The following is a 72,089-nucleotide window of genomic DNA, read 5'->3' on the forward strand; positions in this document are numbered from 1 at the left end:
AAACCCACACTTCATATATTTACTTCCTTTTCCCCCCTTTGCTTTTCATTAATGATCTTAAACACTAGTAACATTTTATGGGAGTCATGACTTCCTGATGAAGCATATAACTGTACACCAGTGATAAAGAAGGGCAGATCTACCTATCTCAAAACTGCATCGATTTTTCAGAGGAATGTATTTTAATTTCAACTTCTTTTCATTATCCTGAATCAATTATTAATATTTGATAAGTACTTTATATTGCTTTATATTATTTCAAATTTACAGATTTGTTACAAAATGAAATTATCACATTTAATGAAACTTATTCTAGCAACTAAAGTCAGATATCTAGCAGAACACAATTATTTCACATCCAAATTTATATTACAGATTTTAACAGAAAAGAGAGATGTAAATGTTTGCTCTTGAATCCTACCCACCTGACAGAAAAGGTTTGTTTGCATATGTGTGTGTAGTGTTAAGCTTTTAATCATTAAAATATTGTTACTATGCCCTTAGTATTACAAGAGGCTATGTTCCACTAAATAATAGTTACTTGTCTTCCCTTCCATATTTGATTAAAAATCCAAATCAGAGACGCAATGTCTAGCACCCTGTATTCACCTCTCAGAAAGTTATGACAGCTTAATTAATATCTGCTCCTTCACCGTTGAACTATGGACCTCTTATTTGGGTAGCTACATTGCATATGTACTAATATGTGCAACATTCTTCATAGTACAAATGAGAAATTTTGAGCTATTTTATCATCCCCTTCCTTATTTCAGACACGCAAAGGCAGTAAAATAAATATTGATGTACTTTGTTGCTGAGACCAATGTGTCATTTAGATATCAAACTAATATGGACAACCCATGAGAGTTAAAGTAGAAAAATCTATGCTCTGTGTATGTGATTCATGTGATTAACCATTTGAAGACAGACACAAGAAATCATTTCCCAAGGGGAGGTTGAGACATTTCAGAACATCAAAGTTTCCAGCTAATATAACCTGTGCTCAGTGAAATGAGGAATGTCCTGGAAGACTATTAATTTGCATGAAACAGTCTTAGACTAACGTTTTTAAGTGATAACATCACACATGCACATACATGCAAATGTTTAGTCACTGGCACATTCATGGGACATCAACCCAGGTAGCTGAAACCCAGTGATAAAGAAAAAAAATAAAATAAAGAAATGCAGCACAGAACACACTAGCAAATAAAGCATGTTATAATCTATGCAAGCCAAAATAAACAGATTGAAATGCTAAATGCACTGATTGAAAAAATAAAATGTCACCAAATGAATGACATCTGGAAAATTTTCTATGAAAGAATGCAAAGGGAATGAGCAATTAACCTAGCAGTGAAGATGCTTCCATCCCACGTGGAAATGTGGCTCCTGAATCAACCTTCCTACAAACACAGACCTTTGGAGCAAAGGTAATGAATCTGGGAGTTGTTTTCCTGGTGCCCCCATGGGAGGTAGCACTTTTCCCGTCTTTGATGCCAGTCCCAGTTATTCGTGACATCTGGGGAGTTAAGCAGGAGAGGGGAGCTCTCTCAGTCTCCCCTGTCATCTCTGTCTCCACACACTTTAAAATAAATGCAAATTATGGATAAGAAACAGAGAAATAAATTATTTTCATGAATGTTTTATTATGGTGATTTATGTCCATTTAGACTAATAAAGAACAAAGAGCAATGCAATATTTGGCAAATATGTTACTTTTAATCTCATTTTGATTACTTTATCAATGATTGATCCTGATGTGAAAATAATGACAACACACTGACAGCTTTAGCACATGAAAAAATCATAGGCCCAGGAACATTATCACAAGGATTGGCAGAGAGCAACGGAAGTGTACTTTTGTGACATTTGTGTATTATACATGAAGTGGTATATTGTTTAGAGAGAGAGTTGACATGAAAATATGACTGTTTAAAGAATGGGTTAAGCACTTGGTTTTTTTTTTTTTTTTAAGATTTATTCATTTTATTACAGCCAGATATACACAGAGGAGGAGAGACAGAGAGGAAGATCTTCCGTCCGATGATTCACTCCCCAAGTGAGCCGCAACAGGCCGATGCGCGCCAGTCCGAAGCCGGGAACCTGGAACCTCTTCCGGGTCTCCCACGCGGGCGCAGTGTCCCAATGCATTGGGCCGTCCTCAACTGCTTCCCCAGGCCACAAGCAGCGAGCTGGATGGGAAGTGGAGCTGCCAGGATTAGAACCGGCGCCCATATGGGATCCCGGGGCTCCCAAGGCGAGGACTTTAGCCGCGAGACCACGCCGCCGGGCCCAAGCACTTGGTTTTTAAGAGGTGCAAATGATTAAGATAAATAAAATAAAAATAAGTATTTCATTAATTTAAAGCAATCAGAAAAGAAGAGAATAGGACTAGACTGCTTCTTATAAATCACACAGACCAAATAGTAGGCTAATAAACACACGGTAACTTTAATACTATATAAATAATTACATTAAGTGTTGATTATCTAAACAACCCAACTAAAAACAGATCATCAGTCTGGATAAATAAGCACAGTCCAAGTTTATGCTGTACATAATAAATCCACTTTAATACATGGATGTGATTAAATAAGTAAACAATTACACCAGGTGAACACTAAAATACTTGTCCATGTTTTTCAATGGGTGAAGATGATTCAGTATTGTTAGGGTGCTGATTTTGCCCAAACATGAATGCAGTATATTCATACATTTTGTAGATTGCGGCAATTTTGTAGAAATTTTTAAAAATAAACTTTTACATGTAAATATAAAAGGGTGAAAATGCTCAATGTACAAGAGTGGGACTGAGACATGAAGGTTTGAATGAGAGTACCCATAAGAACTATTAGAACCAGATTGAGTTACCAACCAAACCAAGATCCAGAAGCTCGAGTGGCCTAGTAGGGAAATAGTGGGCATCTTCCTCCTAGGTAACTACCCCTCTGATGAACACGAAACCAAGATAGGGGTGGGATTGCTAAACAGAAACGCATATGCCAGTATTTATCTGGGCTGGGTAGAGGGCTGGTCGGGTCGAGTTGGGCTTCAAAATGCATCAATAATTTCCAGAGTTTAATGAGAGGCAGGACAGACTGAACAAGACTGCGGTAATGTGTTTATGTCAGTCTGATTGCTCCCAAATAATCTCTTTCCACTAGTAGAATTCATCACATGCTCATGAAGCAGACGATGGCATCATTTTTCCCAAAAGACTTCTGTGTTTCCTTTTAATTAAGCATGTGTTGGTTACTCAGAGGCGCATTATTTTATCAGGGTGCTATACTCTGTTGTTGATGTTGTTGTTGTTGTTGTTGTGATTGATGTGGCTGTTATGAAATGATGTCAATCCAGAAAACAGTAATATTATTTCAACCCCAAACAGCCTGTATCTCATGCAATAAGACATTGTGAAGTAACCAATGAACCAACAATCGATATGAGTCAGATTGCTTATTATCTACATCAAGAATTTTAAAACCTAATAAACTTGTAAGGCCCTATGATACTTGGAAATGGGGAGGGAGAGCAGAGAAATCTTACATCACCCCAGTAGGTGTGAGGAAGACGGGGGAAGTATAACCCATCAGGATCATAACTGGTAACTCACAGACAGCAGACTCGAGTCAGCATTAGACAATAGCAAAACTACAAAGACACGTGGAGGGAATCAGGAGCAATCCTAACAACCTCTTAACAGGAGGTCATACGCATAGAGCAGGGGGGACCCCAGAATGGAGCACGGGGACAGGAGGAGGCTTATATCCCAACCCTGAAGACTCCCAAAGCCTCACAAAGGACTATCAGTACGACCACCGAGGACTACACCCCTACTGCCAAGGAGACCAGGGGGGAAAAGGAATGTCTTCAGAGGCCAAGAACGCTGAGGTCACCCACCCCCATTTGGACCTACAATGTGGGATGGAAGAAGCCCAATTCCTGCCTTGCAGGATCCAGGGTCATCAGAACGACAACCAGGATCCCTGAGCAGTCCGCAGAAACAGAAGAACAGTAAACTTCCTTCAGAACTAGGGAGAGGAGCTTTCTCTGGCCCTTGCCTGCTTCCAACTTTGGGTCCCCACCCTCTTTTGTAAGGACCATCAGGATTGCTCCAGAAACCCCTCATAACAAAAAAACATATGAACAAACTAGAATAGATAGACAGAGAACAACTAGGAAAGCTTAGAAACAGACAGGAAGTGGCCAGCCGGGATGCACTTATAACTCACTGGGTGGGACACAAAGATCAGTTACTCCTCTCTGGGGTGTTGAAGATTTCTCTGCACACCCCTCCCAAAAACGTTCACCTAAACTGTTGACATTTGTCCTGTTAAAGTTATAGAGTTAGACTACCCAAAAAACAACCAGGTTCAGCAAAATCATGCTTCAATGCTATAAAATGCTAAATACTAACATTGAAATAGACAAGAGACAGCTGAATAGCAATCTATAGCCATTTTAAGGTATATAGAACATGGTTGAATATAAACCAAAATTGAAATGTCTATGAGAAAGTCATAGGTTGTGGTCGAGAACATGCATTTCCCTAGTAACATATTAGTTAATCAATACCATGTCAATTAATGCCATAATGTTGTAAACGGTTGTAAATATTATGTTGGGTTTTTTACTTGATTGGGATGATACTCTGCTGGTTCTACCTTCAGACCAGAGATGGTCTCACCAAGAAGCCATTGAACTTACCAGGACAATAAGATGCTGGACTTTATGATTGGTCAAAACCTCCAATGAAAGAATCTCAACTAAATTTGAACTATGGAAATGCAACAAGGTGGAGCAATCCACCGTGGGGGGGGGGGGTGAGGGTTTGGGGAGGGGTGGGGGGAATTCCAGTGCATAAAAAAAAAATGTGTCACATAATGCAATGAAATTAATAAAAAAAAAGAAAATGCCCAATGTAATTTTAAAATTATCAAAGTTATTAAATTTATGATTCTTCTTATCAAATTAACAATATTTAAGGAGTGTGTTTTTGGTGAAAGGACAGAAAACTAGATATACAGAACACACTACAATGCAGAAATAAACTGAAATTTATGTGGCTAACTTAAGTAAAAAAGGCCAAAATAGCTCCTTGTGTAGAGGATGGCTTGGCAAATTGCTCTGGAACAATTACACACACTTGAGCTGTGAGAGAAAAATTGAGATATGACATCAAATTGTACACGAAAATGAACCTGAAATTAACATGAAAGAAATTGTAGATTTATTTTAAACCTAAAATAAATTTTATAGAATAAAAAGATAAGAAAAATTTCCAGATTCCCTTAGAACACAGAAAACACAAATTGTACATAGAAGTAATTTGAATTTTAGAAAAGTTAAAATATTTGATCTGTGCTTAAGTATTTTACTAAGATCTACCAGTAATTTTCAAGCTACTGCCCTTTAAGAAACATTTTTTTAAAAAAAATTAAAAGGCAAGATATAAACTTAAAGAAAACACTTAATACATATGTATGTGGCAAAGGGACATATGGACTATCTAGTGAAGTGCCAACTTTCAAATAATAAAAACTGAAATTACAGAATTTATAAATAAACTATCCATTGAAAATACCAAAACAATATCAAGCACTTTAGTAGTAGGAAAAGGCAAATTAAATCCAAAATTTAACAAAATGCAGATGTATCGGAATGACAAAAACTTCAAACCACCAAAATTGGCAATATTTCACAAGAGTGTGAATTGACTAGAACATGTATTGCTAATGAGAAGATAAAATTGTACAATCACTTTACAAATTTTTACTTCTTTCATTATTATTATCATTTTATGATACACTTCAAAGCCCTGGGATTTCCCTTACCCTCTCCACAAGTCCTCTCACCCTGCCCCAAGTTCCCCTATATTATTAGTATAGTATAATGTAGTATAGTATAGTTCTTCATGAACATCCATATGTCCATCATTGCAAGTGAATCAGCAGACAGAAGATATTTCTGTCTCTCCTCATTTCTGTATATCTGAATTTCCAATAAAAATAAATAAATCTTTAGAAAAAAACATAATCAGGATGGTGCATTACAGGAGTGGACATAAAGAGTCCAGCTTTTCCTGCTGTTCCAAGCCAATCTCCAGTCACTCTTTACTGCTTTTAATGTTAAGAGGAAGAAAGAATAAAGGATTTTTCAGCTGAGATCTGTTTAACCAAATAACTGATAAACTTGTATGCTAACACAAAGTATTTTGCTGTTATATGCAACTGTGTTTTGTGGTTTTGTCTTATTATTGTCGTAATAGATAATTACAAATATATTGCTCAACAACATTGTGCTTGATAGCGTGAAAATGAAGGGAAATCCGTTTGAGTCTCTGAGTCTGTAAGACAATAAAACTTTTGATCACAAGTAAATTATCATGATACATTTATTCTGAAAACATTAATAAAAAGTACCCATCTTAAAGAATGTGAAAAATGATTAGTCATCCCTAATTCTTGCCTGCATTTGCTTTTAAAAAAAAATAAGGATACAGCTCATTTAATCATAAAATAACAGAAAAATCAAGTAGCTCTGTGCCTAAGTGTGTGTTTCTTCTGAGGAACTTTGGTGTTCCAAAGAGATAGCTGAAGGGCAAGCAGCAGCATGGGAAGGTACAATATTGTGGCAATAAGCATGTAAGGAGAGCAGACCCTTTTCTCAAATTCAATCACAGAAAATCCATGTTATATACTTTAACAATGATGTTCCGGATTATACAAAAGGATTTTCTAGAAAATATATATTGGATGAGCAAAAACATGACAGACAAATGATGGATGATGATGAAGACAGATGACAGATAGATAGATATCAAGATGGACAGATACATAGATAACCACTATTCTTTCTTATTTCATACTATAATTTCTCAGAAGCTTCTATGTAATATAGTAGAAACAGAAAACTGTATTTGCTTTGTACATATGCTGCATGCTAGTAATTTTAATCTCGAAAATCCTGGGAGATACAAAATATTCATCATTTTTTTATTCCAAGAACTACATGATTTATCCACTTCAGCAGATAGTAGAATACAGAACAAGAATTATTCACTCTATTTTTATGCTATCTCTTGCACCAAGGAAATTATTTACTTCAATCCTTACAATAGGTTGAATATAAGAACTGCAACGAAGAAACAATAAGTCATGGCACAATATTTTGATTATATTCTGCTTATTACAATCATGAAATAAATGCTGTGCATGTACAGATACCAAGACAGAAAACAAAAACCTTGGAAACCAAATAATAGCATCAACCTGAAAACACCCTTTGATGAATAAGAGGATAAACAGCATCACGAATGTCAAATGGTTGCACTCAGTAACATTTTACAACCATTAATTCAACCACTCACTTTACATCACAAACAGCATGGTTCTGCTCTATTCTGAACCAGTTACAGCTGGATAAACATAAATGTAGGAGCAAAGTAGAAACAATTATTACAAACATGTTTGAGTGTTTACCATGTGCCAAACCCCTGGCTAGCATTGCCTTTTTAAAAGAATTATTTATTTTTATTGGAAAGACAGATTTACAGACAGGAGAGACAGAAAGATCTTTTATTTGCTGGATCACTCCCAAAGCAGGCCCAATAGCCAAAGCTGAGTGAATCCAAAGCCAGGATCTGGGAGCTTGTGGGTCTCCCACCTGGCTGCAGGGTCCCAAGACATTAGGCCTTCCTTTGATGCTTCCCAAGACCATTATTGGGGAAATGGATGGGAAGTGGAACAGCCAGGATAGAAACTGGTGCTCACCTGGGATGCTGGCACTTGATGATGGAGGATTAGCCAATAAGCCATTGCACCAGCCCTATAGGCTGCTATTTTCAAGCATAATTTAATTTAATTTTTAGCAGGATTCCCCAGCTTTATCCATTCTGGTTTGTGTATATGAAGAAACTGTTCAATATAAATCAATAATTTGACTCTAGAAATCTTATAATCTTCTAGCATTTCTCAATTACGCAAAATTTCCCTAAGTCAAATTTTAGGTTTAAAAAAATACACTATGTATCTTCAGTGGTTCTCTTGAAAACTAAATTATGTATTTCAAGAATAGAATAGCATGAAAACAATATATAATATAGTACCCAACAAATTGAAGAAACGCATTACTCCTGGTGCCATGGTTATTTTGTATTATTAACAAAATCATTTGAATTATGAACAATGTTCATGAATTCCCTTTTTTTCCTGTTTATCTCTTTACCTAGTATCACTTCTTCAGCTGTTAACTCTCACTTCTATTCATTTTGATGAGTGTGTTGTTTTAGTTCTCATTTAGAACGTGCTTTGGAACACATGTCTCATTTTCATGCTGCCCCCCTCCTGGAGTCCCTAAGTCAGTGCTCCACAACCAAGACCTCTTGTCCAGACTGGATCTGTCCTTAGAGTGCAAGTCCACAATAAAAGACTGTAAGCCCTGGGCAGGGTAGAGATTGGAGGTTGGGAGGTGAGACAGGCATGGATGGTTATTGAGTGCATTAGCGCAGAGCTGGATCAGAAAGGAAAGAATCAGAACTCAATTGGGCAACCATGTGGGATGCCAGCACCAGAAACACTAAATCAAAAGGTTTACAATTTTAATTGCTCATATTAAGATTGACAAGATTATCAAATTGACAAGATTATCTTTCTGCAGTTTCTTTCTAGGGTGAAAAAAACTAGAATTCAAGTACTGGTTAAAATGGTAAATATCAGATGTGAGCTTAGGAAGAAAAAAGAGACATAACTGGAAATTGAGTTTCATAAAGTCTCCTACAGTACATCAACTAGACAACAAACCTGTCTCTAAAGAGGCTTACTGGCCCAAGCTATGGTATGTCCATATAATTCCAGTTCAATAAAATCAGTTTCAACACATTGGTTTTGGTCAAACAAATATCTTTATTGTACCAATAACACCAAATCTGTGCACACAGCTCTGTGCAATTGGACACTTCAGCTACACATAATCAGCTTTGAAGAGTCTGGGCTGCTCCAATCTCCCACTCCAGAGTTGCTTTGAATTCCAACTATGTTTGTCACAATTTATATTTAAATATGATCAAATATATTCTATTTTCCAGATGAAAATTAAGTACTCAATTTGTGTAAGGATTTCTTATATGACTGAAAAGTCATCCATACACCTGCCCAATATTAGAAATGGATTTGGCGGGCCCAGCAGCGTGGTCTAGCGGCTAAAGTCCTCGCCTTGAACACGCCGGGATCCCATGTGGGCATCGGTTCTAATCCTGACAGCCCCACTTTCCATCCAGCGCCCTGCTTGTGGCCTGGGAAAGCAGTTGAGGACGGCCCAAAGCTTTGGGACCCTGCACCCGTGATGGAGACCTGGAAGAGGTTCCTGGTTCCCGGCTTCAGATCGGCACAGCACCGACCCCTGCAGTCATTTGGGGAGTGAATCATCAGACAGAAGATCTTCCTCTCTGTCTCTCCTCTCTGTATATCTGACTTTGTAATAAAATGAAATAAATAAAAGAAGAAATGGATTTGGCAATATATAATTTAAGCATCATCAAGGATCACTTGTAGGAAGAAATGACTTCTGGAAGAAATTTAAGTGGTAAGAATTTACTTAATGAAGAGAAAATGAGTACTAGTAATGAGAATACCATGTGTGTAAGTGTCAAGAAGAATCAAAAATTCTGAGACATCAGGTATTCAGCATGGTTTGGGGAGAGTAAAAATGTAACCGGAAAAGCACTGGAGCATCACTGAAGGGCAGATACTGCACCAAGATTTTTGGGAGTTTCAGATTTCCAGAAAACTTGATACATGCTATGATACACTTTAAAACTGAAAATAACTAATGCTTACTGAGATCAGACTCAGTAGTAAACACAGGTTAAACAACTTTGCTGCAAGATCACATGGTAAAGTAATGTGAGCAAAATACCAACTCAAAAAATGTGTACAGAAAGCTCGTGTTTTCATCAAAAACATTGAGAAAATATTGCCAAACGCTCCAAATCTGAGCTCTGTGATGAATGACAGCCACAATAGAAAGATTCTCCCGACCCCAGTTACTCTCACTCTGCACCTCTTGCACGGGTAGAAGTGTGTTCTCCTCCCGGAGGGCAGAGTACGATGTCCGCTCTGTGGGCGTATTGCTAAATCCAGGGCCCTCCCGGTGGCTGAGCAGATGCCCTGCCAGATGGTAGCCACTTGGACCTGGGCTCCACTGTGGAAGACGACCAGAAGAGTTGCCTTGTAACAGTTGTAAATGTCACCATGTTTCACAGCCTGGACAGCTGGACAGAATGCCCGGAGCAAAGCAGATGCAGACCGGGAAGCACATGGTTTGACCACCCGCGAACACTAAAAATTGCAGCATTTCAACACACATCCAGCTCAATGCCTTTGGAATAGTTCTTACTACACTGAGCAGAACAAACACACCTCAGAAGTAGAGAAAAGAGCAAGGAAAATGTGATTATTTATTCACATTCCCAAGGCTATTCTGACTTTCCTGCACAACTCCATCATTGCATGTTCAAGTTAAGTATGGCTTCGTCAATGAAAGCTTCTCTGATAATGCCTAACATAAACTAATATACAGCCCTGCCCTCTGGGTACTCAAACAAGCAGAAGAAAAATTATATGTGACTAGTTTCAAATGCAGCCCTGTTTGTGGAAAGCCATGGGGAAAGATCACGGAGCGATTGTAGACACAGTTTCATTTCATTCAATCCTGTAGGAAATATGAGCACTGAATTGTTTTAAATAAAGAAATGACATGATTAAATATGGGGGAATCCCTCCAGCTTCTAACTACAGAATACACAAGGTGTCTGTCTTATCTGATGTGGCTAAGAACGGCAGTGTTAAAAACATGAATAGAGGAAGAAAAGATATGAAAGAGTTAGAAAAGGAAACTGAAGGTCATGGTTGGGCCTGAGTAGCCTGTGAGCTTTAGAGAGGTGTGCTACAGCACTGAAGTAAGGCACAGAGGATTCTAATCTGAAAATACAATTTAGCAACAATCAGTATTTATGCTGTCAACACGGTGGGGGCTCAGGAAGAAAAGACAAAAGTGGAATAAAATGTGGTAGACATTTAAAATTTCACTAGACTATAGTTTGAAGTCACTTGGAGAATCAGAAGCAAGTCGCGAACTCCCTTTCGGACAAATGCAACTACATTTACAAAAACAGTTGTGGGTATAATTCCAGGAAGCAGGTGCTCTCTATACCTAGACCCTTTCAGTATGGGAAAAGTTAGATTATACAGCTTTACTTTAAAATATGGATAAATGCATGTGAGAAAGCGACCTGTAATTCTACATTGCAGCACAACTGACTATAGTAAAGATATAGAATCAACCAGGATGCACTTCAACATATGGTTGACATTTGTGGCGGGCCCAGTGTGATGGCGTAGTGGTTAAAGTCCTCGCCTTGCACACCCCAGGATCCTATATGGTCGCCGGTTCTAATCCTGGTGGCCCTGCTTCCGATCCAGCTCCCTGCTTGTGGCCTGGGAAAGCAGCCCAGGACGGCCCAAAGCTTTGAGACCCTGCATTTGCATGGGAAACCCGGAAGAGCTCCTGGCTTGTGGCTTCGGATTGGCTCAGCTCCAGCCATTGTGGCCGCTTGGGGAGAAGATCTTCCTCTCTGCCTCTCCTCTCTGTATATCCACCTTTCCAATAAAATAAATAAATAAATCTTAAAAAAAAAAAAAAGATTTTGTGGCAATCTACTCTGTGAACCTTTCCACAGCCACAAAAAAAAAAAAAACAATGAATTCCTGTCAGTTGCAACACAATTGTCCCATTATTGACCATTATTCTTAGTGACATTTGTCAGTACCAAAAAGATAAATATCATACATTCTCTCTGATATAAGATAGCCTTCATAAAATGTACAAAACATGAACCATGTAATGGAGACTACCATATGGGGGTGTGAAGATATACTGCTGTATGTTTCTCTACTCCCCCCAAAAGAAATCTTCCAAACAAACGGTTAAATATACCTTGACAGATGGATGCTAGATGTTCTGCTTTCGCCTATATCTACAATGAGGTGAAACACTTCAACAGCAGAAAGTTAAACCCATACCTGTTTAAAGGATGTTTCTACTCTGATAATATGGCCGGGGAGGGGGGGGATGCAGGAGGAGAAATGGGAAGGGAGGAAGTGGTGGAGAAAGGAGTCTCCATACTCAAAAACTATCTTATGGAAAAAGTAATAATAATAACAAAATTAACATCATGGATGGGGAGCATGAGAAAAGAGTCTTTAGAATCAAAAACTTATTAAAAGAAAGAAAAAGGGCCCAGCACAATAGCCTAGCGGCTAAATCCATGCCCTGCGTCTGCCGGGATCCCATATGGGCACCAGTTTTTGTCCTGGCTCTCCACTTCCCATCCAGCTCCCTGCTTGCGGCCTGGGAAAGCAATAAAGGATGGACCAAAACCTTGAGACCCTGCACCTGGCTCCTGGCTTTGGATTGGCTCAGCTCCAGCATTTGAGACCACTTGGGAGGTGAACCAGCAGATGGAAAAATCTTTCTCTCAGTATCTCCTTTTCTATTTAAATCTGTCTTTGCAATTAAAAAAAAAATTAGAAAAAGAAAGAACTACTTTCTTTCCTAAAAGGTAAAACACCACAAATATTCCAAGTCCTAAGCTGTTCAAGATTGAGCCCTCCACCAAGTCACTCAAAACAGAAAAAAAAAAAGATAAAAAAAAAATAACAAATGAATGTCACAAAAAAAGAAGACAGCAGGCAATATAAATAATGTCTGAATTCCTGGGCCATAAAACATGAGTAAGTCCTAGCTAATTTAGCAGATTCAGCACTGATCTTCAGTAAAAATGTGTAGAAAATGAAACTACAGAAAATGGCAATGAGACAGGATGATGCTTAGCCATCATCCATTTCCCAGTCAATGGGCTCACATCCCCTCAATGATAAGTAGTGGGGAGGTGATTGTGCCGTCTCACCAGCAGCCCCAGCTCAGGACCCAGCTGTGAAACTCATCAGCACAATCACATGTCAGCATGGACCGGGCAGAAGCTGTTTATAGTTATGACCAGCAGTCACAGTTACCAGAACTCCTGAGAAGCAACTAGATCTGGACATGGAAGCTGGCAAAGCCAAAGAGTAAACAGTCTTATTCCATAAAGACCAAAGAGGATGGCGGGGGGATGTGTAATAGTGTTAGGGCTGAGTACCTAGAACTCAGGCAAACAATATCAATACATGTGTTACATAAAGAATGATAGCAACTTGATGTGTGAGAAACCCAAGCACTCATTATCTTCAGGCTTGTAAATGTCACCCTTCTCCAAAACATCTATCAGCAGCTGTGATCTTTCAAGGAAAGAACAGATTCTCCTTTCCTAATTAATTCATTTGAGCATTGCTTGTTGTCTTCAAATGTGAGAAACTTAGAAAACTGAGATACAATATGAAGTGTTTGATGCTTACTTTTTTGATTATCTCCAGTCCCAAGCAAACTCGACTATAAACAGAAGCTAATAAACCCAGATATAAGAGGCGCAATGCCCTAGCAGGCACACTCAAAGTTTACAAGATGATGCAATACCATAATGTCCCGTCTTAGTTAAAAGTCACATTAATGATTTCATCCTTCATTGTTGCCCAAAGAACCCTGAGAAGGAAACCTTCAACTCTTACATCGCTTACTGTCTTAAGGGTAATGAACCATATGTGTAGACAGCTGCACTGTCTGCAAACTCCGGTCATTAATTAGACAGGAGACAGGACACTTCCAGGGAGAGGTGGTGAGAGACAAAGCTGATGCTTTGAAAAGTCACGGTGATTATTAATAACAGAAAGGGCAGTGAAAAGGGTAAAATGTCTGTCCTCTGTATTTCAAATATATTACATTGCCCACAGCAGTGAAGTGGTGGAAACGTCTGACAGAACAGTACAGCTAGCTCCAGACTTGTGCGGCAAGCAAAAGTTAAACTAAATAGGTGCTACACAAGGATACATACAGATCCACACAAAGAATTCCAACGACTATACTAAAACAAAGCGTTTCCCTAAGGAAGAAGTCAATTGAATCTTGGGAGGCATGGAGTTATAGTGTAGAAAATAACCTGAATATCAAAAGGTCAGTTCCCCCTGTTAGTGTTATTTATAGGTCTTGTCTATATTCCTGTGGTACAGCCTTTTTTTCTATTTAAATGCTTGTTGAATTTTTTTAAGATTTTTTTTTTTTTTTTTTTTTGCCAGGGGTGGGGTGGTGATAAGTCAGATACACAGAGAGGAGGAGAGACAAGAGGAAGATCTTCCGTCCACTGACTCACTCCCCAAATGGTGACAGCGGTTGGAGCTGTGCCGATCTGAAGCCAGGAGCCAGGAGCTTCCTCCAGGTCTCCAACGTGGATGCAGGGTCCCAAGGCTTTGGGCTGTCCTCAACTGTTTTCCCAGGCTACAGGCAGGGAGTTGGATGGGAAGCAGGGCCATAGGGATTAGAATCAGCATGCATGTGGGATTCTGGCATGTTCAAAGTGAGACCTTTAGCTGCTAGTCCACTGTGCCAGGCCCTGTTGAATTCTTTATTCAGTGAAGGATGAACCAAAACTTTCAACTAAATTGAAAGTATTTTATTGTTCAAAAAAAAAAAAAAAAAAACAACAGGAGGGAGGATGGGCATGACGAAGGTGGGAATATGTTAGTATAGCCAAGATGAAAAATATTATGAAGATCTTTTTTTAAAAACCTGCACAGTATAGCAGGCTAGTCCTTCACCTGTGGCACTCAGAACACTTATGGGCACTGAAACTATCCATGGCCGCTCCACTTCCAATCCAGCTCTCTGCTTAGGGCCTGGAAAAGCAGCAGCGGATGGCTCAAGATCTTGGGACACCTGCACCCATGTGACAGATCCAGAAGTAAGCTCCATGCACTAGCTTCAGATCAACTTATCTCTGCCAATGTGGTCATTTGGGGAATGAAGCAGCAGATGGGAGATCTGTCTGTGTCCCTCTTTTTCTCTATAAATCTGCCTTTCAAATAAAAATTAATATTTTTTAAAAAACTAAGAAATGTACTGGGCATGTAATCCGGCAATCCCATTACTGTGTATATACCCAAAAGATGCAAACCCTTTTTTGTGTCAAAGAGATAATACTGGTTCACCATGCTGGTAACAGCATCATTCACGGTAGCCATAACATGAGATCCACCAAGATATCACACACCAAATAAACAGATAAAGAATGTGTGAATTATATATACAATGGAATGCCACTCAGCTATTTAAAATGAAATCCTATCATTTGAACAAAATAGAAGGAATTAGATGACATCATACTGAGTGAAATAAGTCATATACAGACATATATTGCATGTTCTCCCATGTTCTGACATGATCTTAATTAAAAAAAATCCAACCACAGAATGTTAATAATCAAATACTGATAGGTATAGGAGAGATAAAAGAAATTTAGATTAAAAAAAAACAGGAAAGTGGATATGATTCATTAATAGAGAGAAATGAACATATTAATTTGAGATGGTAAAAGGGAAAATGCCTCACCATCTTTTCAGTAAATTTAAAAGTAATTTTAGTCATAACGGATATTTTTAAAAGATACAGCATATACTCTTAAAATTAAATACATTTATCTTTTAATTTCACACGAAAAAGAGATCTGAAAGCAAGAAATCTAAAAGTATGATCTGTGCTTCTGCTGCTGAGAATGATAGTAGCAGCAAAGTGTAAAAGTAAAGCAAGATCTGGGGCAGAAGGACTGAACACCCTGCCAACACGATGAAGATTTAAACAGCAAAGAAGAGTTGCATACAGGGAAGCCACGTTGTCACATTTATATATGATGGGAATCACTTAACAAGCTTTATGATCAGTGGTTCAGTAGGTGGAGTCAGAATCACAGAAGGAAGACCACGAAGTTCACTCATTCACAAATAAAACACTAAGCATGGCGGTTATGGGAATGAAGCGGATGGATGGCTATTGACAGCAGAGAACCAATGTGACTTGGTGATGCTTGGACTTCAGCAAGAAAAACCCATGGTCTTTTCCAAGTCAATAACTTCATACCTGCTCAATAACTATTTTATGGTCTAGTAAATAAAACATATACACTTGAAATTCCTATTATAAAAATTAGGGTGTAACATTTATATACTTATTCCCTTTCCTTTATTCAGGGTACAATTGTAGATAACCAGATAACAAATTATTTTAAATGTTGAACAAAGTTAAAGAAAAGGAAAAAAAAAAAGAAAAATTAGCCTGTGGATTTTAAGATACATACACCATTTGAGAGGCTGCCCCTTCTAAAATTTTCTTCTCCCAATTTTCCCAGGAGAAAATTAGGATGTGACAAGTTCAGTCCTGGTTTTGGTTCAAGAAACACAGATACTGACAGTAGCCAGCAGCTCTTGACACTGTGCCTGAATAGGCCTAGAGAGGTGTCTCTGCCAACATACCTGAACCGCTCTCCCTCCCAAAGAGCCACAGGCCAGGTTGGCACAGTGTTAGGTTACAAACTCCCTTCACTATTGCTTGGCACACTGTGCCTTGAATTTGCCTCTAAATTTGATGTTCCTATGGACTCTCACAGCATATTACTAAGGCATTTGGTGTGTGTGCATGCATCCATGTGTACTGCTAATTACTACCTGTATCTTTAAATTTTAGCTTTGTTATTTATTGCTAAGAACCAAATCTTCACAACCACTAAGAGCATGGAAGCTTGCAAGGCCCTTCAAAAAATCATCTTATTCACACTTTATCGCTTCTATAAATGAGTTCCTTGCACTTCATCTGCGATTCTTAATCCAGTTTCAGACACCCACTGGTTTGCTGGTTCCACTTGTGAAAACCAGCAAATAACTGTAGGATTAAAATTACTCAGGGGCTGACATGGTGACTTACAGGCTAATCCTCTGCCTGCAATTCCATCATCTCATGTGGATGACAGTTCATGTCTTGACTGTTCCACTTTCAATCTAACTCCCTTCTTATGGCCTGGGAAAACAGAGGTGGATGCTCAGTTCCTTGGGCCCCTGCACCCACATGGAGAACCCAGAAGAAGCTTCTGGCTCCTGGCTTTAGATTAACTCAGCTTCAGAATCCTTTTAGGGAGTGAAACAGTGGATGAGATCTCTCTTTCTCTCAGTAAAAAAATTACTAAGAGCATTTTTCAACAATTCCTCTCTTTGCACCTTAATTAACAAAGCTCATGATAATAAGCCTTCTTATTAATAGCATATGATCTTGAAAGCCTAGTTTAATTCAATAGGCATTTACTGAACATCTTTTTTTTAAAGATTTATTTATTTTATTACAAAATCAGATATACAGAGGGGGAGGAGAGACAGAGAGGAAGATCTTCTGTCCAATAATTCACTCCCCAAGTGAGGGCCACGGACGGTGCTGTGCCGATCCGAAGCCGGGAACCAGGAACCTCTTCCAGGTCTCCCACGTGGGTGCAGGGTCCCAAGGCTTTGGGCCATCCTCGACTGCTTTCCCAAGCCACAAGCAGGGAGCTGGATGGGAAGTGGAGCTGCCGGGATTAGAACCGGCGCCCACATGGGATCCCAGCGCGTTCAAGGCGAGGACTTTAGCTGCTAGGCCACGCAGCCGGGCCCTATTGAGCATCTTTTCTGACAACACACTATGTATTGTGGATGCAGAAATGACTGAAGTATGAGCTATAAGAAAAAAAAAAGCAGATACATAAATTAATACTTCATAAATACTGGCAATGAAATAAGTTAGTTATGCACAACTTGCACACAACTGCAGATGAGGCCCAAAGTTGAAGGATGTTTCTGATAGACCAGAAAAAAATGCCATCTGGCTTCAATTTTGTGAATGAAATGAAGATCACGGGTAGAACATCCCAGGAGCAGACAGCCTCTCACCACAGAATCAATGGAAAACATTAAGCAGCATCAAAGACTGAGTCTATATAAAGGAGACATATTGATGAAAAGCATGAGGTTACAAATATAGAGGAAGTCATTCATATTAACCAAATCATTATTTAAGGTATCAGATGTTTCTTATGCTCTCCAATAAACTAAGATACTAATATTTCACTTGATAGAGGCAAGCTTAATCTTTATGGTGGCTTTCCCCTGCCAGAAACAATTACAATCTATAGTGTAAGGTCACCCTTGGTAGAGTTAGTTAAGCACAGGAAAATTCATGTAAAGGGCAATGAGAAAATCCTCAGTCCACTGATAATACTAGAACTAGCAAATGTTTGCATAGTGTTCTTGATATAATCTGTACTTCAGAATGGGTTTTGCAAACAATAAGTAAATCTTCACAATCCTACAGATGCTGCAGCATAGGGGCTATCATTGTAACTTATATGTTACAAATGAGGAAACAGAAAATGAGGAAATGTTCTTATAATCCTGCAACTAGTAACAGATAGACATATATATATGGACTTTTCAAAAATATAGCAGATGGTTTTGAACTAAGGTATAATATATAAATGGTATAATGTATAAATATTAAGTATAAAATTTAATTTTTACGTTTGTGTAAGTGAGGGTAACTGCTAAATGTGAAACAATTAGAAGCAATTACCACACACAGAAGGGTCTCCGTAGCTCTTCTCTCATCAATATCTTTTAGATCAAAATGTTTCTCACATCGGGCTAAATTTTAAATTAATCAAAGATCATTAAAACAGCAGTAAGATATGATTTTTCACAATTTATTTAACAAAGACGTAATACAAAATTTGACAAAACACTGTGTTTACATAAACAGACTTGTCTCTTAAGAACTGTTCTAGACTTGATGGTAGGAATTTTTATCTTCTTAATTCATTATAGAAAAGTATTTCCTGAGCACCTGGTATATACCAAAGATCATGCTAGGCAATGTTAGTATAGTAATGATGAACCGGTAACCCAGACTCCCTTTATATATTAGGCGAAAAAAAGTCACAGTAAATTAATTAAAAGGACACTAAAATGTGATATTGATGCTACTTGACTCTTTATGCACAGGTTGACTTTAACTCACATAACTACTTGATTTACATAACTTCAAAAAGTTCATGAAAAATACCATTTTAAGGTAAATTTTGATGCAAAAAAGAAATTGGAATACATACATAGATTCTTCATAATGCATCTATTTAACAAGCATTTTTCATCTCAGAGGTTAGAAATAAGTCTCAGGAGAATTAGATTAACTCTCACCAATTGTAAATATGGAAGTAAACCTTAGTCCTAGTTGTGCCTGAGTCTAGTTCTATACAAGTTTAGTACATAAAAAATAATGGAATCAAGGAAAATATTTTATGGTGTAGGCTATCAGGATCATTTTGAAGCAGTGATTCAACTGGAAAGATGAGTAAAATAATGATGATATTTTAACTGAAGGGCAAGAGAGTTATAAAAGATTATTATCTGCATTTTCCTCACTGAACTTTCAAGTGTTTGATCATAAAGAAATCTGCAGAGCAAATATAAGCTCCAGTGATGTGCATTTTCACTCCACACAAGTTTAAAAATAACCTTTCCCTAAAATGCCTATAGCACCATAGACAAGGACTGAAATTGCACAAATAAATTTTGCCCAGCGAAACAATAGTAAACCTCTACTGAATGACCACGAGGAAGATAAACGTTTTTATTTTTGCTGAAAGAAATGGAATCAAGTTTGCTTCAGTAGAGCTTTCCTTGTAGGGATCTGCCTTCTTCATTTACTGTGGCTCCTTTTATAACCATCTCTTTGCAAAGCAAAGACACCTTTGTATCACCTGTTATCAAGGAAGGTCTTGCTGTTCCAAGAGCATGTGATGTATCAAAAATAAATGCAGGGTGCTCTGACATGACTCTGAGTTCCAGATTTTTCACGGTCTGTGTCAAATGGAGAGTGCTTAGTGCCTGATTAACGTGATTCAGATACCATTCATTCCTATGACATGTCAAAGTAATAGGTCAGTGATATTCTGATGATTGCTATCTTACCCCTGGAAGAAGACTGAACTTGGAATTTAAAAATAAGCAGACAACCTCTGAAAGTTCATAGCCCATTGTTATTATGTGTCCTTTAAAAAGTGGGATGACTTAAAACCTTGCCTGCTATTTCTTCCTGCATTATAAGGCTACAATTTTTGTTGATAGGTCAGATTGTACTGTTACAGCTTGGTAACTACTGCTCGTCTAAAGAATGAAATATTCTGAAGAGCTGAAAAAAAATAATATTTTACATTTTTCAATGTTCCTAAATAACTTCAAATTTTTTTTAAAGATTTATTCACTTTATTACAGTCAGATATACAGAGAGGAGGAGAGACAGAGAGGAAGATCTTCCGTCCGATGAATCACTCCCCAAGTGAGCCGCAACGGGCCGGTGCGCACCCATCTGAAGCCAGGAACCAGGAACCTCTTCCAGGTCTCCCACGCGGGTGCAGGGTCCCAATGCTTTGGGCCGTCCTCGACTGCTTTCCCAGGCCACAAGCAGGGAGCTGGATGGGAAGTGGAGCTGCCGGGATTAGAACTGGCACCCTTATGGGATCCCGGGGCATTCAAGGCGAGGACTTTAGCCACTAGGCCACACTGCCGGGCCCAATAACTTCAAATTTTCAAAATCACTTTATATTACATATAATCATCAAGGAAATCCTATATATAAGAAGGCATAATATCATCTGTCTATGTAAATATATGTAGATTAAAGCTTACAATAAACAAAGAAGAGGTCTAATCTCAAAAGCGAAAGCTATGCAGTTAAAAATGTGAATGTAACTTGGGGCCACACAATGATTCAACTGACTGATCTTCTTCCAGCAAGTGCTGGCATCCCTATGGACACTACCCCAAATGCTCCAACCAGCTCACCACTTACAACCTAATAAAGCAATGGAGGACAGCCTGAAAGCTTGAGACCTGTACCACGTGGGAGACCTGAAAGAGGCTTCTGGCTCCTGACTTCAGATCAACTCAGCTCGTTTTTGCAGCCATGTGGTGAGTGAATCAATGGTCGGATGAGCTTTCTCTGTTTCTCATCTCTGTAAAAATCTGCTTTCCAATGAAAATAAATTAATCTTTAAAATAATGAAATCTGCATATAAGAAAGTGGCCTGTAACCCTATATTTCCAACAGCACAATCTAAAACAGCAAAGACATGGAAACGACCCAGATGTCCATCAAAAGAAGAGTAGATAAAGAAACTGTGGTACAACTATTCTATGGAATACTTTGCCATTAAAAAGAGCGAAATTCTACGATTTGCAACAAAATAGTCCCAACTAGAGACCATTATGCTCAGTGAGATAAACCAATCCCAAAAGAACAAATATCATATGTTTCTCTGAGATACAAGGCAACCTCCATGCAAAACACAAGATCAATAGATACAAATATATAAATAAACATATTTATCTAGAGGAACTGTATAATGGAAGCAAGTATATCATGTAGCGGAGACACACTGCGGTATGTATCTCTACTTCTGAATAAAAATGGACTCCCAGTGAAACTGTTAAATTTCTTGACAATAGAATGCTGGACTTTATACCACTGTCTAAACCTACAATGTCAGGACACACTTAAACAGAAGAGTGATGAACTTCTGTTGTTAATGGACTAAGCTATTGTTACAATATAGAGGAACTAGTGTTGGGGAGGGGCTGGAGAGGGTAGAAGGGCCAATTTCTGAGTCTAAGGCACTGTATCATGAAAAATAAAGAATATTTTTAAAAAATTGAATCTAACTTCTCTTTTGTTTTCCTTTTTGAAGAAGATGCACTTCCTTTTTGTACTGGAGAAAAGTTATAATAAACCCAGTCACTTAAAGAAGAAAGTTTAAGAAAATTTACCAGTTTTCATAAATTATATATATATGTATAATGCACATTTTTATGTAAGGTGGTTCTATTTGCAGCCTCACACTCTCAAGTATATTTCAGATGTGAAAACCATATATGAGCTAACAGTAGGGTCTTCGGCAAGAAGAGGCCAGGTCACCTGGATCAGCCTCAGGTAAAGGTCACTCAGACATGGGCAGATTAACCTCCAGGCCTAAGCAACCTGAAGCACCCTTTTTGCATGGACTCTCATGAAATGATTCTTAGTGGTATTTGCTCCCATTTACTAACGCAAAATCCTCTGATCTAGTGCACATAAATTTGGAGCACATCCTCACGTGGTACTCCATGACAACCTGGTCTTGTAGAAGGCAATCAGGTCTTTAGACAACTTCCGTAGGTTTTTAACTTTCCTGGTCACAACTCAAAGCACCAAGGTACATAATGATGATGCCTTCAAGCTTCCTGAGCCATTCAAGCTTGTAGAATAGAACTTAGACTTTGCTTCATGATCCATACATTTGTTTCATAATAACATCATTCATTATGAAATACAAAGTTAAAAATTACTGTGCTAGGCTAAAACACACACACAATTTCCACTGTCAAAATAATGTAATTCAAACAATGATGTATTGTTCCAATCCATAAAATCAGCAATTTAAAAATAATTGGAATTTCCAAGTATTGCATTAAACTTGCATTATCCTTAATTGTTAAAGAGATTGTAAATCTTTCCAACCTATGAAAGAAATATTTTGAACTATGTGTTTGGATCCTTCAGTGAGTTCAAGTAAAGGCTTTAAAATGCTCACCTACAAATGAATACATATTAATAAAATATAAAATTGAAAGAAGTTTTTATACATAATACCTATTATGTGGTATCTCAAATTACCAATAGCTACTATAAACATATAGTATGGGCCATTGCATGTTACAGACAAAATAGGAAACATTTTAAATTTCCCCAGAATAGAAAAAAAATGATTAAAGTAAATGCAGAGATTGTGACAGACAACTTATCTGTTCTCAATTAATAGTTCATAACACAAGAAAAATCATTATAAAGTATTAGGTGAAAAAATAAAATGCTTATTTATATTTGAAATATGTCTGTCATACCAACACAGATAAAGGTAAATGTATGGGTTGGGATTAGGTCATACCAGGGAACTATTAATTCTATAACTGGGTAGACACAGAAGAGAATAGGTCTGTGATGATGAGACTACACATGAAAATTAATTGGTGGAAACACAGTTCCACAGTTTCATCATAGAGGAACCTCTAGAAATCATCAGAAATTTGAGGGATCCCAGCTTTCATATACAATAATACATAAAATCAGAAAACTAAGTTATTAATATTAGCTGGTTCACTCATGGCTCTCTGTGATGAAAGTGGAGAAATAAGGGTGTGTGGCTTGAGCAGTGGTTAAGCTGCTGCTTACAATCCCCATATCCCATGAGGAGCACTTGGATTTGATTTCAGTCTCTACACTCAGTTGCAGCTTTGTGCTGAAGTGCACCTTGAGAATGCGTAGGGAATGGGTAATAGCACCAATATTGGGGTTTGTGCTATCACATGGGAAATTCAGATGGGATCCCAGCTCTTTGAATTGCCCTGGCCCAGCTTCTGCTGATGTTGGCAGTTGATGAGAACCAGCAAGTTGGAGTGCTCTCTCTTTCCATATTTGTATATCTTCCTGACTTCCAAATAAGTGAAATATATCATTTTTGTATTAAAACTGGATAAGTGAAATATATTTTAAAATTTCCCTTTATAGAAATTTTTAAAAAATGAGTACCAGAACCCCAACTATTAAAAAATAAATAAATAAAAACATTAGTAGAATGCATTTAACATCTGCCGTACTCAGTTTTGCAAGTCAATTAATGGTGAAGCTTCATAATTCAATTATGACCTAAAAGACTGTATTTGCTAATTCAGTCATTCTCATTCAATGCATTTATTAAGTATCCATGGATGCTGTGCTACCCATGAAAATCATATGGTAGACCAAAAATGGACTGTCTGCTCTTGAGAGTTTATAATCTAGTTAAAGAAAGTAAATTAAGGTTATAAAATAATAAAAATATTTGCAATTTTGTATAACATTACAAAACCTTTGTGAAATTTTGAAACATTTTGTACTGGGAAGAAAATTGAGGCTTCCACTTCAGGTAATTACAGAGTACATAATTTGAATCAATCTTTCTACTAAATATGATGTTCAAGGGTGAGTGAAATACATGTGTCTTCTATGAAAACATCAATAAGCTAACATAACTAAGGCCAAAATCCAAGAATTGCCAGAATCACAAATAGAAAAGTGGTGACCTGAAGATTATTGTCGTCCTAGGAGCAATTGCTTCTCACTGAAATACACGTAGTGCTTTTGCTGAAGTTTAGAACTATCTGGAGTCTCTGGAAAATTAAAGTTGAGATTTTAGTTCTGATATAAGTGGAGTCTCGAGGTGCTTGTTCTGGTGTAATGCACTAAACAGTCGCTTGGGACTCCTACGTCTCCTCTCAGAGTGCAGCTTGAGTCCTGAAAACTCCGCTCTCAGTCCAACTCCTCACAAATGCATCTGAATGACAGCAGACAATGACACCATGACTCGCTGCTGCATTCCAGAGAGACCTGGAGTGAGAACCTGGTTCCTAGCTTCAGCACAGCACATCCCTGGCAATCGCAGGCACGGGGGAGTGAACACAAAGATTAAAATGTCTCTCTATCTCTCTAATCTCCCTGCTCTTTCAGTAATTGAAAATAAATCAACAAATGTGTTTTTAAGGAATCCGAGAGCCCACCATGATGATTCAGTGGCGAAATCCTTGCCTAGCACACACCAGGATCCCAAATGGGTGTCAGTTCGGGTCCCAGCTGCTCTACTTTCCATCAGGTTCCCTGCTTATGGCCTAAGAGGGCAGAGTAGGATGGCCCAAAGCCTTGGGACCCTGCACCAGCATGGGAGACCCGGAAGAAGTTCCTGGCTCCTGGCTACAGATTGGCTCAGCTCCAGCCGTTGTGGGGAGTGAACCATTGGACGGAAGATCTTCCTGTCTGTCTCTCCTCCTCTCTGTATATCTTTCCAATAAAAATAAATAAATCTTTAAAGAGATCTTTGTGTTTTTAGATTGTTTTCTTTTTATATAGGGTTTTCAAAAAAAAGTGAATGATAGAAAACTACATGGATTTCAAACATATTTTTGAAAAGAAAAAAAATCTTAACTTTTAATTATTATTTCCATCAATTTTTAGGCATATTGCTGTATGACTGTCTCTGAGTTCAATTTCCTCTTTTTATAAGAACATTAGTCATATTCGATTGGGGCCGGCCCACTCTAATTATCTCATTATCCTAACTAATTACATTCCTGATCACCCTGTTTACAAATAAGGTAACATACAGATTTTGATGGACCACACATAGCTCTTCTCATTATAAAGACTCTCGGCAATTCTCTATATCTGTCTTGAAAAACCTAGAAATTTACTCTTTTTCCTTAAACACATATATTCTATTTAGCTGTCACTCAGTTCTTGTCTAAATGTTTTATGAAAGGCTTGCTTGGAGAAGTTATTATCACTATTAAAGAACTATTTCAGGACATTTCACTGCTACTTGACTGCCCTCCCACTCCTGAATCAGGTCTCTCAGGAGTCTTCATTCACCTAACGCTACAGAAATTTATTCATCTTCCTTAGCAATTATCACCTTGTATAAATGTGTCAATTTTTACTACATCCACCAGAATTAAGTTTATTCTTACTTACATGTTCTGTAATTTTCACTGTTATATCTCCTCAGAAATACTTTGGTAGTTGTGTTTATAGAATTTTTTATCTCAATATGCTCATACCTGTAGCAAACACTGAAATTTCATTTCTTTTTGGAAAGGATAAAGAAAAATGTTTTTCAGACATATGTGATCCTTAAATAGAAAATGAGCTTACATCTTTCCATAATCTGACATGGAAGTTAAAAGTCATATTATCTTGCAGCATGTAAAGAAAAATTTAGCCTTTGGAAGCAGACATACCTGAGTTTATGTCCCACTTTGTTTTTATTTTTGTCTTTATTTTTTCACTATCTTTTAAAATTTGTGTTTTTCTTTTGCCCTTAATGTACAAAAATAGAACAATAAAAGCTACTTCAAAAATTCTGTGTACATTAAATATAACATAAATGAAGGATCTGATATATAGTAGATATTGAATGGGCAATATTCCTTTTTCTTACTTCTAACTGGTCACAAGTTGAGACTATTGCAGGGCACAAAAGGATAAATACTGTATGATCCCATATATATGTGGAATCTAAAAACAGTGGGACTCATACAATTGAAGATTAAATGGTGGTCACAAGGCTGGCACAGAAGGTTTGAAAAATGTTGGCCAATGGAATAAAAATCTCAGTTACATATCGGTAAATCAAACAAATGAATTGTACAACTTAATAAACACAATTAAATAAAAGCATTTCACTCAGTAAATCACTAAGACAGAATATTCCACAGGTATGTAAATAAAAGCTAAAAACAAGGACCATATCACAAGATGCCTGATGCATTCATATTTATGTTTTATATTCTATACTAACTACAACATTTTGGAGAAAATATATGATATTTGTCTTTTGGGAACTGCCATATCACAATGCTTAATCATTTCCAGGTGCATCTATTTTGTTATAAAACAGAGGAGATGTATGAATTTTGCTGCCTTTATTCTTCAAATATAAGTAGTCATAAGATCCAGAATCTTTTAAAACTATATAAGCTTAAGTGAAAACTATATATGGGCTTCATTACAACACAATAGATCCAGCACAGATTTGGACCACACAATGTAAAGCCACTAAAACTCTTGGTCTGATAATAGCATAGACCTTGGTAAATTAGGTCATTAACCTTGAAATATCGTGAGTTCACTTTTTTAGCAAATACAATTATTTTGACCTCAATTATCATGTAATGATTGGCTTATTACTAATTGCATTTTGAAATATTAAAAAGAGAATTAGGGAGTAACAGCTAAGCTCACAGATCCATAACTGGTTCTGCAAATGTAATAATAGCCCTGTTTTACTTGGAATTATGTATACAAGATGAGAAATAACATAAATTGCTCATAGGGCTTGATTTTAAAGGTCAAACGGGTTAGTGAAAAGCAGCATAAGCAAACTATTCTATGAATCATAAAGTGAATTCCATAATATATTAAAAATAATTTCAACAAGTATACACTTGGAACTATGTTTTTAAATATTCTCTATATGATGAAATAGTTTTTATATTTTAATAGCACTAGTATAAATTTTATAAAGTGAAATACGCCATGATTCTGTGTTTCTACAAAAAATGTGAAATAATCTCTGAAGTTTATTTCATGAAATCCAGTGAATCAAAGCAAGAATTTTTCACTAAGCAAAATACAGATTGTCCCATAAAATTAATTCAAATATAATACACATAAAATTTAAGTAAGTACATGCCTAGAACATAAGCTGATAAAAAGACTATAATTCTTAATATTGAAAAATACCAATATAAAGTTTTCAAAATATCCTGAGCCTATAAAAATCTAAACAAAAAACAGTCAAGTATTTCAAAACAAATCACTATTGCATATTGGTTTATTTTCTTCTAATTTTGTTATAAAGTTTTCGTATGGTTTAAAATGGTTTAAGATTATTTTTACTTATCTTTTGATGGTATGTCAATTGGTTTCCATACTAATGAACTCATCTTCAACTAACTCACTTATAAGATTCCCAAATAAAATTGAAGATGCTTGATATCAAAGATTGAATTATTTTTGTGTCCTCAAACTCTGACTTAGAAACTTAATATGTTTGCCAATTAGCTAACCAGAAACACTTTTATTCGTGGTTTTATTAAACTGTTCTTGAAAAATGAAAACATTATATTTCAGGTGTACAAATGTTTCCCTACATTATACATTGTAAGGCTACATTATACCACAAGCAAGCAAGTTAACCTACTGTCCCCTCACATCATTACTATTTTATATGGTTTTTTTGTTTGTTTGTTTGAAAGAGAGACACAGAGAGAAGAGAGACTAGATAAGCGACTCAAAAATTACTGTCATGGATAACTCATCTTGATTTGTTTCATCTCAGTCTTTTAAGATTAAATGTATTTATTTGAAGGTCAAAGTTAGAGAGGAGAGATGCAGAAAGGGAGAGTAATAGGGAGATCTTCCATCCACTGGCTCACTCCTAGACAGCCCAAGTTGGAAGCTTCATTCTGGTCTTCCACGTAGGTGGTGGAGGCCCAAACACTTAGGGCATCTTCCATTTATTTACCAGGTCATTATCAGGGTGCTGGGTCAGTAACAGCAGCCAAACATGAACAGGTGTCCATCTGGGATGTGGCACTGCAGGCAACAACTTCACCCACTATGCTATGATGCCAGCCCCATTACTTCTTTTTTTTTTATTATTATTATTATTAATTTCATTGCATTATGTGACACACATTTTTTTTTTTACACTGGAATTCCCCCCACCCCTCCCCAAACCCTCCCCCTCCCACAGTGGATTGCTCCACCCCGCTGTATTTCCATAGTTCAAACTCAGTTGAGATTCTTTCATTGGAGGTTTTGACCAATCGTAAAGTCCAGCATCTAATTGTCCTGGCAAATTCAACGGCTTCCTGGTGAGACCATCTCTGGTCCAAAGGCAGAACCAGCAGAGTATCATCCCAATCAAGTAAAAAACTCAACCCAATATTTACAACCATTTACAGCATTATGGCATTAATTTACATGGTATTGATTAACCAATATGTTACTAGGAAAATGCATGTTCTCGACCACAACCTGTGACTTCCCCATAGACATTTCAACTTTGGTTTACATTCAACCATGGTCTATATACGTTAAAATGGCTATAGATTGCTATTCAGCTGTCTCTTGTCTTTAGGGCAGAGAGATCTTTCATCACCCCAGTAGGTGTGAGGAAGACGGTGGAAATATAACCCATCAGGATCATAACTGGTAACTCATAGAAAGCAGTCTCGAGTCAGCATTAGACAATAGCAAAACTACAAAGACATGTGGAGGGAATCAGGAGCAATCCTAACAACCTCTTAACAAGAGGTCATACGCATAGAGTCGGTGGCGGACCCTAGAGCGGAGCAGGGGGACAGCCCCATTACTTCTTAAGATTTGGCTAGTCTAGCCAACTTTGTTTCTGTCACTTAAAACCTGTCACCAAGTCCTTACTATATTAGGATTTTGTCATTTTCGTCTTTATCAAAGACCCCAGGTCCAGCGGTTTCCACTTGTCTAGGACAAGTCACCCTAGACATCACAGTGATTCTAGTGTTCTCTGCTGTTGAATTTTGTGGTAAACAGGGTCCCATAAACTTACACCATGGAGCATAAGTTGTTGTGGGTTAGGGCCATTCTGGTATGCTCCCTTCTCTGGCTTTTGATATTTTTTAACTACCATATGATCAAAAATTACTGTCGCTTCTGTTTCTTTTATGTGGCCCGTGACTTTCTACAATCTTTCAGGAGTCAACAAAGCAACAAGCAAAAATTACATTCCTAGGATTCCCAATCTTTAAAATTGTGTACCCATGGTCCATTTTAATAAACTATTACATGAATGTATTATCTGTTCAATATATTTCCAAAATAGTCCATCACTTAGCATAGTAGGATCCAGTATAACCTCCCAGCATAAGTTAAATGGGCTCTGTAGATGTTCCAGTATGTTATGCCTGTCATTTTTTGTAACCGCAGTGCTTCTCTGCACTTGATCACGTTGGGACTTAATCCTCCTTCCAGGTCCTTTAATCAGGAAGAGAGAACATGATAATGCTTCAGGGAAGGACATCAGCACTGTCTTCCTGAAACAGAAAGCAGGAAGCACTATCCTCCAACAGCCACGAATAAGTCACTCCTGCAGGTGCAGGTTCAGGGGGATGTGGGATTTCTGGTTTTCTAGCAAACGAAACACAATAACCCCCATCCTGCGTCTCAGAGCCCACATTATTTTATCCAGCACCATGACTTTGATATGGGACACCTGATGGGATTAAAACATGAGCACTTCAAATTCTGTAATGACTATAATTAACTTGGTAGATGAAAGAGATCTTGCCCTAAGTTTTCAGTTGAAAAGGAATCCACTTGCCATTTCTTCCACTTTCTCCAGTGCATCTATGTTGGTAGGAAGGGCTATACAAAACCATTCCCCAAACCTCCCTTCACCCTTTTGGGGCAATTAAACAAATCATTCCACTGTGAGGAACTTGGGCATAAATGTTTTCCACTTTTACTTTCGGCTCACAGCCAGAGTTTTCTCAAGCACCTGCTTACAGCAAGAATTTTACATACTTTTTTCTTTCCGAACTCCCACTTTCCACTATTCAGAGTTCACATCACACTTTCAGGGAGTCTTTTTCTTAACCAACTGTTGTAAACATACCATACAGGTAATGAGAATCTCAGTAGTGAGATGAGTTTGGGGATTTGTATCTGCCCTTTCCAATCACTTCCTACCTTAACCTTTTACGATCTCACTATCTTTAGTCATTTTCCAATGCAATATTTTTTGTGTGCATATATGCTTTCATTGTGCAACCAAGGTAGTTAATTGATAATATTTTCAACTATGATTGCTCTATAGAAAAAAAACCTTCTTGATTATGGATGCATGATATAATCACTGAGAAATAAAACAATGCTATTTAATTAGAAAACAAGTCAAAAGCATCTTGCGCTTTAGTTCGTATCAAAAATCCGCACAATGTCATTCAAGCCTACTACTTGTTAAAACCGGCATGCAAGCCAGAGACATCCACACGTCTGAAGTATGCTTTCTTACTCTGACAAATCATAGGCTCAAGATAAGCTTCTTTAGACATTTAGCTTACCCATAAGCCAAGGAAAGAAAAGCTAAGATCTATTAAATATGATCTTTCCAATGTCCATCTATTGAACTGTGCTCAAGGTGCACCTTTCATTTTGGAGACACGTTCACAATCACCTCATTTTATATGACAAAGAAATAGGGCAAATAAAATGATAAAAATCCTGAATTCCAGATAATTATAATTTGACAACCCATTTAATATCTGTCTCCCCATTGGTTGGTTTACTTCATGGCAACGAAATCTTGTGGCTCCTGACACACATTAAGTTAAACACGCTGCTATTGCTTCTTGACCAAATAAATAAATAAATAAAATTAATACATACATCCAGATAATCCCTAGAATCAGAGAACTAAGCATAAACTTAAAAGAAAAAATTGCAAGTTTATTATAACTGTAAAGTTTCAACTCATGTATGAACAATTCTTTGTAGATATTAACACTCTGCATGTTTCACATACAAGTGTATGTGTAAATGTCTTCATAATGATTGTCATGTCAACCTAGGAAACTTCCTCTAGACAATGTCATCTATTGCAAACTCAAAAGTATGATTTATATACACAAAGTGTCTATAATTAAGCCAGCAAGAGAAAGCTTTGCTTTGTTAAAATTTTGGTTTAATTTCTTGAAAGAAGTCCTCATTTTCTGAACTGAAATATGCTTCTCAATTATCTTTCACTTCGTATTGAACACCACAGTGGAGGGGCTGACATGATGGCATATGGTTAATTCTCTGCCTGCAAGCACCCACATTCCTATACAGGCACCAATTCCTATCCGGGCTGCTTTACTCCCCTTCCAGCTCCCTGCTTGTGATCTGGGAAAGCAGTGGAGGACCACCCAAAGCCTTGGAACTCTGCACCCACTTGGGAGACCCAGAGGAAACTCCTGGCTTCAGTTTTGCTCAAATCCAACTGTTGCGACCACTTGAGGAGTGAACCAGTAGATAGAAAATCTGTTTTTCCTTCTCTCTGTACATCTGCCTTTCCAATAAAAATAAATATTTACAAGAATGCATTAGGACTCGGCGGCGTGGCCTAGCGGCTAAAGTCCTCGCCTTGAACGCTCCCCCGCCCCCCGGGATCCCATATGGGCGCCAGTTCTAAACCCAGCAGCCCCACTTCCCATCCAGCTCCCTGCTTGTGGCCTGGGAAAGCAGTCGAGGATGGCCCAAATCTTTGGAACCCCGCACCCGTGTGGGAGACCTGGAAGAGGTTCCTGGTTCCCGGCTTCGGATCGGCACAGCACCAGCCATTGCAGTCACTTGGGGAGTGAATCATCGGAGCGAAGATCTTCCTCTCTGTCTCTCCTCCTCTCTGTATATCTGACTTTGTAATAAAATAAAAATCTTAAATCTTAAAAAAAAATGCATTAAGCTCCCTTTCTTTAAAAAAAAAAAAAAAAGAAAAAAGAAAACCACATTAGAATCCCTTCATTTCACCTTCCCAAACCCTTCTAAAAATTTTATGTTTTATTCTAGTTTATTTTAGCTTATAATGTGACTGATAATGTTTTGATGAAAATCTAGTGTTTCCAAAAGTAAGGACAACTAATAAAGCTGTTCTACTCTAACAATTTAAACATTTCATTATGTAATAAAATAGGTTCTTTTTTAGCTGTATCCATACATTAATTCTGATACTCATTTGCATATGCTATATAATATCAATAGAGATGTATGAACATTGATAGCATTTTTATGCTTATACATATTAGATTACATATTATATTTACATCACAGATATTTGATCTTGGCACGTTTTATTTTGTCTCACTATAGCATGTAATTTTTCCTTTTCAACAAGCATTGCTAGAAACCCAAAATAACAGAAAATTTATCAATGGTGAAGACATTTTGGAAAATATTCCTGACATGATATGTCTTTATTTTCCTTTCTTGTTTGTGTAAGCATTCTGTAGATACTGTAAGTGCTATAAACCTGATTCTTATACTCTTTCAGCACTTGTTTCCTGGTCATCTTTATCTTGTTCCACTTTTGAAGGGCGATTTTTGCTTGGTAAAGCATCATGGTTGACAGTTTTATTTTTCTATCAACTCTTTGAGTATATCATCCACTCCCTTTTAATCTTTCTTGTAAAATCACTGACAATATCGGGGTGGGTTGTTCGTAATGTTGACTTCCTCTTGCAACTTCTAACTTTTCTCTTAGTCTTTGACATTCAGTAAATTGAATATCAGTTGTCTCATAGTGGATTGACTTGAATGTATCTTTTTTAGTATATTTTGTGTATTGTCTATCTAGGTATCCATTTTCTTTTTCTGCTTTTTGAAAATAATTACTTTTTCAAATTAGTTTTTCAAATTAGTTTTCTATTCATTTTTATTTCTTTTTTCTGCTTTTTAGGCTCCCAAAATAAGTGGTATCACTAGGAGTATTCTGTAAAGCCCATCTAATTGATTCTCCGAATGTTTTTTTTCCTTTTTGTTCCTCTGATTGAGTAGTTTCCAATAACTGTCAAGTTCACTGGTCTTTTCTCATGAGTGATGTGGTCTTCTGTTGAGTTTATGCAAATGGATAAACCTGGAATACATGCATATCCTTCCAGACTAGGGAACTATGTGTGATTTCAGCACAGTCCTGTGTTTCTCTTTCCCTATTCCAACATGAACTTTCCCTTTCCTTATTACAAATGAAGTCTCCCGCCTCAGGCACATTTGTGGATTTGTCAATACTTCAAGCCTGATTCTAATGTCTGTCGGACCATCAGTGTACTGAATTTGTGCCTGGAGAAGGGACTGTTGCCTGGTTCTGTTATAATGGCACCTCTGCTCTGTGGGTAGGCATCAGGCAAATGACAGCTCATGATCATATCAGCTCACTCCTCCAGGCATGAAACTTCTATCCTACAGCCAACAGGAGCATGGAGATCTGCATACCCTTGACCTGGTGAACCTAGAGTGTGTCTCCTACCCCTAGATTGATGGGAAGAAGAACCTCAGTTATCTTCACAAATTCACGCAGATAACAACATCTATAGTTTGGATATAGGGGTAGGAATGAGATAAGCAGGTGATCTGTCTCTCTTGGAATAAATCCATAGTGGTTCCAGAATAATAGCCACAGAAGAGGGGGAATTTCATTGGAAAGATTGATTTAAAACACATTATCTATAATGCAGATTGAAGGATTGATGGTTGGGGACAAGCAGCATCTCATATGTTTGATTCTCACTTTTCATACCAAGTTGTGGTCACTTTTTGTGTTAATGTCTTCCCACGTGATACTGAGTTTTTAGTTCAATTTCAAGAGATGTAAAAGAAATTTTCAAAAAAAAATTTCAACAGTGAGATAGTATTTGATGGTAATCCCAAGCTCTAGTCACAGCACTGTGGCAATACCAGTTATCATGGAACTGGGTAATAGATTTTTTTATAAAAGAAAGGAAAAACAAATTTATCGGGAACATGAAGAGTCAAGCTATATAATCAGAATGCATAAAAAAGAAAATTTAAAGATTGGAGGGTGTGGCAAATAACATTACAAAAATAAGCGGATGAGATGTATTGAGCATGTGAATTGAATTTAATAGCAAGAAAACAGTTTTGATGCTCAGTGGTGAGCATGAGAACAACATTATTTGGAATGGCAGTTGAGAAGCTACTTGGGATGCTCATGTCCCATCCTGGAGTGTCTGGGAAGGAGATGTGCTTCTATTTCTGATCCACGTAACTGTTAATGTGCACCCTTGGAGGCAGAAGATAATGACCTATGTATTTGGACCTATGCCACCACCATGGAAGTCACAGAAGGAGTTCCAGTTCCTGATTTTAACCTGGTCCAGTTCTGGCTGTTACAGGCATTTAAGGAGTGCACCGATTATTCTATTCCTCCTCCTCAAATAAAGTGAAAATATTATTTTAAAAACTATGGATATGAGGCATGATATTAGTGAGTAAGTGAGAAATGAAGGCACAAATGTAGCCTGTAAAAAAGGTAATTATATTGAGAAGTAAGCCTAGAGAAGTCTTACAATTTTTAATTGTTTGTAATAAATAAGAGACTTGAGTATGTCTGCATGTAAATGAGAATTGTACAGAAATAAAAAAGATGATTAAAGCAAATGTAACATTAAAATAAAGGGGATTAAGGGCGAAAGTGAGAGAGAATGGAAGCACAGCCTAGGTAAGAGACAAACCTTGCAAACTGGCATGATTTTGCATTCTATGGGAGGAGGGAAGAAGCAAAGGGTAGTAGTTCACATGGAAACTCAACAAAATACTGATGGAATTCATTGGCGGCCCATTGTGAAAGGGATCTCAATGTCTAACACTACAGGCTCAAGCAGCTATGGCATTACCACCCCCTCTAGGAAAAGTAATGCTCACTGACTTTTCCAAAGTTCACATATTGAATAGGTATTGAAGGGCGTAACAATCACAGGGAAATGGATACAGAATAAAACAAATATCCATGTTCATAGTTTTTCTAAATATGCAGTTCCTCCAACCATCCTGCAATTGGAAATATAAGCATTCAATAGAGCAAAGGAAATGGAAAGTTTTTAAGGGATAGAAGCATAAAATCTGAAAGCAAATTATAAGCCTTCCAAGGCATAAAAAAGTTATAAACAGCAGTGCTAAAGTGCCTTGACTAGTTAATCAAATTGTATGTTTGATCACTGCATGATTGCTGAGAACTTCGGGTCAGTTTCCTGTGTCATGTAACACAAACATTGTCTCCTACTCCTGGACAAATTTATCAACAGAAATCTGGTAATATGGGGGGTACTTCATTTCATGGGAAAATGAAATTAAAATATACATTTTGGTACAAAATAATTTTTAAAATATGTATATTTTGGTGCATGGTTTTTCAACACTATACATTCTCACACACTTTATATGAAGACCTCTCATTGCATGTATTTCAATGGTTTTTACACCTAAGTAAAGTTTTACTTCCAATTTCCATTCATGTTTTGAAGTACCTTCATATTCTTTAGCGTTCATGGATTTGAAGTCTCATTTCCCTGTCAGTGTCTTAGAGCTGAGGTATCACTAAGTGATAATAATTTCATCATTAGCATTTTTAAAAACTTATATTTGAAAATTTCATGAAAAACTGAAAAGCCTGTGTTCCCTTGACATTAATTTGCATAAATTAATTTGTTCTCTTATACAGGGTAGATACTTACAAATTCATCACAATCAATATAGGCAGCGATTTTTCTAAAGTAAACCAACTCTATCCATAGGATTATATGCCTAATCCCCATGAACACTTGAGATTGTGCCCTTTGCTTTTTGTCCAAAAAAAAAAAAATGTACATTACAGAACAGCAAGAACCCACGACTTGGATTTAAGTGAAACACTTTCTGCCAGAAAGCACAGTCCTGTTGCTATTGTTCCAGTCAGCGTAGAGTATCTCCCTTCCTTCTGCCTGCCCTCACAGCCTCCCATTCTTCTCTGTCTACGTAAATTCCACTTGTTTTCCATCGTCTCAGGAATTACCGCATCCAGTATACTATCTCAGAATACCAGGCAAGGTATTGGATCAGTATCTTCTTGTGCACCCATGATATCCCATGTTCTCTACCTGATAACCACGTCTACATCACTACATCACTACCTGTGCATAAGTCCATGTCCTCACTAACTCAGGGACTATCATTCATAAATAATCCTCATCAAAAACATGATTTGCACGTACTGGGCTCTTGGCAGAGGTTTATCAAATTGAGTAACACTGAATTAAGAATCAAAATCTCAATGATGGGGTGGCCATGGACAGGTCATTGAGTATTAGAATATGGTCATTCTTTTTTTTTTTAACATTCCTAGCAATTTCTATTTTTTTATTATTTCATTTTATGACACAGTTTCATCGGCTCTGGGATTCCCCCAGCCCCTCCCCAAGCCCTTCCCTCATACAGAATATGGTCTTTCTAACCCTAGCCCTGTAAGTAACAATGTGGGTGACTCTGGGTATATCGCATCTCTCTGGGCTTCAATTTCTCAAATGGAAATGCATCATTCCATTAGACTTTCCCTTATGGATCACAGTGTCTTGTGTGTCCTGCTTACAGGTGGTGTTCAGGAGGTGTGTAAGACAAAAAGTTAATGGAGATTTTTCTGCCTCCAAGGTCCAGCGGTCATTCTAGCTGTAAAATTATGTTGCTGATGTTGCCATCAGAAACATCATAATCCTGAAGGGGGTAATAACTATCTACGGGTTACTAAAATACTGGAAAGGATCAAGGGAATTTTCTCATTTCCACCTGTTAGGATCATGTGTATAAACACTGGCTAATTCTAAACAGATAAACCATCCAGCAAGGTCATTCTAAAATTAGCCCATCCACGCCCTCTAGAGGCCTTTCGACTTTTTACACTTAAATAACAGAATAATGGAATTATAATTCTACGAAGGACAATACCATTGTAACAATATGGGGAAAATCAGTCGGGGGTCGCATTTTGGGGTTGGGGGAATCCTAGACTCTGCAGAATTGTACAATAAAATTATAAAAACTAATAAAAATTATATGAGAAATGAAAACCACTTAAATTGTGTGTGCTAGTTCTATCAGAATGACTCCTAAGTTTTCCTCAGGTAGACAGACTAGAATTAATGTTACATATTTCCGTAAATCCTTAATAACTTGGAAAATATTCTAAAATTTTATTTATTTTGATTCTATTTATTTTAATTTTTAAATATTGCTGTTTATATTGAAGATAATGTCTTATATACCTAAGAAATAGGAGTTCAAGCAATGTTTCTTTAGGTATATTCTAGAATTAGGTACCTACTCCCCTTTAACCTCATCGTATCCAGGTAATTCTTTTTGTATCGTAACATAGTCTTTCAGATGTATGAACTTACGGTAACCCTTCCAGACTTCAGATAACCCAGCAGCAGTATCTCCATGTCAGAGTACCTAGCATACTGCTCATCTTCGAAAAGTTTGAAAGAAAGGGCCCATAGTAATCCCTGATCCAAATGTATGTTTTGAGGATAACATTGAGGTAAAAGCAGCTTTGTGAGGTGCTGCACAAATACTTCACATTACCATGAGTTCGTTGTGGTACACCACCAAGAAGAGAGGTGCTTTATCCAAGGCATCCCCACGAGCTGAGGCAGCAGCTTCTTGCATCTGGTAGAACTGATTTTATGTGATAGCAGAAATCTCTTAGGCTTCTAACTATATCACTGGCTGCCATCAGAGTTTTAGTCAGATAGGATTCTGGTGGCATTGGAGGAAAAGAGAGATAAGGGAACAATAAAATTAACTGTAAAAGATATTTTTTGGCCATGGAATTACTACAAAAATGTATCTCTCCTCATTGTGATAAGTATCCACAAACTTATAATTACTAGAAATTTTGCTTGAGTGTGGTGATCACCGTGTGACTCTCAACTAGCTTCACATTAAACATGAAATGGAACAGCATCCTCTGTAAGTTAATGTGTAACTATAATTGTTTCAAAATGTGAAAACAATCATATAAAGTCAGTTTTTTCAGAGATAAGGTGATTAACACTTACTGAAATTTATATACCAGCTCATATGTTTGCTGAATTTTAGATGTCTCTAGCCTCTGAACATCTCAGTTTGAATGTCCCACACATTTTAAACTAGCCATGTCCAATATTATGATAACAGCAGTCAAAAGCTTTGTTTTATTTCCCACTTGAATGTTCCCACTGTTCAGGAAGCTGATCCAGTGTGATGAGAGTCATCTCTGCTCTTTCTTTACACTGATCACACACACCCTCAAATTATCACCATGCTTTCATTTTGGAACCTCGTCAGTTTTCCACTAAATACCCAAGACTGTCTCCTAACTGTTCTAAAACAAAGCCACCCTCATTTTGTAGTTCCCCCGCTGAATTACTGCTAGAGCAATTTTCCAGAATTCATCGTCAGTAAGTAGAGTACAGATCAATGGGAAGGCAGCAGAAGGGATGCCATGGACTCTGGCTACTGCTGAAACACAGGGGAGTGGACAGACAACACTGGGAGCCTGGGTAAAAGCCTTCATCTTATTGAGAATCCAAGTGCCCCTTTATAATCCAATCAGAATATTCATGTCCAGTAGCTCCAAAGCTAGCAGCTCCTCTTTCTTCAGGGTTCAAATGGATTTACTGGTTTCATATTGTGAAATTATTTTTCTGTAACTAACTTTGTTGATACTTTCACACTTCCTCTGGACACATGACGACAAAAAGTTAAATAGGAAGATGTTTTGATGAAGAAGTGTCTAAGAAAGTAGCACCTTTAGGCTAGAAATATCTATAACTTGTGTTTTTCAATGGCTTGTCTCTTCTGTTTTTCAAGGAAAGAAGAAAAAATGATCACCAAGCTCTGAAGATTCATATTCAGCCACGGGACATCTGCAAAACCAATCATTTGAATTAATTCTTCTCTTTTCCCCCACTCACTTTGTGTTTCTCTTTTAGTTTCATAACTTTGTAAATGAGCAAGATTCAATTTGTGATTGGTCACCTGGTGTTGTTAGAGTACCATATACCTGTCTAAGCTATTTTTGGCTGCTGCTCCAACAGTATAAAAGTTATAAATTGGACATAGTGTTATGCTACACACATATGTTATATGCTACACACATACACACACAACTCTACATCTAGAGTCCACTGTTAACTTGAAATATTGATCTTACTGAGGAGCTGGATATATCCTGAAATAAAGCATTAGAGAATCTAGCCCACGCAAACAGTACAAGACAGAATTTTGAAAAATGAATTGTCTTTATCCCATTTCTAATACACTAAATTGTACAGAGGATAACAAAGAACTTCTGTCATGATCTCCTCTGCTTCTATTGCCTAGGAGACGCCAAGCAAGCTCTTCACTCAGAGCGCTTTGAAATTTATTTTTTCCTGAGAATTAAGACATGAATTTTCCATGTTTTCAGGAAAACATACATTGCATAATTCTCAGTACTCTGGACTCCAACTTGTATAAACATTCAAATCAAATATGCCTCATACTATGTATTTTTTTCAAAAGACAAATCTTTCCTTTTTATTTGATTTACTTGAGAGGCAGAGAGAAACAAGAGAGAGAAAAATCAAAGAAGGTTGTTCATATATTGCTCAACTCCAGGCTGTAAATTGCCTAGTGGTGCATTAAGCTTATGATTCTAGATGGGATTGAAATCATACTTTTGCAAAAATTTAAAAACCAGAAGGAATGGATGGAGGGTTCGAAGGAGGGAGAGAAATACAGTCATCTTCTTAGAAGTGTACCTATGGGGCTTGGCAGCGTGGCCTAGTGACTAAGGTGTTTTCCTTGATCCCATATGGCCGCTGGTTCTAATCCCGGGCAGCTCCACTTCCTCTCTATCTCTCCTCCTCTCAGTATATCTGACTTTGAAATAAAAATAAAATAAATCTTTAAAAAAAAAAAAGAAGTGTACCTATGAACTATATGGACAGGAGTCAGAACTCTCTTCTGGGTATCTCACATGGGTAACAGGGACCCAAGCACTTGGGCCCTTTTTGTTGCTTTTTACAGGCAAAGTAGCAGGGAGCTAGAACAAAAGCAACCAGGATTTTGAATGAGCCTTAGTACTGAAAGGTGGCATCACAAGTGGGAGATTAATCTGCTAAACTGGCTTCTATTCCCCTTTTGTTATCACTTCATTTCAAGTGTAAATGAAATCCTTTTCTTTATTGATGCAATCACTGCATGATACTGGTCTCTTTTCAGTTGTGCTATAATTATATGCTAATTTGTTTTATTCCTCTATATCAAAATAAGGTCTTTGGTTTTGGAGAGATACATAGAGTTCCTCCATATTTCATACTGTACACTTTGTGCTTTATTTAGATAATCATATAGCATAAAATTCAACCTTTTTAAAGCATATAATTCATTTTTCACACAGTCATAAAGTTCCTCAGTAGTACTCCCACATAAGTTTGCAACAATTTTTACACCAATTGACCCTAGTGTCCATTAGCAACTCAATTACCTGCTCAAACCATGGTCCAGCAAAAGCCATAGGCAACCACCAATGTAATTTCCAGCTAGATGTGCTTAACGTATTCTGTGTATTTCCAAAAACTGGAATCATATCACATGTGTCCACTTGTGACTGTCTTCTTTCACTTACAGTAATATCTTCAAGCTCAGTCCATGTCATTGCATGTATCAGTACTTCATTACTTTCTATGATAAACATAGTTCATTATATAAAGGAAGGGAGGCTAAAAGAGAAAGGGGAAAGGCAGGTAAGAGTAAGTAGGGGATGATCAAGAGAAGAAGGTGAGAAAATGAGAGGTAAGTGAGGTAGGAAAGAGGGAGAGGGAGGAAGGGGAAGAGAAACAAAATAACGAGAAAAAGGCAATATAAGTCGTGTTTTTTTAGACACTGTTGGTTGAGGAAAAATGACTGAAAGCTGTACGAATACAAACATCGAATACGGAGAAATGAAGAGAGAGAGTGAAGGACTGAGGGGGGAGAGAAACAGAGAGAGAGATGGGGAGGGGGACTCACCTAACTAGAGCAAAGTAAGAAACATTGTAGAAATGTAAAAAGTTTGACAAGAGAAGGAAATTAAATGAAAAGTCAGCTTCTTGGTTGCATTTATTTTCTTAATAAAAATCAATAAAAGATTTGAAGCTTATTCAAATTATCAAGTATGTAATGTTGGTACATGTTGTCTCTGGCTCTATTTGCATCATACTGAAGAACGCAAGACAGCAAAAAAAAAAAAAAAAAAAACAAGACAGTGACAGTCAAGAATGCACAGAATCAGAGACACCAATTCATTTTTTCCTGAAGAATTCACATTTTAGGAGTGTTATAAAGTCAAAAAGTTATGCTTAGGGCCTAACTTCCCCTTACACATAATAAAGTTTCCTCTACAACATGACTAGCAAGTGGTCTTCAATTGGTACTTGAATACTTATAAAGAGGAGAACCCTTTTCTTCACAGGGACGCTCCTAGTGAGTATTAAAAAATAGGTTTTCAGGCCACATATTGATGAGATCCTAATCTTATTTCTACCATTTTTAAGATGTGCAAATCTTGAGAAACTATTAAGCTTACTTTTATCTATGAAATACAAATAGTGGGCCTACTTGGCATATATCACAGAGAATAATGTAAGAATCAGGTGAATTTTTAAGCTTATAAGAGACAGACAGGGATCTTAGAATAGCTTAGTATCAGTGGTCAGCACACGCCACCCCAAAAAATAAGTTTGACACAGAGGTTGCTTAAAATTACACTTTGAGAAATAGTAGATGCCAACAGGAGATCTCTCTTGGCCCCATTCCCTCTAATATAGGCTTACACTCTTATCAAGCCAGAAATAAAACTAAGAGGAATCCACATTAAAAAAAAAAAAAAAGAAAACCTTCTAACACACTTAAGTTCCATTAGTTTCCCTCCATCTGTTTGCCTTCCCAGTTTGTCACCTTCAGAAGCCCAAACTCCTTTTCTTTTTTCTTGTCACTTCTCTAACTCTTTACTGTTGTTTATTAATATTCTAGATAAACTCAAATTCTAATAATCTTTTCAATTAATCATCACTGCAACTTGTGGGTTACAAGTGTTAATAAACTGTTTGCTTTTGTTTTATTAATCTGTCCTTTGTTAGTTTAATTTCTAAGATCCCAGTCAAAACATCTAAAAAGGCAGCAAAAACAGGTTTTTCTTTCCTGAACCATCATATACCATATACTTGCTGAATGACAACTCCAGTTGTGACAATAATTTATCTTTGCACTCCCTCTGATGCAGAGCAAAATATTAATAAAAGTTCTTTTACCCAGAGATCTTCTTTTAACCTCTTCATTCCTGGGGCTTAGAAATCTTGAATTTCTGTTTTATTGACATGAGATTTTAAAATGATATTTTGTTGCTAAATTATAAATTCATGAAGTTGTCCAAATGTCTTAGCAATATTATTCTTGGAACTTCAACATATACATTGAAAAGACTAAAAGTGGGAGGATTATATTCAGTGTTGTTCAAGTTAGTCACTCATGAAGCTTTTTATACCATATAGGATATATTTTGCTAAGTTCAATATTAGAATAATTCTCTGACTGTAAATAGCAAAAAATGGAGTTATTTTAGGCATAAGAGGTTTATTTTAAAAGATAGTGATGCTGGGCCCGGCAGCGTGGCCTAGCGGCAAAAGTCCTCACCTTGAATGCCCCGGGATCCCATATGGGCGCCGGTTCTAATCCCGGCAGCTCCACTTCCCATCCAGCTCCCTGCTTGTGGCCTGCGAAAGCAGTTGAGGATGGCCCAATGCATTGGGACCCTGCACCCGCGTGGGAGATCCAGAAGAGGTTCCTGGTTCCCGGCATCGGATCGGTGCGCACCGGCCCGTTGTGGCTCACTTGGGGAGTGAATCATCGGAGGGAAGATCTTCCTCTCTGTCTCTCCTCCTCTGTGTATATCTGACTGTAATAAAATGAATAAATCTTTTAAAAAAAAAAGATAGTGATGCTGTGAAAAGAAGACAAGACAATTTAACACTTCTACAGAAAAGAAATAGTTTAATTCAATTGAGGATTTTTGTTAACAAACATCTAAATATGTAACAATTCACATATACTGAAATGATTATCTCTTGCCCAAATGTTTTTAGCAGATCTCATGGGGACTTAGCAGCCTAAACACATTCAGAACTGCTAGAAAACATGAACATATTTTGACAAGAATTTAGCAAAACAATAATAGAATGAAAACATTAAGATTACTGTAATTAAATGGTCTCTTAATGCAATCATCTCTCTAGAGTTGAAATTTCATATATGAAGCTATTTTCTGGATAATCATAGACAAATGAAATTTATGTAAAGATGCAAAGAAAGGATTCAGTGTATTTGGTTTAGCTGGTCATTCTCTCATTACTACTGTGACATTGGGCAAACTTGTACGCTTATTTCATCTCTTATAAGATGGGACAATTATGCTATCTGACCCTGTACTTCTGCAGCATACAAAGGAGATGTAGTTGGATCCTAATGCCTTCAAAAGTAAGAAGTTGGGTTTTTTTCCTGATCATTTTGGGCAAAATTAGAAAAAAGAAAATATTTTTGCTATGTGTTCACAAAACGTAGATTTTGAAAGGAAATATTTTCTCTAAACATGAAATTCATTCTTTCACAACTGAAATGAAGCAGTGGTTAAGAATCTGTTCAAAATTAATTATGTGACTACTTTTTAAACTCTTTCCATATGCCCAACCTGGCTAAGTATTTATAAAATAGCACAACGTCTAAAAATTTCTTGTCTAGTATTAGAACGCACAGATTTGGCTCTTGGCCTGTGTCTTTTTTCAGGTATTATGAACTAAGTCACTTCGATTCTATGATTATTATACTTAACCCTCTCAAGAAATAGTTTGCTTTTTGGAGTCTTTTTCAGATAGAAAATCAGATCATAAAAAGCAAAACACTTAATAAATTATCAGGTACGTGAAAAAATCAGTAAATGTTTAAATAGAATTGAGAAAAGGATGACATCATTAGTTCTTACAACATCACAAAGTGCTAAGAGTCTCTTTTTGGATCTAATTCCAATTGTCCTGCTTTCCTCTTCTCTCGTTTTCATTCATTGCTTATTCACTCAACAGTAGAGTTAATAATAAAAAGACTACAACATACCAGCTGTGGGAGAGAGAATTTTTTTCACATGCTTTCTAAGTTACAATGAATGTATACCTAGCTTGCCATGTGACTTCGAAATATCATTCACAGAGTGTATAGAGTATACTTCTTTAAGTGTGATATTGAACTTCACTGTATCACTTGCTCAGATTAATGAAACAGGGAAGTTTCCATATGCTGAATGTATCTAAATCAAAAAAGATGTTTCCTTTGTTTTTCTGGGGGGGGGCTCCTTGTGTGTACCATCAGAGATAATTTGGACATACATTGAACATATCAGTATGAGGTTTAAAAAGCACGTCATTTCATTTTATATTTCAATCAGTAATGTATGAAAATTCCAATGGCTATTCATCCTACACTCATATTTCTTTTGAACTGTAACTACCCTACTAAATGTGCCATGGTAGCACAATTGTGATTTTAATCTACATTTGTTTGATGAGTAAGGTATTGAGCAGATTTTTATGATTCATAAATTTCTGGATATTTTCTTACTAAGTGTTGGCTGAAATTGTGTGAATATTTTGCACATCTTACTGAGCTACTTCCTATACTCTATATACTCTGAATACAAAATCTGTATTGGATCTCAGGTAGCTAGATATATGTGTCAATGTGTACATGTAAGATATATATTGGACTTCATTTGATGATTTTTAAAACTTCATTTTTCATTAATTTACTTTTTTCTCTTCATTAGCTTGCTAAATTGCAACTGATTTATCTTTAACTTGCTTACTTTTTCACTTTTTAAACTTATCTTTATAAAGGGAATGGATTTCAAGCATGTCATTATACAGTTTTGTCAACATAATTATATTTCCCAGTCACCCTCCCTCCCTTCTACACACTCACCCTCTCTACTTCTTCTTTGTTCTTTATTTTGTTTTAACTTTACAATCACAAGCTTGGTCTTCCATTAAGTAAACACTTCAACCATTTTTCTTCAGTAGTGTATTTAAGGACAATAAAAGTAACCAAATATCAAGATGTCAAGTTCACTCATATACACTACATTTTTTGTACACTATGTATTAGGTATCACCAATTAGAGAAGGCATGATATTTGTCTCTCTTTCTCTTTTTTTTTTTTTTGGCAGGGATCTGTATTCTTTCATAAAGCATAATGGACTCCAATTGCATCCATTTCATTGCAAAAGATAGGATTTCATTCTTGTTAAGTAATTCTTATTCTACCGAAAATGTTTTTGAATGTCTGAGCTTTTTAATTGAATTAAAAAGCTTCAGATTTCAGATCTAGGATATTTTGGAGGTTTCATATCTGTTGAAATTTCCTTTGATATTTCCACTTAACTTATAATATTTGAATGATATTTATGCAGGACCAAACTATTCTATTTTTTGCTGCCTTTTAATTAGATTCAGGTTATTATTCTAGAATGACACAAATCCATAATTGATCACTATTAATATATAGCTTTTCTTTTTACTTTGAAATGAGATATTAATTTTTTAAGGTCATACCCTAGCTCTTTGTATATGGCTCTTAAACCATATAAAGTTTTGCAATTTTTTTACAACATCTTTATAGCCTTTCTAAGTACTCGAAACTATTTATTTGATCATACTACACAAAATTTAAGAAAATAGTTATATCATGATCATGATATCAAATAAAATCACCTAAGTAATATGTTTTCTTTTTATCATCACTTAGTGTATTGTACAGGAGAGACTGAGATCACTGGTTATTTCCGTTTACAGTTTCTACTCTATTACTCGATCTAAACATTTTGTATATGAAGAATATGAGCTTCAAAAAGATGTTGATAATTTTCTCAATTTCAAAAAAAGGTGAGTTATAAACAAACATTGGAGTACAAGTCCTCTTGCTAATTATAGACTTTTACTATGTGTGACATTATGTTGATAACCTGTTTTGTAATCTATGTGCCTTTTGGAGAAAGAAAATGCCCTTTCTAAGTCACTGAAGAAATATGCATATGAGAAAATCCAGGATGCGTTCTTCTCTAATCTATGCTATCTGATTATTCAGCAAGTTGTTGATGTTCAATCTATCACAGATTAGATAAAAAATGCACTAGGGACCCTTGCAATGCAGCTGAAAATTGCATTTACCTACATGAAGTAATCAACTGAGTGACAAAGTTTTCAACATAATCTAGTTAAACCAAAATTAAACCTTACAGACATTAGCCTATTTCTTGAACTATAATGAAAGCCAAACAAGTCACTCATCCCTTCTGCCTACTTGTTCAAACATGTTTCTAAATTCCTAAATACACACTGATTTTTTTTAAGTGTGCAATTTTTACTTCAGAAAATATAGTGCACGCAAGCCAATTCAGAGTTATAAATTTTTTCTGTGCACCAATCTTTAAGATTTATAATAGCAATAAGGTCTACTTAATATATTTGCATCTATTTAAAGTAAATTTTGTTATTTATACTATATATCTTATGCATATAATTAGCAACATTGGATCACACACTAATATACTGCAAGTGTAGTATATACTACATGTATATATCTGTACATTAACTCATATATGTACATGCACATACAATGGTGAGTGTGTCAGGGAATGGGTACAATAATATGCTTGACTATAGTAATCATTTGACAGTGTATATTTACATCAAAGTATTGTGATATTCATCTTTGATATATAGCTTTTAATACAAAGAATAATGATGGATGTTGGCAAGGTTGAAGAGAAAAAGGAACTTATGCTTCTGTTAGTGGGAATGTAAAATGATACAATCATTTTGGTAATAGTATGGAGATAAAAATACCACATGATTCAGAAATTCTACTCCGAGTATATATTCAAAAAAAACCTGAAAACAATCTCAGCAGCATATTTTTAAACCCATGGTCACTGCAATAATATTTACAATAGCTAAGTTAGAGGCCACCAACATGTCCATCAACAAAGGTATTTAAAATGTGGTATATACATAAAATTGTATATCCTTTGAATTTCACTTGGGACACATGTCATTATGCTGCAGTGAATTCAGCCAGTCACAAGAGACCCAAGTACTGCATGATTCTACTTGCATGAGTTACATAAAGTATTCAAACTCACAGAAACAGAAAGTAGGGTGGTAGTTGACTGGGAGAGAGAGGGGTGTAACTGCTCAAAAATAATTAAGTTTCAGGCTTTCCCAATGACAAACTTCTGGGGATTTACTCACAACATTGTGCTATAGTCAATGCTGCTGTACACCTAATGGTTAAGATGGTAAATTTACATTATTTTTTTAGATTTATTTTTGTTGTTGCTCTCATTATTGGAAAGACAGATATACATAGAGAAGCAGAGACAAAATATCTTCCATCTGCTGTTACAATGCCCAAGTGGCCCCAACAGCCGAAACTGAGCTCATCCGAACCCAGAGGCCAGGGGCTTCTGGGTCTCCCACGTGGGTGCAGGGTTCCCAGGCTTTGGGCCATCCTCAACTGCCTTCCTAGGTCACAAGCTGGGAGCAGGATGGGAAGTGGAGCTGCTGGGATATGAACCAGCACCTATATGGAATTCCAGCACATACAAGGCAAGGACTTTAGCCACTAGGCTATCGTGACAGACCCCACATTACTCATTTTTTTAGCTCAACACCACGCACAGAGATCAGCAGTTGCTGGACAAAAGATTACAAAAAGCACAAGAAATTTCCGTTGTCTGCTCTTAATTTCACAATGGAATTTTTTGAAATTTATCAATTTACTTTAAAAATTTCTAACACTACAAGCAAATGTAAATAAACTTTCATACGTCCTGGTAATGAGGAGTGCCTTTTTTCTGTATTAATCTTCACATAAAGAAGTTATAAATGAAGAATATTAAATCCCCTTATGCCGCAGACCAGCCTGTGACAGCCAGGACTAAACGACAGGTACTGAAAAAATACTAGAACACAAAGAATTGAGAGTGGAGATCAGGGGTCTTAAGGCACAGACGCACAAGAGCATTGAGGACCGTATGCTTCTCACATTTCTTGAATTTTTATCCCTTGTGCTTACAGTCTGGGAAAACAGTGGAGGATGACTCAAGGCCTTGGTACCTGCATCCATGTGGGAAATCAGGAAGAAGCTCCTGGCTCCCAGATTCAGACTGACCCAGTTCCAACCATTGGAACCATTTGCGGGCTTATCCATGGGATGAAAGATCAGTCCTTTTGCTTAACTCTGACTTTACAAGTAAAATCAATAAAATTTTTAAAACTAAATATCTCCATAAACCATATATCTTATTATCCCAGGGACACATCTAAAACCGACTGCAATGTTCATTGTTTTACATGGGTTATGTTTTTTTCCCACTGAAAACTCTAATTTTTGCCACTTTCTGCCTGCCTTAATATTATTTAACAATTGTGTATTATTTCAGGAAAATTAGAGTTATTCAGACTTACTCACCTATTATTAAATATACACGTTGAGGCCCAGTACAGTAGCCTAATTCCTCACCTTGCACGAACCGGGATCCCTTATGGGGACCAGTCCATATCCCGGCAGCCCTGCTTCCCACCCAGCTCCCTGCTTGTGGCCTGGGAAGGAAGTTAAGGATGGCCCAAAGCCTTGGGATCCTGCACCCAGGTGGGAGACTCAGAGGAGACTCCAGGTTCCTGGCTTCAGGTCGGCTCAAGTCCAGCTGCTGCAGCTGCTTGGGGAGTGAGTTAACAGACAGAAGATCTTCCTCTCAGTTTCTCTTCCTTTCTATATATCTGACTTTTCAATAAAAACAAATATTTTTAATAAATAAATATACACTTTGATTTTGAGCAAATGCAGAAGAGTGAACCAGAGTTATGTCACTGTGCATAGCCCTTATTATTTTGAGAATCTATTCAGTACACACAGATAGGTCACTTATCCTGAACAGCATCTGCAGGACTGAACAGTGTTGATGAGTACGTGGTACTTGAATGTGAAAGTCTAGGCCATCACTTTTACATCATAGTAGTTTTCATAAACACTTTACAGATAGGTCATACTAAATTTATTAAAACTTTCTAAATGTAAATTATACAACTTACTATAACATTTTTACTCTATAAACTTAATTTTTAACCATACACTCATAACAAATAATTTAACATTTTGTTTCTTTCCTTACTTGTATGTTTTTAAAATTAGACATTTTTATTAAAAATAAAGATGCAAATACACATATTATTGGGTCATGATCATCAATGCTCCTGCTATCACCTCCACATCTTTTCCCACTAGAAAGTCTTCAGAATCAGTAACATTCAGGGACATGTCCTCTCCTGGGATAGCAATGCCTTCTCCAGGACATCTCCTGAAGGACCTGGCTGGGGACATTTTACACTTTGCTTACGTACATAGAATAAGTTCCTTTAAAAGTATAATATAGTAAATGCATAAAACAATAAGACAAATACTTTATCACTATAGTCATTTTATTGCTATACTTCTACACAATTGACACGGCCACAATTATGTTTTACTATATGATAGAATAGCCACGATAACACTATCTGATGGGGAACTTTTCACCTACATCATCATCTTGATCCTACTAGCTTAATGTATATCCAACCACTAAAGAAAGGGGCATTATAGGTATGTGACTTTATTTTGTATATTTTATCCTTAGGATGTGACTCAGTGAAGAAAATTGGTCTCTGCCCATCATGTAAAATAGTAGGCATTGATAGTCAAATGTCTATAATGCATATATAGTCAAACTTGCTGTATAACACTGGAGGCTTCTTCTCTGCCAGGAAAGAGACCCAGAAAGAGACACTCTGTTCTTCCTTATGGAAAATGATTCTATATTCAATTATCAGAATGACTGGAGCAAACTTGTTACTTACTTCAAGGCATGAAAAAAACAGACACACACAAAAGTAAAATCAGACTGCTGGTTTGATCTCTCTCAAAACTATTCTTTCACCATTTAGGAGAAAAATCATGTATTCTTTGAGACAAGTTTAGGTGTAATTACTTTTGAGTTATCCTAAATTCTACGTATTTTCTTTAAAATAATTCTAGGCCTGGGGTTGTGCCTGTTCTGTATTAACTCTAACATATCCACTGTCCTGTGCCTTTTACATATAGCTAAGCGTGATTCCAAATTTAAGAATGAGTGCCGTATATTATAATTTTATTGTAACTTTGTAATTCCTAAAAGTGATAAGACTTTCTAATGGTTTACCAAGTTAAATGTACCAAATTACAATAATTACAGTGAAATCAAAGGCAGACATTCCATTCATTATTCTATCAAGGACAAAGCATTGAACTGAACATATAGCTATAATTCTCATAATAATCAATATAGAATGTGGTTTTAATATAATTTATGAAAGAGAAATCTGAGTCTATAAGAAATTACATAAATGCACTAATGTTATCTGTTTTCTTTCTACCTCCAACTGACACTTATTCTTCTATTTTAAAATTTATTGGTTGATTTGAAAGTCAGAGTTACATAGAGAGAAGAAGAGACAGAGAAATCTTCCACCTGTTGGTCCTTCAGAGATCAAGACCAGGCCAGGCCAAAGCCAGATACTGGAGCCTCATCTAAGACTCCTATGTAGGGACCCAAACAGTTGGGCCATTTTCTGTTGCTTTTCCCAGACAACTAACAGAAAGCTGGAATGGAAATGGAGCAACCAGAACAGGAACCTGGAAACATGTGAGACACAGGCACTGCAGGCCATGGCTTTCCCAATAAGTCACAGCACCAGCTCCTTACTTTATTTCTTTTTGCCTTATTCCCTCCCTTCTTTCTCCTCCTTCTCTTCTTCCCCTTACTTCTCCTTTCCCCCTCCTTCCTTCTTTCTCTTCCTCCTCCTTTCTGCTTCCTCTCTCCTCTTCTTCTTCACTTGCTCCTCCTCTTCTTTTCCTTCTTCTTTATCTCTCTCTCCATCTCTCATTCCTCTACTCTCTTTTTATCTCCATTCTGCCTGGAATTCACATTGATAAAATTTAAAAAACCAAAGGTCCAATTTTTGAACAGACTTAGAGCATACTTCCTTATTCTTTTAAAGTTTTATTTTGATATCTTTTAATGCCTTCTGTTTTTAAAACACTTTAGAATATATTTAAATTCTTAGCAACAAAGAACAGGAAGTGGAACTCCCATGTAACTGCTTTTCAGGGCTTGCATGATCATGTTAGGCTCACCTAAATAATCAATTTAATTTAAAACTAACTGGTTTGAGGATTGAATTACTTCTGAAAAGCTTCTTCACACAATTGTACCCTTATTTCTTTGGAACAGTAGAAGATTCACACATTTAAGGAGTCATAAAATTCTAAGGCTCTCCTAAAATCTAGCCTCCCAAACCTTTATTGAACTTTGTTGCTAAGAGGAAAGATAGTTTGAATATTTGTATTCTAAGCCTTGATTCTGGAATATGATTCTACAATCTGGTTTAAATTTACTGGTTTTTAAAAATATTGCTGTTATTACAAAAAGAACAGATTTAATATATCTCATAAATACAATTCTAAGACAAATCACACTTCCCTCCTTCTATGACAGTGTGGTCACAGAGCTATTTTATATCCACAGATGCTTCTTCCCTCTTTAACAGGATACTGTGAGAGTGCATAAGATAATGAAACACTGCTGAATTTGATCCCTGAATTACTTTAAGTGTGAGTATTTGATTCATTTAAGCAGAGATTAGAAATGACTCACCGTTTGATGCTTAGTTCTATGCTACAGGGGTCGGAAAAACACTTGGGAACGAGATCATTACCTCCTGGAGCTTTATGTTTTATCATACATGAAACAAATGGACATAGACAATTACATTTTTTATCAGTGCCAGAAAGAGAAAATATATGTGAATAACTGAGAAGGACAAAGCACACATCCAGGTTCCTGGTTTCTATTCTAGGGCCCTTTTTCCATTGCCATCATGAATTATACAGAACCCCTAAAATCCTTAGTCAAGACTGGGCTCCAAAATGGTTGTCATATGAACAGAATCACATTAATCTGCCTGAAATGAGGTATAACAGGAATTAGTGTTTAATGATTAGCCTGAACAAAAGACTTGATTGAAGGTGGGAAGTAGCAATAATAGCTCTTTTCTGAAAAGCTTTTCTGGATGACTTTTTGTTCCTATCAGAAATTGGTATTCAGTTGTCTTCCTAACCTGGATTGACAACAGGAAGTAGAATACCTCAAACAAATGAGTAACAAGTTATTAATTTTATTTAATTTGGATCCATGCTGAAAATCCATTTATTTCAGTTTCATGAACAAATGCGTGCCTAATTTAATGAAAAAAAAATTTGAAACCATTTTTAAATTTTCCTTTGACTTTTTTTTAAGATTTATTGATTTTTATTGGAAAGTCAGAAAACAGAAAGGAGGAGAGACAGAGAGGAAGATATTCAGTTCACTGATTCACTCTGCAAGTGGCCACAATGGCCAAAACTGAGTTGATTCACAGCCACGAGCTTCTTCCAGATCTCCCATGCACGTGCAGGGTCCCAAGGCTTTGGGCCGTCCTCGACTGCTTTCCCAGGCCACAAGCAGGGAGCTGGATGGGAAGTAAAGCCACCAGGACACAAAAGAGTGATCATATGGGATTCTGGTGTGTACAATATGAGCACTTTAGCAACTAGGCTACCGTGCTGGGCCCATCCTTGTCGTTTTTAATGCATGGTTAATAAAAGGAAATAAAAGATAGAGCCATGAGGAACTGCATCTTTGTACTAGTGTTAAGTAGATGAGCTTAGCATTGGGAAAAAATAAGAGCTTACACAACCAGAGCAAAAAATATAATGAAACATAATGTATCTTTGATGGAGATAAGAGACTAGAGGAATTCATTACAAACCTTTGAAGTGGGAATGAAATCAGATGTGTGAAGTGGGAATGAAATCAGATGTGTGTGGCCTATCTAGTGACGGGGGACAAGGACATCATAGTTTATAGCCCTGGAATTTGGACCGTGTAAGACTGAAATTGACCCCACTATAAGGGGGCCACTCCACTGCTTCCTTTTCTGGAATATTCTAAGTAGAGTGACACAACTTACATGAGCACGTCGCAGTAATGTGACACATAGCAAATATGTGTGAGTTTTCTCTTGCTGTGTAATAAATTGCCACAAATAGAGTAGTTTAAAACAACCCCTGTTTATTAGCTCACTGTTTCTACAGATCTGAAGTCTGACTCAGTTAGCTGAGTGCTCTGCTTGGGGTCTGACAAAGCTGACATTCGGGGTTGCATTTTTATCTGGGGTTTGAGTTCCTCTCTCAAGCTCATTTACACTGTTGACTGAATTTGGGTTCCTGTGATGGTGGAACTAAAGTCCCCTTTTTCTTCCTAGTTATTAGCTCCCAAAGGATGTCTATGGGAGTCAACACACAACATAATATGGCAGTTAAATTCTTCAAAACTAGCAGGAGCATCTCATCCTGATCTGCTAGATCAGACAATTACGCAGTTATCTAATTAAGGGAGTGACTACTCCAGCTTATTCACAGATCTCAACCGCACTCAAGAAGACAGTTTCTAGGTTCTTCATTCCCCCCTCTTTCTAGCAACTAATCAAATCTTTCATTAGTAATACAATTAACAATGTACAAGCATTGCTGAAAATACTAACATTCAAGAATCTAGGTCTCCCTGCTGGACTGGGGAGGTGGCTGGGAGACCTAGGTTAACCTGAATAAATCACCTTTATGCCTTAAAAAAAGAAGAAGAAGAAAAGACAGTTTCTCTACAGCATTAGGTTGGGAATCTTACAATTATTTTGTATGTTTGATTTCATAAAACAAGAGCCAAACCTTCCCCAGAATTTGTGCTTACTATTTTTCTTTCCCACAAGCAATGTATGAAAGTTTCAACTGCTCCTCAGTCTCAGCTCTCTCAAGTGTTGACAGGTGGAAATGTTTTTGCTTGCGCTTGTTTTTGCTCTAACTTTAGCTATTCAAATGTATGTGAAGTATCCCATGGTGGCTTTACTTGTGTTATCCTAATTAAAAATGATGAAACATTTTAAGGCTATATGGTGACTATTCAAGTCATGGGCTCATTTTTGAACTGTGACATTTGACCTTTTGTTAGTATGGTGTAGAATTTCTTCGTAAAATTTAGGTGAAACACTTGCCAGACATTTGTTTGGATACATTCATCTCATTTGTGGCTTAAGTATACGTCAATAGATATTGCAGTTTGATGAAACTCACTATACCAGTTTCTTCCATTGCTGTCATTAGAACTGCTCTAAAATTTAAATACTGAAACTATTCAAAGATTGTAAAGTCATTCTCCTGGTTTTTTTCCCTGAAACCCTGATATTTTAGATTCTATGTTTAATTTTCATATTCGTTAGCATTGAGCAACTGAAATTCACTTTTTGTTCATATGAATATTCAGTTGTTTCTGCACCATTTGTTCAGATTTGTCTTTTTTCAACTGTTTTGTATAATTGTCAAAAATCATTTGAACATATGAATATATTTAATAAAATCAAACTTGTTTCATTTATCTAAATGCCTATTTTTCACCAATATATGCAATTAGGCCTACATGTCTTTACAAAATGTCTTAACATTGTATAATAGAAGTTTTACCCTTTTTCCTTCTCCTTATCACTTTGGTAATTTTAGGCTTTTTCGTTTTCTTATAAATATTCGAATCTTAACAGCTACGGAAGTCCACTTTGTGGTGTTGTGCAATGCCTTTAAAGAGTATTTGTCAGGATACTTTTTAGCCAGAGTGTATAATTGTTATTATCATGCACATTGATCTAATACAAGTTACTTGGTCATTATGCTATGACAGCCCCCACTCGACTACTTTTTATTCAGATTTTATCATAGTCCTGGTTCTAGCCAACTTATTTCTAGAAAATTCAGCAAAACTGTTAATATGCTTCCTCCCAAGCCTTATTTCCCCCACCAGAACTCCTGTTAATATAGTAACATGCATAAGATCTAGCTTGTCTTTTCTATTCCTTTTAGAATCAAACAAAGTACTGAGAGCTAACACTCTGCCCAGGCCTTACATGCCCTTATCCTCCATCAGGACTATTTCATTTATTCCTTCTAGCTCACCTTCGCCATGTTACACAGATAGCCTGCAAGAAGATGGACTTATGACTGTTCATGAAGGACCACCCATTGCAATGCTAGAGTAGAATTCAATGTGGGGGGTTAGTGGTCTAGGAAAAGGACTTAGAGAGAGGGATAGGAAACCCAGTGCCTATGGAACAGTATCATAAAATAATAATATATAATATATTTTTAGAAGTTGACCACATTCTTTAATGCATCTAGCTGTTGACGAAGATTAAGAATTATTATATACTTTAGGTACAGGTACAGGTAATAATAATATACTACATACTTTAAAGCTTCTAAGAGTATATCTTAGATTATTTAAGATTTTTGAAATCAAAAAGATACAGAGATCTTACATCAGTTGATTCACTCCCTAAAATCTGCAAAAGCTGGGGCATAGCCAGAACAAAGCCAGGAGTCCAGAACTGACTGGTGTTCTCCCTTGTGAGTGGCAGAACCCGTCACCTGCTGCCTTCCAGAGTGTGCTTTAGTGGGAAGCTAAACTTGGAAGCAGAGCCAGAACTCAACGCTATGCATTCTGATGTGGGATGAGGACCTCCCAAGTGGCATCTCAACCAGTGTACAAAATGCCCATTTAAAATGGATTTAAAATGTTCTTATCAAAAAGATACAATGAATTGTTGATGAGATCACTTGTAACACTTGCATGAGTATTTAATTTTCTTTCCATATGTAAGTGGGATTATTTCTCCCAATATCTGCCTCTCTATTTCTCTTCCTCAATCACCTTGTATAAAGTTCCTTTGATTCCTTTCCATACCTGACCTTGAATTTTACTCCTGTCTCTATCAGTGAAACTTCCTCCAGGTTCTTATCACCTCTGAGATAACCAGGATGGGAACCCCTATTTTCATTTTCCCTCCCTACATCTAAACTGGGAAAACAGGTGGGTATTATACATACTGAAACTACTTGAAATTCAGATTCTTGGGCTCATATCTGAAACTCAGTAGGTCTGAGGTAAAGCCCAATAGTCTGTTTTAAGGCAATGACTATGTCATTTTCACCTGTAAAACATACAAGCTGGGAACATCCAATCTAATTAACACCCTTAGTCACTATTTGTTCATTAAACTATACTATCTTTCTTAGAAAATACACCTCTACACTATCTTGATTAGACAATTTACCTCTCTCATTCCAAAAATGTTTGTGCAGATCTGTACATCACTGGTTCTATTCAGCACTCATTTCAATTGAAGCTTTACTTTCTCAGGGAAACCTGTCCATTAAGGAAGCTGTCCTCTCATCCCCCTCATTCTCTAGGTTCCCGCATAGCGGTTATTTTTTAGAACTTATCAGAGACTGCAATATTTATTTGTTTATTTTCTAGGTCCTCAATAGAATATAAGCTACTAGAGAGCTCAAGCCTTGTTTATTTTCTTCACCACCGAAGCTTCAATAGCTGGAAAATGGCTATCACAGAATCAGCTTTCAAAAAAAAGGTTTTGCTCAATCAACAACTTCATTGTAGCAAAATAAACACACAGAGAGGGAGGGGGAGAGATTTATCAAAGCAAACATGGTTCTTAATACCACAACAGAGTAATACATTTTGTAATTCATGTTACTCAACCAATTTATAATATTAGACTTATTTTCAAATATGACCAGCTAAGCATCATATCCTTGTCACGGTGTCATGCTTTCTAATAAAGAAAAAAGCACTGTTTAGGAACAGCATTTACACAAAATAAAATATGAAGTTCAGTGGAGAGAAAAAGTGATATGACTTTATAAAGTGACAGAGTTAAATTTGAAAAGGTATTTTTGAGGCTACAATAAATAGTTCAAAAACTTTTGTTTGTACATTAAATTAAATTTAGTTAAATAAAAGGTAGCAACTTCCATGTAACAAAGTGTTTGAGTGAAGCAGACAGGGCATGGTAATTTGAGAACAATCCATACCTCAAAATCTGGCATATAGTAGAACAAACAAGTAACAGCTTCTTTCCATCAGTGTTTAGTCCTTTTTTTTTTACTAAGTACTGTTCCGCTGAATAAAGGAATTTTTCACTGCATAACTTAATTTACTTCTCAGAGCATGACTATAGCAACATAGAATAGTCAAAGATGCCCATCCCATCTTGAAGGCAATGAGAGTTAATGATGAAAGTGATCAAATAAAAAATAAAGTAATTAATACATCCAAGATTCTCTATTGTGCATAATTCTCAATATATGACCCACTGCTTCACCTAGAGACATGTGGGTGTATGTTATCATAATTAAAACATGTAATTTAACTTCCTTTGAGGAGTCAGTAGAAGTTTACTAATATTTTTTGCTGTAAACTACAAATACGACTATAAAGAAGAATACCAGACATGAAGTGAAACATGCTGCTACTAATATTCTCAGCACATAGACAGTATTTATTTTCTCACTCATTCTTTTGAGAGCTTTTTACAAACCCAAAAGATCAGCAGGTAGCAAGAATTCAGAGATTTTTGTGGCTCTGACCACACAGTAAGATAGGTATATAATTTATTTATTTGTTATAATTGATTAGCATTGCATATTAATTACAAAAATATTACTTGTAGTCTCAATGAATTACTCAGATGTGTAATATACCCTTGCAACTCAGTAATTATCAGACAGAAAGTCCCCCCAGGCACCGTCACAAACAATAGTACTTTAGGCACTATATACTTTGTAAAATACCTTAACCATGTCACAACTGGGATTATGCTGGAACTCCACATGAATAGAATTGTAGAGAATATTCCATTTTACATGTGGCATAATTCTTTCAGAATAGTGCATGTGATAACCATCCATTGTCTTGAGCATTTTGTTTTTATCTATTAGATGCTAGTGCCTGCTGTAACTACATCATCATGTGAACTTTGCTTTCCTCTGGCTGGGTATGTTGCCAGTTTGATATGGACAATGCTGTTATCCAGGTTCTATCTGATACTCTGTTTCCAAGTTATGTCCGACAGTTTGTTTTGAAGACATATGACCTCTAGTAGAGTTTGTAAGTAAGTTTTACCTTAATAAAAGTACAGAACAATGAAAATTTAAAGACTTATAACTTTGCACAGGCTTGACTGAAAGACAGGAAAGAGCATATATAACTTCTTTTTCAATCTAATCCTATCTTCCCTACTCACCTGAAGTTGTATTTGCAAGAATGACCCACCACAAATAAACTGAGCAAATTGCCATCTGAAAACTTGGTTACCAGGAATCTGACCCAGGGAATATGTTATTGCCATTTTCCTCATTAGTAAATGAAGACTTAGAAAGTGAAATGATGTGCTCAAGGATTCCACAGCAATAAATAACAGGGCCAGGAATTTAAACCCAGCTCTGTTTGATCTAAAAGTCTTTTACTTTATCACACTGCCTTTCCTCTTTCCTCCAAGTGAACATTACCTTATTAATAAAAAGAGCCTGCAGTATTTTCCCTTTTCTTTAAAGTAAGCCTTCTCAAACTGACAGGTCTATCAGAACTTGTCACTTACAATTTAATGCTGTACAGCCTGGTTGGGATTTGTCAGACTTACAGTAAAACCCGAATGGATACTATGCCATTATACATTTGATATATTGGCCACACGAATCCTTCCAGCACCTTAAATACTTAATGCCAGTCAAATTTATTTACTGGATCAACCTTCTCCCCTTCTGATATTTCCTTTTATCCACTGGGCTACAGCCTCGCCAGCTCTCTGGGAGCCACTCGGCACAGAGACCACCTGGGGTAATTCACCCCCAGTGCTGGCATTTTTTAGTGCAGTGTGAGAACAACTCTTGAAGAGAAAAAGACCCCATGAAACTTGAAGTTGAGAGAAAAGGAGTGAAATACTTTTGTAAAGATACTTTATAATGTGAAGCTTACACAGATAAAAGAGCTCTTCTGTTCTGTCAATTTTTCCCCAACATCAAAAAGCTATTTATGCTAGCCAAAGTTACTTGAGAAATAATTCCAAATCTGACAATTTTGTTTCATTTTTCACCTTTTAAGAAATTATGGTTGTGTGAGGAGAAAGTGTAAAGTTTATATGATCACTGCCATTAATACTGACCACAATATATGATTTTTTTCTTTAGGACTTCGGTTGTAACTTTCCCCATCCTAGATATGGGGCTGATTTTCCAACTGATGCGCCTACCTCCACCTGAAAGCCGTTGGAAATAAGAGTTGTACTGATAGAGAGACGCCTGGCTAAGAAGACAGGGACCCAGGCCACCTTCGCAGTATCTGGAGATGAGTCTTAAAGACCTGAGGAAAAGCAAGCAATCATCTCTGTGAAGGATGTCAATGTCATGCTTTAGTCGTTTTAATCAAGATTTTTTATCTAAGGAGAAAGTTCTATGCATCTTCTGTTATCTTTACTGAGTCTCAATTGACAGCCTAACTTTCACCCTAATTCTTCATGTTCATGAGATACGTACCCAAGCCATTAGAACTGCAGACTCAGGAAACAAAATGAGGAAGACACAAAACACAGAAACGTGAAGAAAACAATTGACAGAGTAGCAATATGGGGCCATAGGAAAAGGGCAGGCCCATGTCCTAATCTTTTCTGCATTGTGCCCAAACTAGTCTCACTGGTCATTCCTTGTCCAGGAGGTTCCTCGCTGTTCCTATTCTCAACTTGGAGCAATCCTGTTTAATGACTGCAGATTTCAATATAAATATAACTTCACCACCACCACCTCTATTACTCCTGCTACCCACCCCCCCAAATTGATCAGTTTACCATTTTATAGAATCTCATAAAACCCATGCAATTTAGGGCTGGCTCAATCTCTCAATGGGCTAATCCTCTCCCTCCAAGCGCCAGTCTCCCATATGGGCACCAGTTCACATCCTGGTTGCTCCACTTCAAACACAGCTCTCTGTTTATGGCCTGTAAAAACAACAGAGGATGGCCCAACATCTTGGGACCCTGTACTCATGAGAGACCCAGAAGAAGCTCCTAACTCTTGACTTTGTAAAAGTCGAAAGATTTATATTATCTGAAGAGAAACCAGAGTATAACTCCTGGCTTTGAATCAAATCAGTTCTACCCATTGCTGTCATTTGGGGAGTGAACTCGTGGATGGAAGATCTTTCTCTTTGTCTCTCTTTCTCCGTGTAAATATGCCTTTCTAATAAAAATAAATAAATCTTTAAAAAAATACAAGTAATTGCCATTTCATAGGATTAATTGTAATTTGAAATCCTGTAAAGATTTACTTTTTTTTTGTAAAAGTGATCAGATTGCACTTGCAAGGCAAGGATTCAGGCACTGAGCCATCACACCAACCCGAAATTCTGTATTTATTATGTGAAGTTTTTGGTAAATAGCTACTGACTTCACATTATAAGTGACCTCACAGCATATGTTAATAATACTTCAATTATTATTTCGTCATTAAGGCTTAGCATATGGTTGAATTAAAACAGATACTCAGAAGTATTTGTTTTTAAAAAATGCAAGATAAACAAATACAGAAATGAATTACTTAATATGAAAAATTAGATCTAAAGGTTACAAAATAGAGTGTCATGTGACATTTTAATAGACATTTTAATAGACTTATTTGTATATCTGCCACAAGTTCCCCTGTTGAGAAGATAGATAGATAGACAAGATGAGCATACATATACACTCACAACTTGTGTGTACATAGACCTATAAATGCTTACCTATATTATGCTTATGCTTTATATATATATGTGTGTTTTTATATATATGTAAACTGATGTTTAAGTAATTTATATTTAATACAAAAGTTTGGAGTTCTAAGATTTAATGAATAATGTCCTCCTTCCTTGTGTGGCTCTATAAGGGTCATTCATGTTTATTTAATTCTAATTGACAATTTCAAAACCACCCAAAATTTACTGGATTCTTTTGATTACGGTAAAGCACAATTTTCAGATCCCATGAAGAATCACAGAGAAGATGATCTCCTTATTGGAAGTGTATGCTTTTGGGATTCATTTATAAAAGAGTAATTCTCCATGACTGTCCATCAAGCCTGCCTCTTCTGGGTATAGCAGATGGTTTTGGATATTTAATGATTAAAATATTGCTTTGGTTGACTGCTTCCACTCCCTTGAGGATGGTACACATCATTATCGAAATGATATATAAAACACAAGTTCAACAGCCAATCAACTGTGACTTCTGAAGCAAACGCCAACAAATATAATAAAGAAAAAGAATTGAGAAACTGGGAAAAACGGGTTTTGAAATAAACTGATAAATGTAACATAAATAAAAATTTTAAATTTACAAACAGGAAGATTGAGTTTGAGTCAACTTAAAGTCTTCCCAAACTATTAAAATTGTCAAACAGCAGGCCCAGCGTGATAGTTTAGCATCTAAAGTCCTCACCTTGCATGTGCCAGGATCCAGTATGAATGCCTGTTCTAATCAAACTAGCCCCAGTGCCTGTCCAACTCCCTGCCTGTGGCCTGGGAAAGCAGTCAACGACTGCCCAATGCCTTGGGACCCTGCACCCACGTGGGAGACCTGGAAAAGGCTGGGGGCTCCTGGCCATTGTGGTCACCTGGGGAATGAATCATCTGACGGAAGATCATCTTCTCTTTCTCTCCTCCTCTTTGTATATCTGACTGGTTTTTTTTAAAGATTTTATTATTATTGGAAAGCTGGATATACAGAGAGGAGGAGAGACAGAGAGGAAGATCTTCCATCCGATGTTTCACTCCCCAAGTGAGCCGCAACGGGCCGGTGCTGTGCCGATCCGATGCCGGGACCAGGAACTTCTTCCAGGTCTCCCACGAGGGTGCAGGGTCCCAAAGCTTTGGGCCATCCTCGACTGCTTTCCCAGGACACAAGCAGGGAGCTGGATGGGAAGTGGAGCTGCCGGGATTAGAACCGGCGCCCATATGGGATCCCGGGGCTTTCAAGGCGAGGACTTTAGCCGCTAGGCCACGCTGCCGGGCCCATGTATATCTGACTTTGCAATAAAAATAAACAAATCTTTTTAAAAGTTGTCTAACAGCGGAGAAAGATGACTTATAAGTAATGCATTTTCTAATATTAAGACTGTTTAAATGGTGCTTGGCATTAAGAGCTACATAATGAATTGGTATTGTGCATCAGCGTCGTTTAAAGAAGCTTCCTTCCAATTATGAGGTCCTAGTATGCTGACAGGTTATTTTAAAGAAAAGACATACAAATTGTTAGGAAACAGGACCATGCCTTATATCAGAGAACCTATAAACTTAATGTTTATTCATTTGTTAATCATGGGACATTGTGGTTCACACAAAGTAAATCTGCCTGTTCATCTAGTTTAAAAGTAGCTTTTCCACAGTTGACTCTTCAAAAGTGTTTCCAAGGTTATATAACAGAGTTCTAGGATTTCAACCCTGATATTTCTAACTTCAAAGTCCACAAATTTTCGATATATAATCAAGTGATTTCAGAACAAAAATTCAGGAGAATGGTGGAAACTAGCAAGAAAGATATCATTGTCTTGCTTCAAGGTTACCAAACATTCCTAACAAGAATTGCAAAGGGATGGGCAACATCGGGATCCAGAGCACTGAAGGAGGAATTCCTCCAGAGGAAAGCAGGCATCTCAAACTCTGAGGCTCTGGGGAGAAACTGTATTGCCTCTCCTCCTTGGAAATCAACGAGTAATTTGTAGCATCCTTGGTCCGTATCTGTTTAGGATGAGGCAAGACCCTCAGCAGCAGTGTCAGTTGGAGGCAATCACTACTTCAGTGACAGAAATTAAGTCATCACTCAAATCGGGCAAGCAGGCAGGGGTAGCAAAGACCCAAGCCAAATGAGGGGAGGTTCAAAGCAGATGGTAGAAAGAAGGCCAGGATTGACTGTGGCAGCAAACACAGGCAGTCACAGCACTTGGCTCTGGTTGCCATAGCTACAGATGGGCGTACACAAGAAAGACAAGAGATGCTCCACCAGGGCATTGCTAGACGGAGAAGCTAAGGCAAAAGGTAATTTGTGTGAGATTAGCAAGGCAGAGGCAAACTCATCAGAACAGGAAAATAGGCAGATTTAAGAAAGATTTGGTTTTCTTATTGTTCAAATGTTATCCCTTGAAATCCATAACATTAAAAAAAACACGGATAATAAAAAAAAATGGACACATTCTATGGTAAGAAGAATCTGAGGCTGCTGGGCAACTCGACTCTTCTCTGCACTTGTCAGGACCAGCACAAGAAGGAAACGAATAAAATCTTCAGGAGAATTATTTGCAATTCAAGATGCCAGCCATGGGGAAAAGCAGTAACTTTTTCCTAATGGAGCATAAGAATTATTTCATATTTTTGAATTATAATGGTTATCACAGTCTGATGAGTAATACATACACATGTGAATTATTATATACTGCAAGATATAACTGAAAAGAGTTTTTGTTAACTGTTTTGCTGTTGCTTTTGCTTTATTATTATCTTTTAACAGACAAGTATTAGAAAATACAATGTCAGTTCATTTAATCCTAGAGAAAAAAATATTTTCCTCAAATCCTGCTGCATGTATAGCATTACTTTTACTTGCTTTTTTGTCTGTCTGGATTTATGTTGTGAATCTGTATGTAAACTGTTTAGTTGATTAACAGTTTTGATTCTCATGTAGCCATAATGGGGGCTGTGATGCCACAGAACATGCCAAAATCCGAAAAGTAACAATGAACAACCAAACAAACTCTGCTCAGAATCTGAAAGGGAGTATTATTAGTCACAAAAGATTGCCTGCTGCATTTGAGCTCATCTGTATGAACAAAGACTCTGTGTCCAGACAGACACCCCAAACTATTGTCTCCAAATCAGTACTAGGTTGGCTTTACTACCAGAATGCAAATTAATTCATTTGCTGCCATTGTGTGTCCATTAAAGATAAAATGTAAATTCCAATTGCAAAGTGTTCCTACTGGCATAGCATCTTGATTTCTCTAAAATCCATGGTCCAGTTTCCAAGGAAGTTGGCTGCTTGCATGAAGGAAGTTGGAAGTTTGGCCTCTTAGCAGAGCTGTACAACACTACAGCAGTATGAGATTCACAGCTGCCTATAGATCTTCCAAACATATTATCTGAGAAGGGACTTATCTTTGTCTCTTCCCTGCCTCTACTGTTCGATCTACAATGATACCAATACTGTCTCCAAAGTCACCGAAATTCAGAGATTGTGTTTTCTCGCTTCTCCCTCCTTGTCATCCTGAAATCTGTTCTAACCCCCATAGATTTCACTTCGTTTCATTTATGTCAACAATCAGTATCCAGATTTATAGCCTCTATTCTCATTTGTCTAAAATATTCTAATAACATAATTCATTTCTCCTTGTCTGTTCTATCCCCCTGTAATTCCAGTTTTCTGTATTGTAGCTGTATTTGGCTTGGCAAATAACCCTTTAATCACTTCACTCTCCTTCCTTCAATCTTCAGTGGTTTCCCAAGTTAAAAATGTGATGCTTTATCCAGAATGTCTACGACTTTCTGAGTCTTCATTGCTGTCTGTTTTGTTTGTGAACTTTTCTGTCTCCAAACTCCATCTTTCTGATAACTTGCTACTTGCTGTGTTAAAAAACAAAACAACACAAACCGCTCAGTTCTTAACGTTGCTGGCAAATCTCTTTAAGCATTCAAGAAGAATCTCAACTCCTGCCATTTCGGCCACCTACAGTGGATTTTTACATTATTGTGCTTCCCTCCCAGTGTTAATCCTGCTTACTTGTTTGGCTAACAATCACTTTTTAGATTATGTTCATTAAAACAATTTATGTTCTTAAATTCTTATCTCTATCCTGAAGTCTAGTGTATATAAGTTGCAGTGAATGGATGAGCTATTGAATAAATTATGAATCAATCGTTGGGTTAAAAAAAGTAAATGCTTGGTGGTAGGGAAAAACACTATTAACTTTAAAATAGTCGCTTGGATATAACAATTTTTACTTCCAATAGATTTTGAATATAGCAAATTCTACTGAGCTGCCTAATTCACTCAGCTGCATCTCTCTGATAAAGAAAATAATGTGCACTCACAATATTACTTAGCCATTTGTTGTTTTATACAAGCAAATAAATGTCATTATTTTCACTATTATCCCTACTGTAAAATATAAAATACAAAGAGTTATAAAGCTAAACTTTGCTTTAATTGGACAATTTTCGGTGTTGTGATTCACCCTGACTTCACTCAGACTGATTTACTTGAGTGAACAGGATAACTGCTGTACAAATACACTGTTGAACCTTTTAAGAAAATCCTAGAAAGCTGACCTGATCACTCAATCATCATCACTTATTTTATCAACAGTTACAGAGACTATGTCTATTCTCTGAAGAAGAAAAAATAGAATGCTGTGGCTCCCACACTTAGGATGATGAGAGTGGCCTCCACAATTGGAATACATTGACCTTCATTCGATATGTACAATATCAGAAAATGAGATCAAATCTTTCTAATATGCTACTTTGCATTTAATCAGAAGGAAAGGAATTTACAGTCACCTAAAATCTCAAGTGATTAATGTCACATTAAATAGGTCTTTAAAAGTTTCCCAAAAAATTTCAGTAATGGAAATCAAGTCTAGCCCCCTAAGGAACTACAAATCTTTCATACAGATTGTAAAACATAATAAATCCCTTGATAGTTGGACTCCAGGGATAGAGGATATGGAAAAGCTTGGTCCCTCCCCTCAGACAACTTCCAGATTTATTACAACATGGGTTTGAATAGTAAAGTATTTTCACAACCAGATCAAATTTTATTTTTGTAAAAGATATTAAAAGAATTATACTTGTCAACGTTTTAAAGAGCTTAAAAAGATGAACATTTACATTATTATTGCCATTAATTATTTGTCTAATTCAAAACCTGTTGAGTGTCCATGATTCTAAAAGATGGAAACAGCTATAAGTCAGGAGTAAATGTCTAGAGAGTTTTTTTTATGGTTCATATGACTTCAAGGTGTAATTACCATGGATTATATCTTTCTTTCCACATTTTGTCCTGTGTATATTTGTCCCCTATTTGATAGCAAGGAATAAGCCTCTTTTTCATACTGATATCTCTATGTTCAATATACATACATATATATGACATCTCTAAGTATACTGTATATATATATATATATTTATGAATATATATTTATATATTTTTAAAACTCTACAAATACATTATTTATTTTTTTTAAAGATTTATTCATTTTTATTACAGACAGATATACACAGAGGAGGAGAGACAGAGAGGAAGATCTTCCGTCCGATGTTTCACTCCCCAAGTGAGCCGCAACGGGCCAGTGCGCGCCGATCCGAAGCTGGGAACCTGGAACCTCTTCCGGGTCTCCCACGCGGGTGCAGTGTCCCAATGCATTGGGCCGTCCTCGACTGCTTTCCCAGGCCACAACCAGGGAGCTGGATGGGAAGTGGAGCTGCCGGGATTAGAACCGGCGCCCTTATGGGATCCCGGGGCTTTCAGAGCGAGGACTTTAGCCACTAGGCCACGCCGCCGGCAAATACATTATTTATTATCTGTGTTTAACATTAGAGAAAAAGTAGCATTCTGTGAATATCAATGATTAGACTATAGTTACCTAGCTAATAAGTAGCAAAACCAAAGTTCAAATTCATGTTATCTGATTCTTCTCCAGTTTGCCTCACACACCGCTGCTAACCTAATTAAATTAAACAGTGTCTACTATAAGAATAAAAAGCCTAGTGGCTGGGAGTTCATATTATCCAGTTAACCAAACTTCAGTTAGAATTTCATTTCTATTGCTTCCTGGTTTTGCATCTTACATAATTATTATATTAATATATAATATATATTTTGCATCTTACATATTATATTAATATATATTATATTATATTATATTATATTATATTATATTATTATAGCTTATTATAATTCTGAACCTTCAGTTTCTCTTTCATAAAATAAAGTAATAATAACCTTTACTTTCACATAGGATTATAATTAGAGGTAACTTGGCCTCTTGCAGTAGCTCAGTGGCAAAAATCGTTGCCTTGCATGTGCCAGGATCCCATATGGGCACCAGTTTTTCTTTCTTTGTTTTTTTCCTTTATTTTTGACAATCTTGACATAGTTAATTAGGGCACAAAGGTTGAAGGGCTATAAGAAAGTAGGTAGGAAATTGTTTCTACATTGTTTTTTTTTTTTCCTGTATCTGGGGTTAAGAGGGAGATAAAGGGAGAAGCCCCACCCAGTCTCCCACCCATCCCAGGTCCCTGAAGTGGGGTATGCTTCGAGGGTCTTGCTCAAGTGGTTTCAATAGCTCAATAGTTATGAATTGCTGCCAGTCTTGCCATTCCAAGCATGATGAGGTTGCTGCAGAATCCACTGATTGACATGGTCCACCTTAGAGTCTCCGTTCGCCAAATTTTTCACTGCCAACATATGGCTGGGGTAGTTGATTGATTAGTTCTGTCCTCCGTTGTGACGCCAGGTATCCTCTGCAGGTTCCGATAGACAGCCATATCCCTCATGTGCACCTGATTATGCTGTCCACCTGATTACACTGTCCACTGCTCCATCTGAGTCTCTGAGGAGGCTCAGCTCTGGCACATGTACTCCATGGCAAACCATGGGTTCTGAGTCTGGCAGTTTGATTGCAGAGATTCCAAAAGAAACTTTGTCTGAGGTGATTCCAGACCAGATTCTTGTGTGTACTTTCAAGTACAGAGCCTGGTACAGTCCATTGCCCCAATCAGCTGATGGTTGCAATTGCTGGGTCAGTTCTGTTTCCAGCCCTATCTTCCACTGAAACCAATGAGTGTTGGAGTCCAGCCTGATTCTGCCCAGCACACACTTGGCCCTCACATAAACCAGAGGGAGCTGCAGCCTAGTCGGAGTGACCCACAATAACCCCCTCTAGGCCCATCCTCTGCTCTGGTTCCCGTGCTTGCCAGTATGTGCAGCTGACTAGTCCAGTCTGTCCCACATCCCATTCAGCTCTCACACATGTCAATGGGCACTGAAGCCTAATAATTAGAGATAAATGAGATAATAAATACATATATATACACACATCTGTCCCACACTGGGTCCTAGACAAAAATAACTACTATTATGATATGATTATTTTATAGCTTTAATCTTTCTTACTCTATCAATTTATTTCTAATTTAGTTTCCCTGACTAAAGCCTCAAAGAAGGCAAAAATAATTATTTCCAAATGAAACCAAGTGTTTTCTTTGCTCCTTAGTTAAGATCTTACAGCGACATGCAAGAACTTGACTATAGAGAAATCCACCAATATTATACAAACAGGAAAAAGCTGGAAATTCATCTTGATAACACAAAACCAATGTTCATTTTAGCTTTAATTAAATTCTATTGAAATGTTTTATCTACTCTCTTATCTGTCTTTCAAGTCTCCTGTAAGGTCAGAAACTTAATCTACTCATAAAAACTAAATAGATTTTGATTACTCTGTATCAGGAAACACTAATACCATTTCCTTATCTCTGTGAAATAGCTTTTCATTATATCTACTTCTAATGACTACAGGAGGCAACCTTAGTCGTTTTGTCCTCAATCTGCTTTTGATTATTTTCTGCCAACTTTTCTTCTATTAACTTAATTTGACACTCTCACATGCATGCAATTTTTAAAAACAGTAAAGCAAATGTTTGCATCTCTTCAGTCTTTAGGATAATTCATCAAATGGTATTTTTTGTATTTGTATCTTCTCTCCTTGTAATACTTACTATTATTGGCTAGAAATTCTTCTGAGAATCAGATAAGGCCCCCCCCCATATGTTTAAGTACACAGTATCTTTTACATGCCTGAATGTAATTGTCTTCTCGTCCATGACTTCCTTCAGCCAGAACAGGATGAAATGGCACCATTATCCATAGCTGGAACCATGAACATACAACTCCAAGCTCATGTTTATCTATGCCAGCACTCCCTTAGAGAGGACTCTATCTCCCTTGTTTATTTCTGGATACTGTTTCACACAATTTGATAGGAGAGGTAAGTAGAGAGCCATTTCTTCCTTGGAGCCATAGCAGCTTTGCTCTGGGTAGCACTCATTAGCAGTCATCTGCTATTTTGCAAGAATATTTGTCTTCTTTTATATTAAAAATCCAACTTTCCTTTAATCAGGTTCCACAATGTTATATGGGTACAGTAATATTTCTTAGGATTGCTAGAATGTGTTTCTTTGAAAAGCAGGAATCACCATGCCATTTCTTAGAGCAAAAGCTCAAGTTGTCACTAAAACTGTATGAATTTCAGAAACTTAATTAACCTCCTGGTACCTATAATGATGCAGCTATAAACTTCTGTGAATAAAGAGCTTACTAAGACAAGGACTCTGTCTCTGGTCTAGTTTCTGGCTGATGCACCTGGAAAGGCAAAGAAGATGACTGAAGTGATTGAGTCCCTTCTACTTCTGTAGGGGACGAGGACTGAGCTTCTGACTCCAGCTTTAGCCCAGCACTGGCTAGCTGATGTGGACATTTTGAGGAGAGAACCAGCAAATGAAATGACATTCTCTGTCTCAAATACATCAGTAGATTTTAAAAAGAGAAGTAATGTAACTATCCATAAACAAGGACATGATTAAATGATGGTATATTCATACAGTGAAATGCATTCAGTCAGAAAATGAATGGGAAATACACTGAGCAACAGTTACTCTGTGTGTGTCTGTGTGTGTGTGTACACGAACTGTAAAAGCAAATTGCAAAACAATGTGGTGGCATCATGACACTATTCTACTAATCTCAGTATACACATACATATATTATCTAAGAAATACCTTCAGAAAAATTGTCAACAAAACTGCTGACAGTTTTCTAGCTCCAGGCAGTGGAGCTAGAAACAATAAATCTTTGGCTCCTTATCTTGACTGCTCACATTATAAATTATTTGAGGGAGTATTAATTTCTCCAACTTAAAAATATTTTTAAGCAACAAATTAAATTTGAAAGAGTGCATGCAATGTATTTTACATAATGGTTACTATAATAACAGCTGTATTATTAACAATGTCAACATTAAGTGAAACAGATACATGCAGGAAAGGAGGCTTAGAAAACAGGGAAAAAGTATTTCTGAATATGTAATATGCTTTATGCATTATATGAAAACTGTATCATTTCCAAAATGTCTTGAGATAGATATTGTATTCATTTTACATAAAGAAACTGAGCTTATTTTTGTGTGTGTGTGTTCAGTCCAGTAAGAGGAAGAGGATCAAGTAGAAGTATTTTCCAGTTGCAAGTCTATTTACCTTCTACTTACGGAGATGGGAGTTGAAACAGAAGGCAATAATATATTATCTGAAACTCTGACATCAATAGATTTCAACTTTTTTTCAGAGATGCAGCCTTCTTGGGGCAGGAACCAGTGATACGACAGTTTAAATGACTTTGCAAAACCCACATGTCATATCAGAGTGCCAGTTTCAGTCCCTACTTGTGTGCTTCTGATCCTTGCTAATGTGTCCGGGAGGGCAGCAGATGATGAGCCATGTACATTGGTCCCTGCCATTCTCTTGGGAGACCCAGATGGACATCTACACTGGCCTGAGCCTACCTAAGCCCAATTTACTATAACCATTTGGAGGAGTGAAGCAGAGGATGGGAGATTCTTGCCTCCACCTTATGGTCAGTGGTATCCTTCTAAAATAATGAGCTGTTCATGTAACTGAGCATGCTACAATTAGCTCCTCTAAAAATCCACTAAAGAATTAAATCAAAATTATTCAGAATGATCCTCAAGCTCTTTACAAACTTCTTTCCTAGTGTTCCTAATGTACCCCACTGAACAGTTAGCCTTTTCCCAAGGTCTCCTTGTGTTTTTATATCATGGTATTTTTATGCAAATATTATTCCTTCTACCTAGAAGCTTCAACTACAATAATATGAATCCATGCAGTCATTCTTTAGAATTTATCTTAAACATCATGCCATTAGAAATTTTTTCATGGCAATCCCCTGTTGAATAGGAAAAAAAAGTATCATGACCTGTTCTATGCATCCAAATTTTTTTCGAGGTTCTATCAATGCTATTCCCAACCTTGTAATGAAGAGTTATTTGTATTCATGCTGTCTCCTGAGTGGTTTTTTTATTCAGCATTTTATTCACAACATCTGCAAAAATGAAATGGTTGACACATAATGAATATCCAAAAAACACACTAAGCAAAAATGGCAAGAAATTATTCATATATTCGTGCATCTGAACAGAATGATTTTTGATATACCATGTGCAAGGCACAATACCACAAACTGGAGTTCAAGCAATAAACAGCAGATAAAAAAGATAGGTGGGAAATGGAAAAACAGGTTGTTGTAGAAATCCAGATTTAAAGAACTTCATTTACTTAAATAATAATTCAGTATTGAGTTCATTTCTTTTTTGTTGCTCTATAAAATTACCACAAATTTAGTGACCTGAAACAATGTGCATTGACTACCTTACAGTTCTGGATATAAGCAGTTGACAATGGGTTTCTATGATCCAAAATCAGGTGTTGTTAGCGTCTACTTCTTTCTGGGTACTCAGCAGGAGAAACTGTTTTTTACCCTTTGTAACTTGTAATGGTTTTCTCACTTCTTGGATTGTGGCCTCTTACCTATCCAAGAATATAGCATGTTTAATCTCACTTTGATATCATTCTCCTCTTCTGCTATCTGATCCCACTCCAAAGAATGCTTGTTATGACATTGGATGCATC

The sequence above is a fragment of the Ochotona princeps genome, chromosome 4 (genome assembly GCF_030435755.1).
Source record: "Ochotona princeps isolate mOchPri1 chromosome 4, mOchPri1.hap1, whole genome shotgun sequence".
NCBI lineage: Eukaryota > Metazoa > Chordata > Mammalia > Lagomorpha > Ochotonidae > Ochotona > Ochotona princeps.